Source organism: Engraulis encrasicolus, chromosome 23 (assembly GCF_034702125.1).
Source record: "Engraulis encrasicolus isolate BLACKSEA-1 chromosome 23, IST_EnEncr_1.0, whole genome shotgun sequence".
Taxonomy (NCBI): Eukaryota; Metazoa; Chordata; class Actinopteri; order Clupeiformes; family Engraulidae; genus Engraulis; species Engraulis encrasicolus.
In genome coordinates, this window is record NC_085879.1 from 35,570,457 (window position 1) to 35,640,262 (window position 69,806).

The 69,806-nt window shown below is 44.0% G+C and overlaps 7 protein-coding genes across 8 annotated transcripts in view; 4 read left to right on the plus strand and 3 right to left on the minus strand.

Annotated features, from left to right (window-relative positions):
- Nucleotides 1–2,413: 2,413 nt before the first annotated feature.
- si:dkey-27i16.2 (regulator of cell cycle RGCC-like) lies at nucleotides 2,414–7,326 on the minus strand. The gene is made up of 5 exons (XM_063190336.1): nucleotides 7,202–7,326; nucleotides 6,889–7,062; nucleotides 6,059–6,157; nucleotides 4,371–4,433; nucleotides 2,414–3,464 (listed from the first exon to the last, which is right to left on the minus strand). Exons 1-5 carry the CDS (start codon nucleotides 7,221–7,223, stop codon nucleotides 3,457–3,459), a joined length of 366 nt encoding a protein of 121 aa, XP_063046406.1. The 5' UTR covers nucleotides 7,224–7,326; the 3' UTR covers nucleotides 2,414–3,456.
- An 842-nt stretch (nucleotides 7,327–8,168) lies between these two features.
- Nucleotides 8,169–12,638, plus strand: pcdh20 (protocadherin 20). Its single transcript, XM_063189531.1, has 4 exons — nucleotides 8,169–8,298; nucleotides 8,884–9,603; nucleotides 10,072–11,364; nucleotides 11,914–12,638. Exons 1-4 carry the CDS (start codon nucleotides 8,251–8,253, stop codon nucleotides 12,565–12,567), a joined length of 2,715 nt encoding a protein of 904 aa, XP_063045601.1. The 5' UTR covers nucleotides 8,169–8,250; the 3' UTR covers nucleotides 12,568–12,638.
- A 5,189-nt stretch (nucleotides 12,639–17,827) lies between these two features.
- Nucleotides 17,828–33,912, plus strand: plp1a (proteolipid protein 1a). Of its 2 annotated transcripts, none has more exons than XM_063190280.1 (7): nucleotides 17,828–18,215; nucleotides 21,602–21,788; nucleotides 23,747–23,903; nucleotides 26,189–26,357; nucleotides 27,868–27,941; nucleotides 28,358–28,423; nucleotides 31,926–33,912. In XM_063190280.1, the coding sequence occupies exons 1-7, from the start codon at nucleotides 18,212–18,214 to the stop codon at nucleotides 32,100–32,102; spliced, it is 834 nt and encodes a 277-aa protein (XP_063046350.1). In that variant the 5' UTR covers nucleotides 17,828–18,211; the 3' UTR covers nucleotides 32,103–33,912. The 2 variants fall into 2 exon arrangements, with proteins under 2 accessions (XP_063046350.1, XP_063046351.1); XM_063190281.1 differs by lacking the exon at nucleotides 31,926–33,912 and adding an exon at nucleotides 28,993–30,156.
- On the minus strand, nucleotides 32,691–36,503 carry rab9b (RAB9B, member RAS oncogene family). The gene has a single exon (XM_063190282.1). It carries the CDS (start codon nucleotides 36,416–36,418, stop codon nucleotides 35,804–35,806), a length of 615 nt encoding a protein of 204 aa, XP_063046352.1. The 5' UTR covers nucleotides 36,419–36,503; the 3' UTR covers nucleotides 32,691–35,803.
- Nucleotides 36,504–40,873: 4,370 nt separating this feature from the next.
- fut11 (fucosyltransferase 11 (alpha (1,3) fucosyltransferase)) lies at nucleotides 40,874–47,066 on the plus strand. The gene is made up of 5 exons (XM_063190392.1): nucleotides 40,874–41,040; nucleotides 41,397–42,083; nucleotides 44,551–44,825; nucleotides 45,242–45,589; nucleotides 46,230–47,066. Exons 2-5 carry the CDS (start codon nucleotides 41,397–41,399, stop codon nucleotides 46,375–46,377), a joined length of 1,458 nt encoding a protein of 485 aa, XP_063046462.1. The 5' UTR covers nucleotides 40,874–41,040; the 3' UTR covers nucleotides 46,378–47,066.
- Nucleotides 47,067–47,450: 384 nt separating this feature from the next.
- On the minus strand, nucleotides 47,451–50,838 carry LOC134439999 (zinc finger protein 185-like). The gene is made up of 5 exons (XM_063189926.1): nucleotides 50,816–50,838; nucleotides 49,445–49,540; nucleotides 48,642–48,719; nucleotides 47,868–47,961; nucleotides 47,451–47,549 (listed from the first exon to the last, which is right to left on the minus strand). The coding sequence occupies exons 1-5, from the start codon at nucleotides 50,836–50,838 to the stop codon at nucleotides 47,451–47,453; spliced, it is 390 nt and encodes a 129-aa protein (XP_063045996.1).
- Nucleotides 50,839–58,986: 8,148 nt separating this feature from the next.
- The window catches only part of scyl1 (SCY1-like, kinase-like 1), a 19,331-nt gene continuing 8,511 nt past the window's right edge, over nucleotides 58,987–69,806 (plus strand). The window contains exons 1-10 of the mRNA XM_063190068.1: nucleotides 58,987–59,132; nucleotides 59,745–59,885; nucleotides 61,157–61,279; nucleotides 62,038–62,258; nucleotides 62,926–63,016; nucleotides 63,789–63,944; nucleotides 64,938–65,096; nucleotides 67,682–67,789; nucleotides 68,078–68,191; nucleotides 69,107–69,262. Of these exons, the coding sequence (XP_063046138.1) occupies nucleotides 59,025–59,132; nucleotides 59,745–59,885; nucleotides 61,157–61,279; nucleotides 62,038–62,258; nucleotides 62,926–63,016; nucleotides 63,789–63,944; nucleotides 64,938–65,096; nucleotides 67,682–67,789; nucleotides 68,078–68,191; nucleotides 69,107–69,262 (1,377 nt within the window). The 5' untranslated portion in view covers nucleotides 58,987–59,024. The remainder of the gene's footprint in view (nucleotides 59,133–59,744; nucleotides 59,886–61,156; nucleotides 61,280–62,037; nucleotides 62,259–62,925; nucleotides 63,017–63,788; nucleotides 63,945–64,937; nucleotides 65,097–67,681; nucleotides 67,790–68,077; nucleotides 68,192–69,106; nucleotides 69,263–69,806) is intronic.

Consider the following 69,806-nt stretch of genomic DNA (forward strand, 5'->3'; position numbering starts at 1 on the left):
CCCCACCCCTGGATTACAGGAGGTAACACTTCTTCCATGTTAATTCAGCATTGCCACTGCCACAACTTTGTTGTCTATCCTGCCCATATGATTCAGCTCCCCATGTGATTCAGCTATTCCAGATTGTCTTTGACAACAGAAGTTAAATCCAAAGTCATGGTAGTAGGCTAGTCAACAGTAAGATGTAAGTAACCAATTTTTTTTTTTGAGGCTTGAGGGGATTTCACCTTTCATCCAACGGGCCTTAGATTATAAGTTGCAACATCTCTTCCACGTTAAAGCAGCCAATGACACTTCCTTGTCTATTCTCACCAGCTGAATGAGCTAAGGGGTGAATCATTCCAGACAGTTGCTGTGTGTCTCAGATGGTGCACTTGTGCACTTCGGGCTCTGTGTTTTAGTTCGTAATTAATAAACCATACCAGGGCTTGACATTTCCTTTTTCGCTTGCTGGCCATTGGGGCCAGTGGTTTTCCCAAGTCACTGGCCATTCAGCTATTCTACTGGCCAAAAATTGATATTGTTTCTTTTTCTCTTCAGCATGACACTGTATATCTAACCCCAGGTACTAAAGCAAGAAGATGAGTGCACAACTTTCTACATGGAAATAAATCATGCAAATAGAAACAGAGTAACTGACCTTCTTCTTGAACTTCTACAAACAATTGCTACACAGGGGGCAAAGTGCTGAATATAGGCTATTCTGTGTCATACCATAGAATAAACTACCTGCCAAATTGGCGAGTGGCCCTGAAGTTATTACCAGCCACAGCCAAGTTTTACCAGCATTTGACTGGTTTGCAGGTGCCAGTGTCAAGCCCTGCACCATTCACACTAAAACATGAACATTGAAGTGCACAAGTGCACCATTTGAAATCCAGAAAATGTGTCTGATAATGCCTGATAATGTGTCTGATGCCTCTGACGACTTGGAAGTTAAAACCGGGGTCATGGTAGTCAACAGAGCTATACCGTACGTAAGTTGTGAGTAACTAAACTTTTTTGGAGGCTTGAAGGCATTTCACCTTTCATCCAGCAAGCTTCGGATTGCAAGACGAAGCCTAAACGCCTTCAAGTTCCAAGAAGAAGAAGAAACCCAGCAGTTGCTCACCGCTTACAGTAGCCCACTGTCAAGTCTTTTGACAAGGGAGATTCCAGAGAGCGTTTCATCCCACACTAAAAATACAGCCGCGCGAGGGAGGGAGAGGAGAGGAGGGGAGGAGGACCAGGGAAGTGGACGGGGGGGGGAGCACAAATGTGGTCAGTTGTTCTGGGCTCATGGAGGGGGGTGAGATGCAGAATATGGCCCCCATTACGTTGTAAGTATTAAAGGAGGGGGGGCCTTTCAGATGACTTTGTTTCAGGCCCAGCCGAAGCTGTCAGCGACCTCGCAGAGGACAGTAAGTGCCCAATACTGTCTCCTCACGAAGCCTTTGACACGGGGAGAAAAAAAAGAGACAGACCTAAAAGCTCTCCATTGTTCTCAAATACTCTAGCACACTGCACATCTGACGCACATCCTGTCTCGCTGCAGAGACGCAATCTAGCGGGGCTGGCGTCTCTGTCTGCAGAGAAGACGATGTGGGAGGATTGGGGGATAAGGTGGTCTGTTGTCCCGGGCCCAGGGAGAGAGGGGGTGGCCCCAGAATTGGGTCCCCATTGCATTGTATGTATTGAGAGGGGGGTCCTTTTTGGAAGATTTTATCCCGGGCCCAGGCAAAGCTGGCAACGGCCCTGGTAGATGGCATCTGTTGGGGCTGGGGTCGGTGTCACTGTGCTGTGCTGTTCTGTTTGTTTCCTCTGCATGCTCTCAGGAACGCTTGCTGACACAAAATCAAAGCACAGATGATGGAGGAAACGGAGACAAAGCAAAGCACACACACACACCCAAACAATGCCCTACAGGCATGGCGGTGACGACTGTACTCGGTGGAGTACCTTTCTGGATCTGGATCTCTTTGTTTACTGTACATGCTATAAATATACAGCAGACAACACAAAGTACAGCATTTTGAAGTGTTAATTCAATACGTAGAGAGTCAATTTTATTTAACACTTTTCTAAGTTGTTCTACTAATTGTTGAACTAACACTGCACAATTTACTGTGCACAGTTTCTATATTTACAGAATGTGGACGAGAGACTTTGGCATTGGAGAATTCATGACGTTACACCTGACGAAGACCGCCTGAGGTCGAAACGTTGTGTTGAATAAATCGGTGAGCAGCAACAGTGTGCGGATTTTTCCTTCTTCTTTTACGCGTCTTTGTTTGATCCAGCACCTGTTTTACTGGATGTACATGCATCCCTCACACTAATTTTAGACTTCATGACTCCAGCAGATTCTACTAAGGGATTATACTATATATGTATGTGACAGTAGAATGGCAGAATGAAGACAGGAATGAAGATATAATAATAATAAAAACGTTTAATTATTCTGTACATTCATCAGCTTAACACAATCCAGTTAAGTATTGTCCTCAACATATTGCATAATGTCACATAGACTCCTATTAACATAGGAACCTGTTAAAAAAATAGTCACAAAATTGACATGTCTGTACAAACGCCTTCCAATTCCATGCTTCATCATATTTAACAAAGCATAAAATGATACATCAAATTAATACAAATACAATATTAGCTCTTAATGTCAGCAAGGTGTATAAATAGGGGGAAAGGGGAAATGGGTTTAGTGAAAAGTAAATGTTTTGAATAGGCCCCTCTTAATGTCGTTGGATCCGCTAATATAAAAGCCATTATTATTCCCGGGGACACTACGGGCTTAGTCTGATTCCAATTGCCCTTACTAATCACTCAACAGCATGGGGTCCCTTTCACGACCCGCCATTAAAGCCACGGTCTTAATTAAAAGACATTTAAAAGAATGTCACACTTCCTTCTCGGAGGAGGAAAGATGATGGGGGTAGGGGGTGCTAGCCTGGGCAATGCTGCAGCAAGCAAGAACCTTCTCACCAGTACGACATTCTTAATGGCCTGTAGAGTTGACCCCTTGCGGAGAGTGGTAGTTGGGGAGAAAAACAGGTCTCTCTGCTTCCCAGCACACGCACATGCATACACATGCACACACACGCACACACACACACACACACACACACACACACACACACACACACACACACACACACACACACACACACACACGCACACACACACACACACACACACACACATTCCTTTGCTTCCTGGCAGTGGTAGCTGGCACACAAACACGTACATACGCACGCACACACACACACACACACACACACACACACACACACACACACACACACACACACACACACACATAAAGGCTTCTCCTTCTCCTTCTTCGTCTTCATCTTGTCACACTACTCCCCGGTTCATCCGCTTTGTCTCCGTTGAACTTTTGGCACTTGTTACGCGCTGCCGTGTTGTCACGTGGCCTTGTCACTCGCTCGTCGCCCGCTTTTACATCTCTGTCAAGGAGATAAAAGTTGCAATCGCTTCAGCTTAGTGGAGGAGGAGGAGAGGGAGGAGAGCTGTGATGAGGAGGAGAGGGAGAGGGAGGAGAGCTGTGCTGTGCTGTGTGCTCTTAGAGATTTGCATGTGTGCACAGCAGCAGGAGAGCACAGATGTTGGTGCGGAGCAGCAGCCGGGTGTCATTGGCTGTGTTAATTCAACACTTAAAGAACAAAGACCTTTCAGTAAAGGGTGTTGAATTCAACTCTTTACGTGCTGAATTAAACACCCGCAAATCTGCTGTGTGGTGTTATGATTCATGAGGCGTGCTTATCTGTTTCGGGTGTTAATTGAACACTGAGTTAACGACAAGGATGTTAAGTTCAGCTCGTTAAGTGTTGTATGGACACTGCCAATCTGCTGCGTGGTGTTATGATTCATGAGGCATACTTATCGCTACACCCCACAGATAGTAGTACTACAAAGACTGCTCAATGGCAGGGCCCATGTTATACCAGATATACTGGTGCTGCCTTGATTGGTATGCGAGATGCACCACTACTACGAGAGATGTGCCTTTGAGATCTTTTGGTGAGAGGCCCACCAGTGGTGTGTGTAACCTTGTGTCTCTACTCTGATGGTTTTTTTTTTTTGGTTCTTTGTTCTTTTTTTTTCTCTTTTTTCACTCATTGGTAACTGGAGGGTGGTCTAGTGGGTGGAACACTACAGAGATCATGACCTTACCACTACATGCAGGCTACCCCAAAAGAAAGAAAGAAAGAAAGAAAGAAAGAAAGAAAGAAAGAAAGAAAGAAAGAAAGAAAGAAAGAAAGAAAGAAAGAACGAAAGAAAGAACGAAAGAAAGAAAGAACGAAAGAAATAAAGAAAGAAAGAGACTGACACAAGGCGTTTTTCATACATACCAGCAAGTTCACGGTCCAAGTTGTCGATGAAGCTCTGAAGGTCACTCGTGTCACCGAGTTTAGCTGAGAGAGAGAGAGTGTGAGAGAGAGAGAGAGAGAGAGAGAGAGAGAGATGGAAAGAGAGAGAGAGAGAGAACAGAATGTGAATATATGCGCCACAGCGCAGCACAGCAGCACTACTTTCACAGCTGCGTACAGTAAAGAGACGGCGCTCAGTGCAGTGGCATTTCCTCTGAAACGGAGCGAGGCGCCCATAAGAAACGCGATCTTCCACTTCACAATTACATAAGGGGATTGAGGGAAGGAAGGGAGGTGTGTGTGTCTGTGTATGTGCGTGTGTGCAAAGCAAGAAAGTGTGTGTGGGAGTGTGTGTATGTGTGAGCGGCGCGCATATCTATCGACGTGTGTGCATGTTACAGTGGAGGAAGAAAGAGGAGGGGGAGGAAGAGAAAAGTGAGGGAGGGAGCGACACCATCAACACCCCCCCCTCCCAACCCACCCACCCACACACCCACCCACATACACATTCCTTTCTTGTAAGCGATAAAAAAGGATGAGAGATACATTGGCGCGGTCACACGCATACAACTCAGCTTTTGTCACCAAGTATCAAACGCTCATGCATATACGTATCCCATAATCCCTTGTGATGATGGGGGCCACCGCGCCTGTGGCCCACCTAGCAGCCAGGCAACATGCATCGCATCATATCCCCCATTGAAGGGCCCCGGCTCTCATATGCAGGTCCACTGACAGCTTTGACTGGGCCCAGGACAAAATCACGTCAAAGGGCCCCGAACGCAATACATTAACTGTAATGAGGACCCGATTATGGGCCCCCTATCTGCTTGGGCCCGGGATAACTTACCCTCCCTTGTCAGTTTCCCTGCTCATATGGCTGCCTGCCCGACAGATGGGAGAGCTATAATGTAGACGACAGGGGGAGGCTTGCTGGCTTTGTGAGTGTTTTCCATTCTCTCTAGTGCCTTGTTGTCTACTGTGGCCTGTATTATTGATAAGATTCATGCATTTAAATGAGATGATGCTGGTGCTACTGTTCGCTCGCTCGCTCGCTCTCTCTCTCTCTCTCTCTCTCTCTCTCTCTCTCTCTCTCTCTCTCTCTCTCAATCTAACTATCTCTCTCCCTCTCCTCAAATTTTCACACCTTATTCCATTCTAAAGCTGCAGATACACGCACACACACAAGCACAAGCACACACACACACACACACACACACACACACACAAATAATGATCACATATTACACACACGCTCACTCACTCACAGTCTCTCACAGTCTCTCACACACACACACACACACACACACACACACACACACACACACACACACACACACACACACACACACACACACACACACACACAGCACTGCCATCAACCCATCTTGTACAAGCATAATAAATAAATAAATAGATAAACTAACTGTCTGCCACCGTGCCTGCCAATTATCCCGGCTCCAAAACGGAGAGAGAGAGATAAGGAGGCAAAATGACGGAGGAGAGGAGAGGAGTGGAGGAGTGCAGTAGCCGCAGCAACCCCGCGGGTCACAAACAGCTGGAATTGGGGGCAAAGCCCACCCGGCCCTCTGGCATTGTTGTGTAAATGAGATGCCTATCTTGCGGACGGAGTGGAGTGGAGACGTTATGGTAATAATATAGGCCTATACCTTTAGGTGCCGTGGCTGCTGCTGAGGCCGTCGTCATGCCTGCAGTGTTGAGCTCCTCTTCGCTGGTGTTCAAGCTGTTCCCCAGAGAAGGTTCGCTGCCTGGGGAGGGAGAGAGAGAGAGATACAGAGAGAGAGAGAGAGAGAGAGAGAGAGAGAGAGAGAGAGAGAGAGAGAGAGAGAGAGAGAGAGATAGAGAGAGAAGGGACACAGTTATACAACTCGTCTGTGAAGTCTTTCATATTTTGGTCTGCTGGACTCTATGAAAAGAGTCTTTTTTCCCTCCCTCTCTCTCTCCCTCTCTCCCTTGCTCTCTCTCTCTCACACACACACATACCCCCTCTCTTCACACTTCACACTCTCACTTATTCAAGCTATGTCCCAGTTAATAATTCCTGCCTTCCTAAGCAAGTAATGTTGCAGTGTTTATTCAACACTTCAAGAGTGTTAAATACGACTCTGAAAGTGTTGAATTGACACAGCAAAAATGACTGCGGCAGGGAAGAATTTGTTTGGAATGATGGTAATGAGATAAGCATCGCACAACGTACCTTACTTTAGCCCTCCCTGCCTTCTTAGGGAAGTGTTATACAAATAGTGATAGAGGCAGCTCAACGGATTGAATTTCACACACGTGTGGGGGACCACAGCAGTAAACTCCACGGTCGCCGATGATGCGTAAAACCAAAACACGCTGCGGGAGGCGACGCTTGTTTGTTATTGTTTTACAGAGTTCAGGAATTATTTATGAAGTCTGGGAGCGACGACGACGTGTGTGGTTGTTTGGGGCTTCTCAGCTATCAAGACAGCAGCTCATGAAAATGGAAACTCACCACAGTCTGAGTCCTCGATGCCGCTGTCGCTCACGCCGTCGTTCAGTCCCGTGCGTCGCTTCGCCTCGTTTAAAAGGTGACCATAAACATATGGGGTGCTCTGTGACGGGACCCTCAGTTCCTCAACAACGTCGTTGAATTCTTGAAGCAAGTCCCCCAACTCCATCTCCAAGTCTTTAAAAAAAAAAAACATCAGTAAGCATCATCATAAGACTTGTCAGATCTTTGACAAGAAAATGTTTGCCTTTTCCCCCTCCAAAGCACCTACTTTACATCACATACGCCAATGAAAAAAAGTTGATAAATTCCTCACCTGTGAAAGTTTGACCAGACATCCTGTTACGTGCGGGTAGTTTAGGCAGAGGTCAAAAGTAAAGTGGTCTGAATACTCTTTACTTGGAGGTGCAACTCTCTCATTTATTTGAGCGCTCCGCCTGCGAAAGAACGCGCCTCTGAACCGTCCAATGAACTCTCAATACGGCCTTTGTGGTTTCCTTTCCGTCTGGGGGGGAGGGCTACCAAACTTTCCCCCTCACAACAAAATCGGAACATTCCACTAATATAGAAAGTGACGCAACTTTAGGGGGCTTCGACTGTGTGACAAGAGTTATAGTTCAACTTAAATTTGGGTCCCATCTGCACTGAACAATTCATCTTTTGTGAACTGTGACATTTTTACGCACTATTCACAGCCAAGAAAGAAAAGCTCCCCTTGTTTTAAGTGTCAAGCTTAGGCTACCATATTTTGTACGCCATCGGGTTCTTTTTTTTCGTCCCAACTGAGAACTGCTGTGGAATGGGACACATTAATTCCAAAACATTCATTTATAATCTACTCGGCAAAATGACAGAGGCCGTGTGTTTCCTCGCCCCATAAAATACATGGGGTGGCCACATGATGGCGGCACTTCTTCATTACAAGACAGGGGTCGCAAGACACCCAATATCATTACCCTACATTAATATGCATACATGACATAGTAATAGCCTATTCTTTAAATTTGTAGGCTATTGGACAAACCTAGAATTTGGCTGTTAACATGTTTAAACCTTTTATTGGTGGTGCTATTGGGGTAGCCTAACTGCAAGTTGACAGGTCTCCACGTGAACTCTTGCAGCTCAACCTGATGTCTCCCAGGGTTGCATAAAAGAGTTAACGAGATGGATTAGGAATGTGAAACCTCCGTTTTGATTGGTCGGTGTAGACGGTAGCCTTGCACGCCGGTTTGTACAGTGCTACACCTGTGCTGGGCGGGGACCGTTCACAGGTAGACCTCTTCGTGTTGGAAAGAGTGCACTCACTGCACATCGTGGGGAGTGGGACACACGGATGCCGTTCTTCTGTTAGCATGTTTATAAAGTATGGGCCATGGGATTTGCGATAACATGAATGCCGCTGCCCTTCTGCAGGTAAGACACTCGATACTCACACACCTGTGCTGTTGAACGGATCAGTTACCGGAATGTCTGTCTTTAATTTACGCATGTGCATTCACGTGGTCATAACGCAGTACTAACATGTTAACAGAGACAGCATGTCAAACAATAGTCTTTTAATCATCAAAGCCCTTTCTGATATACTTCATGATTTATTTACAAGGATTTTATATTCACTGTTAAACATTGAACTTGAAGTTGACTATGAACTTGTGATCACTGCTGTGGGGTATTCCCTTTGGTGTAGAGACACAGAAGAAGAGGTGAACTTGATTAAATAATGCAGTCTTTTACTTTTATTCTCAATGTAAAGCAAGACCATATTGCATTGCCTTTGAAGCTGTTTTCCCTTTTGTTCCACCAGTTAACCCAGACAGGTAAAAGGTTGAGCTCGCCTGTCTGAATCCCTAACCACCCAGCCAGGTGTACTCACCTGTGTAAAAACTCATGTGTCTCTCTTCACTAATCAGGTGTGCCAATAGGTTGAATGGAGCCGACGTCACGCAAAGCAAACTACCCATTTTTCCTCACTGTTTGCTTTTCTCCTTGCCTTTTCAGAAAGTGCTTTTTGTGATCATTTTAAAGCAGACGATGTGCAAAACACTCACTCTCCGCCTACCAGAGGAGCAGCCGGAAGGCGTCTATGTCGGCACCCTGGGCAGGGATTACCTACCCCCATACTCCCTTCTCGATACGGGCTATCTCAGCCTACATGAAAGCACCGGTGACCTGTACACCACACAGCAGATCATAGATAGAGAGGACGCGTGCCCCCATCCACAAGACAGTGACTGCACTATCACTGTGTATGCGGTTGTTGGCCCTCAACACGCCACAGAAGTGGTGGAGATCGTGCTGATTGTGGAGGACGTGAACGATAAAGCACCCACCTTTCATGAGGGTGTCATAGACCTGAGTGTGGCGGAGGACGTACAAGTAGGAACACGCTTTGTCTTGGACGGTGAGGCTCACGATGCGGACTCTGGCGTCAACGGGGAGATCAGCTACTATTTACAGGGCGATGGTGAGTTTTTTAGTTTAACACAGGACGGGCCCTCTATTGTGCTGGTTCTGGCAAAGCAACTGGACCGTGAAACCCAGGCCCGCCACCAGATGACCCTCATCGCTGAGGACCACGGCTCAAAACCCCTCTCAGGTACCGCCACTCTCGTGGTCACCGTGACCGACGTCAATGACAACTGCCCGGTGTTCGATCTGGACAGCCCCCGCTCGGCCACCATTCATGGAAACGCATCCAAGGGCACCTGGGTGACTCAGGTAAGAGGAGGGGTGGGATACGCCGCACGATACACATGGCACGATATAATACTATTGCGATGTATTATATAATTGTGATACGCATCACGATACACATACCACGATACAATACTATCACGATGTATTGCGATACATGTGTCATTGCGATGTGTGGCAAAATTCAACATACTTCAGTTGGCAAAATGTCAGTGGTGCCAGTGGTGGAACATTTGCACACAGGGCCCCAGCGCTAAACACTGAAAGGGCCTCCCATAGGTTACTATAGGGCGCCCACTATCAATACTAGAGGGCCCTGCTCGCCCCCTGTATTGCTCTGCGGATGCTTGTGAACCATTCAATGTTTTGACTTAACTTTATCTTCTTTAAAATCATTTGGTGTCACAAATCTACATACAGTAGTATATTGTGAAAAGTGGCATCGCTATATAATTGTCATGACATTGTTTTTTTGTGTGCACATCCCTCTAGGTGAGAGCCACTGACAGGGACGAGGCCCACAACGGGGCTGTGGCCTACACGTTCAGCAGGAAGAACTCCGATAAGGCGCTGGCCCTCTTCCACCTGGACCGCCACAGCGGACTGGTCACCTTAGCTGCCGATGTGGCGGCAGCCACCGGCACCAGCGACGGTGACAGCGGCTACGCCGCCGCGGAGGACTTTGTGCTCAAAGTGCTGGCCAGCAGCCCCCTCTGCTCCCCCGCCGTCTCTGAGGTAACCGTATCCGTGCGGCCGGTGACAAGGCCCGAGCCGGCCATCAAGATCAGGTTCATAGCCGAGCATGAAAACCAAACCATACTGTTACAGGAGAACGCGCAGCCCGCGGCTCTGGCCCTTGTCGAGCTGCTGCTGCACGACGATGCCCTCGGTGACAGCCCGAACAGTGACAGCAGCAGTAGCAGCAGCAGCAGCAACAGGAGCAGTACACTCACCCTTTCCATAGAAGGGGATGACGTGCCATTCACCCTGAAAGCGCAGACCAAAAACGGCAACTATCTCCTTTCATCATCAAAGCCGCTGGATTTTGAGACATGCTCCGAATACCACATTGCTATTGTGGTGATAAACGCCCGGGGCGAGCGGCTGCAAAACAGGAAAGTGATCAAAGTGCTGCTGCTGGACGTGAATGATAACGCCCCCCAGTTCGAGCAGACTCACTATCAGGTGGACGTGATGGAGAACAACGACCCAGGTGCGAACATCATCCGTGTCAAGGCCACCGACCCAGACAGCCGGCGCAACGGTAAGGTGTCTTATAGGCTGGGCAAGAACACCTACCCGATGTTCCGCGTCGACCCGGCGACCGGTTGGCTGTCCGTGACGGTCTCCCTGGACCGGGAGCGTCAGGAGTTCTACACCGTCAGGGTGCTGGCCCGAGATGGCGCCGACCCGCCCCTGGAGAGCTCGGTGGCCGTCTCCATCCACGTGCTGGACGAGAACGACAACGTGCCGGCCTTCCTCACGCCACACTTCATCTTCTTCGTGTCGGAGAGCACCCCGCGCCTGGCCGCCGTGGGCAAGATCGGGGTGACCGACACGGACCGGGGCGACAACGGGCACGTAGAGGTGCGCGTGGTCAACGGCACAGGGCCGTTCGTCATGGACAGCGCCAAGGGCACGCTGCGCTGCACAGAGGAGCTGGACCGCGAGCAGCGGGACCGCTACGACCTCCTACTGTTGGCGCTGGACGCGGGACGGCCGCCGCTGTCGTCCACCGCCAGGGTGACCATCTACGTGGAGGACGTGAACGACAACCAGCCCCAGGTGATCCTAGGGGTGGGCGATATGACGATATAAATCGCGAATCGTGCTATGAAGTACAAGATCGTCTCGAATCTGCATAAGTGAAGAAATCGTATAGATCGTCTTGCAGTGAGGATGTTAACAATCAGTATCAAAGTGATGTTTACTTACTTGTGTTGTTGTTTTCACTTTTATTCTTTACATTATTGTATTCTGAGAGTGTCATCAGTGTGTTAACATTTTATTAACTGCGCAAATTACAAATTGCAAGCATATCAAAATTGATTTTTATTATTTTTACTTTTTGGATGGAAGATTGTGATAAAAAAAATCATGTTAAAAAATCGTGATATTGATGAGTGGAGGTGCAAAACGCACACCAGAAACAGAGGTGCTGGCAACCAGAAAATACAATTGCAGGAGGAGAGAAGTGCCGCACACTCTCAAGTTAAATGAACAGTTTTTAATGCGACAACGTTTCGACCTGTCGGCCCTCCTCAGGTCACGTGGCACTTCTCACCTCCTGCAAAAAATCGTGATATCACATGTTTGCCATATTGCCCACCCCAGGTGATCCTGCCCAGCAGCAACCTCACCTGCCTGACGGTGCCACCCTCCACGCCGGCCGGCGCCATGGTGACGCGCATCTTCGCCGTGGACCTGGACTCGGGCAGCAACTCCGACATCACCTACCACCTTGTGGGCAGCGAGCCCGCGTACGCTAACGCTGACGGCGTCCACGGGTGCCCGTTCCGCATCGACACGCGCTCGGGCAACGTCTCGCTAGCTCAGCGGCTGGCGGGCCAGGACCACGGCATGCACCACCTGTTCATCGTGGTGAGCGACGGGGGCAAGCCGGCGCCCCTGCAGACCACCGTGTGGGTCAACCTGCTGGTCAACGAGACGTCTGCGCAGTGCCACCTCAGCAGTGTGCCCAAGAGCCTGCCCAGCAGGCTACCCAGGCCCACGGTGCCAAATCAGTGCCAGGGGGGCAGTGCCAGCGAGCAGCTCGGGGGGCAGAACCCCCACGTCATACTACTCATCGGCCTAGGCATGGTGGCCGTGTCACTGTGTCTGCTGTCCATCGCTGTGGGGCTTTTTGTGAAGCAGAGAAACATGAGGCATCATCATCATCACTCACTCTCACACTCACAGGCCCGGGAAATAATTCCTCTGGGGGACAGCAGGGACTGCTCTGAACAGTGGGAGAAGGAGTCGGCCTGAGTCATGTGGGTGTACATTACCCTTGTGTGAAGGCACCGCCTGACAGAGAACTCTTTTTTTATTATTCTTTGCAGTCCGTGTTAAAAGTATTACTATTTTTTATATTTTTACTGTATACTGAAATATGTACATAGAAGAACAGGAAAGGGCAAACAAACAAAAGGAAAGATAAGTTAGTCTTTTATCACCCATTTCATCATCTTCTTAGGAACCGATAATTCCTCAACACTAAAATTACTCATACTTACAGAAGAAACACGCTGCTGTAAATCTCAACATTCCATCTCTTTTTGGATTCCTATCAGCAGGGTACAAACTCTCCACCACTTTGAAGTTTAAGGTGACAGAAGCAGCAGCCAGTTAAGATGCTTACAGCAAACAAGTTCTTCCACATTTTACAGAATCCTGATTACTAAGGTGGTACTGCTTATCGTGAGAAGTACAAAGGGAAGTCCAAAGGCGTACAGCACTTGCCAATGCGAACAATTCACTCTTGATTATATGTGTGTAAATAACTGGTTTATATTCATCATGTTTAAATCACTTTCTTCAGAGTTTCAATCAATTAAAGGACATGGATCCACATGCAATTGTAATACAGTGTATTGTGCAAGCCTGAAATCACATGCTGCTTTTGTAGCCTAAAGACTCCCTAAGGCTTGTTTACCTTTTGCGTATGCAAAATTGATTTTCTATCTTTTATGTTGTCACTTTTAAATTGCTGATGCATCTAATTGCTATTTTTTTCAAAAACAGCATTGGAACATTTTCATTAATCTTTATTAGTTACATTTGGTTGGCGGATCTGATTTGTTTCGCTGAAACCATGCTCCATGGAAAGGTAACGACTGCATGCCAGAGCATACTGATTGGACAAGGGTCTTTTTTTCAACAGTGGTTCTCAACCTTTTTTTGAACAAATACCCTCTCGACCTCATCATAAGCCTGCCAACGTCCCCTTGACCTCCTCATAAGCCTGCCAACGCCCCCTTGACCTCATCATAGACCTGCCAGCACCCCTTTCTCCCTTAGTGTTAAAAAATAAAATAGACTAACACTCTCCATTTACCACTGAGCACCCGCCTCTCAGCTGTCTCCATCTCAATGCCCCCCAAGGGCTCTCTAATGCTTTAGAGCCCTCGTTGAGAAACACTATTTTAAAAGGAATGAGGAATTGCAATTTTTCCTGCTACATATGCGTGAGTACCCTGGCAAAAAAGGTGGAGAGTTTCGACGGATAATGGTCAAGTGTAATTCCCTCTATTAGGCAAGTGGAGCTGCTGAATAAGGTAATCCGCTTGCTTAGGGGTCTCTCGTATTTCTCCGCCATAATTGATGGGGAGTCTCAGGCAGAGAAGCCAACAGGTTGACCAACAGGTCCGTTGTCCCAGGCCCAGGGAGAGAGGGGGGCCCAGAATTGGATCCTCATGATGTATTAATATAGGGTTGGGTTGGGGTGCTTTCAGAGGACTTTTGTCGTGGGTCCGGTCAAACCCGTCAGCGGCCATGGTCTCAGGTATTAGTGAACACAAAGCGGTTTAACGTTTCCCTTCAGGGGAGGCGATGAAAGTCTCCCAGGGCCCTGCGTTTTGGAGACGGGCCAGAGGAGAGGTGGGGGTTTATACACTATGCATTGCAGACGGCCGCCCTGTCTGGATGAGTCAGACTGCGTGCAGACTGTCACACACAGGGCCGCTGACAGTTTTGATACGGGCCCGGGACAAAATCATCTGATGCTGATCACTCAATGCATGGGGCAGCCGTGGCATAGTGGTTAGAGAGATGGTCTTTCAATCTCTGGGTTGCCGGTTCAAAACCCCCTGACCTCTCCCTACATATCCATCCATGGCTGAAGTGCCCTTGAGCAAGGCACCTAACCCCACATTGCTCCAGGGACTGTAACCAATACCCTGAATAAAATGAAAGTGTCAGCTAAGTGCAATGTAATGCATACAATGTAATGGGGACCCAATTCTCCTGTCCTGACCCCCCCTGGGCCCAGGACAAAAGACCCGTTTGTCCCCCCCCCCCAGTCAGATTCCCTGGGGGTTTATACACTATGCGTTGCAGACAGCCTGGCCCAGGCGAGTCAAACAGACTGGAGGAGAGACACTCACACTCCATCTCACTCCGAGTCAACAAGGTGACATGGTGTTATGTGATAGTAGCACCGTCTGTCGCCCCACCACCACTGCCAACACAGATCACTCACACTGCCGTCGTGTTGTGTGGTAAATATTTTGTCTGGCGGTGTGTTTCAAGTTAGCGATATGGAGGAGGTTATATAGAATATAACATGTTTCATCTGATGTGACATCATCCAGGTGTCTGACCTATTTTCATATGGCCTCTGCAATACAGATTAAGTTGTGAATTTCGGAGACAATCTTTTTATGATAATTAACTTGTGCCCTGTATAATCCTCGCACTAATGAAACGCCCTTTCACACAAGCATCAAAGCATTGCACTACTTAATAGTTTGATAGGGATTTTATTACTGTTGTAAAAGTTAAAACAGTTATTCTAAAACCACTTTTATATGTGTTTTTATTAATATAGGTTTAGTGAACCATCTTCATGTAGCCTAATTAATGTAAATGCATACTGTAGCTTACACAAAATGTCAGTGGGTGAAACCTCAATGTGATGAAAAACACATGTGAAAAAAATTCACTTTAAACATTTAGTATCAGTAAAATATGATTAACCTTGGAGATCTTCTCAGACCAACAAACATTCACTACCACAAACATTGTGTGTAGTATTAATTATTAATCATAAATACCAGGCTACTGCACATTGGACTTACTGCATCAACAGATAAGTGGTGACTACAACAAAGCGTTTTTAAAAGGAAACATTAGGGTTGTTTTATGGCATGTTGTGATTGCTAACCACAAGATTAGCGTGTGTAAAACTGACATAGCGTGATAAGAATGATTGATGAAATGAAGTTGTAATCTCACAGCAGTCACATCCGAAGTGATAGGCCCATTCTACGCTTTGTGGCAATGTGAGTGCGTGAGCAGAGAAGGTCTCAACAGGTAGGAACCTGCCGCAAATTAGTTCTACCTGCTGCCCTGAAGGAAGTTCTGGGGTTCACTGATGTGAACATGTTTGCTAAGCAATCATCAGTAGGCCTACAGAAACTTCCAAGAGGGGTCACGGTAGAAGAAAAAAGGAAAAGAAAAAATGTTGATTAAAGCATTTCTTTGGCTTAATATTAGACATTTGATCTAAAATATGAACAATTTTGGTGCCCTCTGTTTTTCAGATCAAGTCAGTAAATATGATCATAGACAGTTACTGCAGAACCATATGAGTGAACACATCACTTTGCATCCACAATTTTCAGCGTGAAGAACACTGCCATCTGGTGTGCCTTTTTGTAAGTGCACAGTGGCTGCACTGGTGCTGTGTTCAGGTGACACAGGGGCCTTCAGAAAAAAAAATGTTGGCTTATCTAGGTGTCATCTACAGATGGATATGGTCAACCAGCTGGAGTTACAACCATATATGCATAGCTGCAATTGAATGTTTCTCAGTGTGTCTCATGGTGCCTTCACGATCTCGGGACCTCTCGAGACAGCTGACAACACTGCTCATGTGACAACCAAGTTCTGTACTTTTGCGCATGAACGCCACTGATCCCGGAACAATCGGAATGCATGTTTTGTTTTGGTTCTCTTTTCTTTTTTTTCACCTCCACTTGAGCCTCCACACCCACGACATATCATTTTAGCTGAAGTAAGCTAAATTAAACAGTCAGAGACCAGCATTGCTGTCATATGTGCATCTGCAATTGAATGACATCAACTGGTGTTGTTGATAGTGATTACAAGACGATAATTTAGCATTTATGATACTGTTTACATGTCAGTTGCATGCATGGGTGCCATGTTGATGATGCATGTGTCGTCACACAAAACATAAGCTCAGGAACTCGTTGTTCTATACTTCCGCCTGAGATCAACCTCGATAATTATCGATCTGACATTGCGTCACCAAATGTTCACTCCCACTTTCCCGAGGTTTTAGGTCGGCTTTCTTGGGATTCTCGACTTTTTGAACGAGCTACTAGTCTTCATATGAGCTCCAGAGAAGGTCATTACTGTACATTGTGACCCGTGAAAAGAGGGTGAAAGTAATTTCTCCAAACTCCTTTCCTCTGTCCTCATTCATTGTCGACTTGAGAAAAGTTTTACATTGGAATTCCTTTACATTCAAACTACAAACATGATATATCTGGGAAAGAAGTTTTGTGGCACACAAGGACAATTGACTGGTTTGACAATAAGTGTTATCTTTTTTTAAAATACATCACAGTTGTAGTTTACATGTTAAATGACTGTTCGATAATAAAATGATGAGGTGATTCGGACAGAGGAAAGGACATGCGTTTGAAGACATGGCGTGTGTTATTTTTCACATTACATTACAGCCGTGGCCTGTGAGGCAGCCGTGGATTATAGGGCTGTAGAATGAAATTCCACCCTTATCATCAATACTTTCCTCCCTCCATGCCTGAAGTGGCCTTGAGCAAGGCACCTAACTATCCCCACACTGCTCCAAGGTCTAATAGGGGCCTACCCTGTAATATCTGTAAATGGTCTTGGATTTAAAAAAGAAACAAAAAAACAGTTAAGTGTAATGTAATGAACAGGACTTACACCTGTAGGCCTAATTCACCTGACTTCACAGCAGTAAACCATAGCCATCTGATCTCCTGCTAAATGGCATACAGTGCCGTTGCCTGCCATAACAGAAAGGACCAACCATTCTATTGCTGTTCACCAGTGAATCTGTAAACAGCAAGACAACAACAACAACAACAACAAAAACATTTTTTTGTAATATGGGAATTTCAGAATGCAATTTATATTCCAATTTACTAAGTCCAAATAAAATGAGGTTACTACACTAGAGTAATAAAATAATTTGTTTAAAAAAACATATAATGCCTTGTTAAGTCACAGAAGCTTGAAGACACCAGCCACCTGACCATAACAGCAAATACTGATGAAACACCTGCAGATTATTTAGGCCTGTCAGATGAACTGATAATAAAATAGGTCTAGCCTGGTGATGTGGTGTAGCCTGTTTGGAATATTGATTCTTATCACTTGGGCCAGGTCAGTAGCATATTGTTAACGTTTTGTGACCTTTTAATGTGACTACAGCCAACTCAACTGAGAGTTGTCAACTAAATCTTAAAGCGTAGCCTAGCTATAAGTAGGTCCTATTTAAAATGTTATAGCAGCACCAAAATCTCTGCACTGGGTCGGTCCCTTCCCTTTTCACATCGTTTCACAGAGAATGCAAATGAAAGCGAAGACGCTAACAATGAGGTGAGCCAAGTTAATTTCTTGAGGCGTGAGGAACCTTGACCTCTTCTTTATTCACTGACTTGAACTCAGGGCGCTTTGGTGTTGGCCCACAACGCTATCAAAAGCCACATTGTTGCTTCAAGCGTCGTCTTTGAGGCAACAGCGAATCTGTTCATTGTTGAAGGAGCAGAGCAAGGAGTCAGATTGACAAACGGGGGGCAACAACGGGAGCAGCAGCAGCGGACAGATCGCACATAATATCGAAGGACCAGACGCTGTGTTGGTGGTGAGAGCCAAACTTCTTTGCGTCCTTGCGATGGGTAAGTAGGATATTTTGGTTCCTTTCCATCTGTTGTAATGGATGAAATGGATGCGATTTATGAGAGATATGCAAAGATGGGTGTGATTGAAATGAAAAATGTGCTTTGGGTACCAGAGCAGAAACCTAAGAAAAGAGAGCATGTTGATTGTTTGTGTTTGTTTTATTTCAGGCTTTTAAGTGTTCCCCACTTGTTTAAACCTTTTTTTCTTTTTTTACAATACTTTAATCAAATGTTTATTCTTTCTTTATTTTTATTTTTAAACCGATTCCAATTGTGGCTCAGTGATGGCAGTCACTGAGTTGTTTTATTGTGTGAAAGGCAATTATGCCCAAGGCTATATAACTTTTTGTTCAGTGAACATGACTTTTTTATTATTATTATTATTACTTTTTTATTATTTATTTTATTTCATATTAAAATGGAAGTTTTGCATCTGGCAGCCCATTTCTTCGTGCATTGTGCTAGGCTGTATAATATAGGCTGATATGTTCCTTCAATGGACCCTCACACGGTGTCCCTGTGTATTTGATTTATGGGCATGGCGTGTCAGCTGAGCTGGCATCATCCCCTCAGCGTGTGTGGCTGGCGCAGAGGCTCCGGGAAGGCAGAGGCAGAGTTGCCATGTGACGGCGCGATGGTTTCACCACTCGGCCATTTCCCGGCACCTGGCTCTGCCTGCTGTGCTGTCTCCTTCCTTGGCTGACAATTTCCCATGATCTTTCTCTACCACCCCCACCACCCATCATCTCATCCCCGCTCCCCATCATCCCACTCCCAGCCTCCCCAGGCATGGATGTGCTGGCCTGGCCCCGGCCCTTGCCCCGCGTGAGATATTGAGGTGGCTCTTGCCTTTTGTTTGCTTGACACTGCTGGCCCTTGTGCCTCTCTGTCCGTCACCTCCTCCTCCCCCCACCCCCCATCTCTCTGCCTGAGTTGGGGACAAAGACTATTGTGCGTAAAGTCACAAAAGGAATCTCTCTCTCTCTCTCTCTCTCTCTCTCTCTCTCTCTCTCTCTCTCTCTCTCTCTATGGCTCAGAGTCTGCCAGACCTCTCTTTTTCTCATACTCTTTCCCCCAGGGCACCATGGGCCTTGAATAGACAGAGGAGCTGGGCAGGAGTTGGTACTGCTCGTCTCAACTCATCTATACCCCCCCCCCACACACACACACACACACACACACACACCATCCCCCAGTGATCAGATTCAATCAGCACATGATTGCCTTCAGACAGAGTGCCTGCTGAGAAAATGCAGACATGCACTCAGACCAGACAAGGAGAGAAAAAAAGACTTGGTTATTTATTGGGTTTTTTTGTTTGTGAGGTTTGATTTCTCTTTTTTTTCATTTATAGCTGAGCCACCCTCCAGTAAAGTGGTCTGATGATGATGGCTGCAGTGTCCCTGTTTTTTATGGGACACCTGCTCCCTCGGTTAAAAGGTCTATAATAGCGCCGTGAATTAGGGTTGGGCTATATGACGATACTAAATCGTGAATTGTGAAATCGAGCACAACATTGTCTCGAATCTGCCAAAGTCGACAAATCGTGTAGATCTCTTGCAGTGATGATGTTTACTATCAGTATCAGAGTGATCTACTGACTTAGTGTTGTTGTCTTCACTTTTATTCTTACATTATTGTATTCCAAATGTGCACTTAATGAGAGTGTCAGTGTGTTTACATGGAATTAATTGCTAATTACAAATCGCAGGTACCTGTATATAAAATGCCTGCTTTTGTTGTTTTTATTTTTTTGATGGAAGATCATGATAAAAAATCGAAATCGAGATTTTATATTAAAAAGTCGTGATATGATTTTTTTCCCATATCGCCCACCCCTAGCGTGAATGCTCTGTAATCAGGTTTCAGCGGGCACAAATAGTAACGTTTTCTGCAGCAACACCGCGCCACCAGGCCACTCGGAAATCACCCTAAAGACCCCTGGCTATTATAGTTAGCTAGGAGGCAGAATGTCTCTCTCCCCGTAGCAACTGTAATGCAACCTCTTCCTCTGAAGCATGCCATGTCTCAAGCATGTCTCAAGCATGTCGCCAGCTGTTTACGTGGAAGCAGGGCTGGGGCGATATGGGGGAAACATATGATTGATTCACAATACATTGTTTTTTTTCATGTTGACTGATATGGATTTTTGCCCTGATTAGGGCTGAAAGAAAGAACTTTGTGCATGCACACACACACACACACACACACACACACACACACACACACACACACACACACAAACACACACGCACACACACACATACACAGTGGTCAAATCAGATAGGAATTATGATACATCATGAAAGAACAAAATGGACTAGAAATGCACTCAGAGAGTGCAGACCTCTGCCAAGCAAGCTGTTTGATAGAACGTTTGACTAACGGTATATTGCACCCTAATTTTTTTCAAGTGTTGCTGCCTTTGTTTTGTGGAGTTATCCAGATTGTGATCCGGATTGCCACCAAAATTGAATCACTTGTTCCTTTTGTTTCATCAAGTTTCATCAAAATCAGTTCATAACTTTTTGAGTTATGCTGCTGACAGACAGACAGACAGACAGACAGACAGACAGACAGACAGACAGACGCGGCCGAAAACATGAGCAATTATCGGTTACATTTTTTTCAGATTTTTCATTCATTGTTTTTTTAGCAGTTGGTAAGCTCTACCGTATGTTGAACTTACAAGGACTTTTTCGGCACCTATGCAGATGTGTCTAAATGATATGTTTGATTGTGCGACGTGTATTGTGTGCTGCTGTACAACTTAATTTCCAATCAATAAAGCATCACTACTCTACTCTTACACGAGTGCTGCTGAACCCCTCAATTTCCGATGAAGGCTTCTCTCTTCTCTCCTCTACAGTACCCTTAAACATGAGCACTGCTGCACACCTTAATTTCCGATCAATAAATCATCACTCCTCTCTTCTCTTCTCTTCTCCTCTTCTCTTCTCTCCCTCTATTTTCCTCTCCTCTTCTCTGTTCTTTCCCTCTCCTCTCCTCTGTTCTTTCCCCCTCCCCTCCTCTCCTCTCCTCTCCTCTGTTCTTTCCCCTTCCTCTCCTCTCCTCTCCTCTGTTCTTTCCCCCTCGTCTCCTTTCCTCTCCTGTCTTCTTTCACTCTCCTCTCCTCTCCTCTCCTCTCCTCTGTTCTTCCCCTCTCCTCTGTTCTTTCCCCCTCCTCTCCTGTCCTCTCCTCTGTTCTTTCCCCCTCCTCTCCTCTCCTCTCCTCTCCTCTCCTCTCCTGTCTCCTCTCCTCTCCTCTCCTCTCCTCTCCTCTCCTCTCCTCTCCTCTCCTCTCCTCTCCTGTCTTCTTTCGCCTCTCCTCTCCTGTCTCCTCTCCTCTCCTCTCCTCTCCTCTCCTCTCCTCTCCTCCGCAGGTGCCTACGAGTGCTGCATGCGCTGCCTGGGTGGCATCCCCTACGCGTCCCTGGTGGCCACGCTGCTGTGCTTCTCTGGCATCGCCCTCTTCTGCGGCTGCGGCCACCAGGCCCTAACCGAGACCGAGCGGCTGATCGAGAACTACTTCGCCCGCAACCTGCAGGATTACATCACCCTGGCGTACCTGTGAGTCTGCCGTCATGCCACTTGCATCCGAATTTGGAGTCTAGGGACATAGACTCAGGCCTTATATACTAGTCTCTAGAGTCTTGGGACATAAACATAGGACTTACATATGTTACGGGACCGACATAGACATACGGCTTATACGCTATAGTAGGGCTGCACAATTAATCGAGAATAATCGAAAATCGTGATTTAATCATGGCAATAGTGACCTACCTTCGAGAGCGTCCTTGAAGCCAGAGCATACTGACAGGCTGTTTTTTCTGGCCAGAAATCTGTCCACCCAAGTTTCATGCCATTGCCTTTACAAAATTATTACAGTTACAATTATTCATTTTATTTTGCTCATCCCGTAGATAATTCATTCTTGGTTATATTTCATTTTGTCATAATTCTTTAAAAATTCAGCAAAAAAATCGATAATCTGGATTAATAATCGTGATTACAATTTTGATCAAATAATCGACCAAATAATCGTGATTATTTATATGATCGTGCAGCCCTACGCTACAGTATATCACCCTAGGCCACCTGTGGGTCTATTTTCTCTACATTCTAACTTGCATCAGAAAATGGAGTCCTGAGACATAAACATAGCCCTTACATGTGTAGCGGGACATAGACAAAGACATACCTCTTACATACATGTATCACCTTAGGCTATATTAAATCTGTCGGTACATTACTTGCATCAGAAAATGGAGGGGGCATACACATAGCCATAGACATACCTCTATATATCACCCTAGCTTACCTGTGAGTCTCCTTTCTCTACAAACTCACTTGGATCAGAATTTGGAGTCTTGGGACATAGACATAGACATAGACATGAACATAGACGCATACCTCTTCCATACATCACCTTTGCGTACCTGTGAGTCTGTTGTCTCCACATGCATCAGAAATTAGTGTCTTGGGACGTAAACATGGCCCTTGCATAGATCTATCTAACAGGACATAGACAAAGACATACCTCTTACATAGGGTTCATCACCTTAGCCTTAACATGTGAGTCTGATGAGACATCATGCTTGCTTGCATCAGAAAATGGAGTCAGTGGCACATAGACTTGCCTCTGTGCATCGTGTTCGTCTGCCTGAGAGTCTGTTGGGTCCATGTGCCGCCTCTTCTCCACATGCTTGCATCAGGAAGTGGGGTTTTGGGTCATAGACATACACATAACCCCTGACCGTTTAAATTCCATGTAACATTCTTGTTCAGTTGTTATGTGCATTGCACTACCCAACGGGGATCACTTCTGTCTTTTTATCTTGTATCTTACACTCAGAATCAGAATTTTCTAGGAGAGTTTAGAGTTTCTGTTCTTCATTCCTTACAAAATCACAAATCACATGATATTTCCAGTACATCATGTATTGCCTGGCATCATGACTCTGCGACCATTTAAATTCTGTGAAAATGCAGCCTAAATATTTGGGTCCATTGTTCCGAATGTACTATTCTAACCAGTAGCATTTCTATCAATCTCTTACCTCACTGTCAGGATCACTTGCTGTATTTCCATTACATCCTCTTTGGTTTGGTTGCTGTATACGCAGTCCTAACTGTGTGTTCTCTCTTACCTCACTGTCAGGATCACACAGTTCCAGTACATGAAGGGTTTATTTGCAAAACGGTGCATCTCCATTTTGTAGAATGTTGTGAAATTGACATTTTTGTATTGGGCATTCCATTGAATTGCATTGCAAATGCATTTCATATAGGTTAAAAAAAAGTATGTTCTCAAAATATTTGAATGGTAAGAATTCACACATAGGTGATAGGCCCTCTGAACAGTCATTTTCAATAATAAAATGCAAAAGTCAAAAAATGGAGATAAACAATTTTGCAAATAAAACCTTCACATCATCTATGGCTATCTATGGTTTGGTTGTTCTGTTCGACGTCCTAACCAGCAGGTATCATTCCTCTCTGTGTGTCTATCTCTTCCCTGTCAGGATCACGTATTTCCAGTACGTCATCTATGGCCTGGCGTCCTTCTTCTTCCTATATTGCATCATGCTGTTGGCCGAGGGCTTCTACACCACCAGTGCCATGAAGCAGACCTTCGGAGAGTTCCGGAGCACAGAGTGCGGACGCTGCCTCAGCTCCACGGTAAAACAACATGGCCGACTATGAAATGAGATTAAATGAAATGAAATGAAATGAAATGGGGGCAGCTGTGGCCTAGTGGTAAGGGAGTTCGGTCTTTCAGTCTCGAGGGGTTGTAGGTTTGAATCCCACCTGATCTCTGCCTACACCTCCATCCATTGCTGAAGTGTCCTTGAACAAGGCACCTAACCCCACACTCCTCCAGGGACCGTGACCAATACCCTGAAAATAATACGGTACGTCAGTTATGATGAAACCGTCCCCTAAGTGTAATGTGATGTAATGAAATGAAATGACCACCGGTGTCCAACCTATGTGTCCTGATGAAATGGACCACCTGGTCGAAATGAGCCACCAGTAGCCTGTAAACATAGTCCTAACCTTATCCTATTAGTTATAACCTTTTGGCCCATGCCATCTAAAGCCTTTACAACAATTAAAGCAACTTCCTTCCCCAAACCTAACGCTGACCCAGGAGTGGTTTGTAACTCCGCTCAACCATTTTATATTGTCAGGACACCAGGAACCCATTTCTCGACACTGTTGTTGCTAACCAATTAGCAACTTAGTGAGTTGCCAATGGGAAATTGCATTACAACAAAGTAAATTATCAATGTGTTGAGAAACGCACCCCAGGATAGTAATTTTTAAAAGTCATGTTTTGACACTAATACTGTTGACTTCACTGTGTGTACAGCAGTTCATCTACCTGTCTACAGCTCAGAGTGGTCTAACAGGGGTGGAAAAGCTGTCAGGTTTTAATTCACAGTTGAATCACGGAACGTTCTTCTTGACTTTAGTGAGCAGGTGGTCTACCGGCTGTCTGCACTGCTCATCACATTAAGATAACTCAAACCTATACTCTGTCTGGGATTGACAGCTCTGAAAATTACATCACTGCCGAGTGGCATAAAAGTCTTTCTGGCGAATGTTAACATTCAGCACCGAGAATGTCCACTGAAAAAAAAGTGTCTACCTTGAATGAACCTTATCAGAAAGTCATTTTCCTGTGATTGACAAGTGTGGATGTGTAATCAAGCTACTTTTTGAACAAATTGCTGTTTCAATACTTTTGAGTTCCGAAATGGTTCTGCCTGGACATTTTCATTTTATTTGTCATGCATTTCTTTTCATTCTTTACTAGTCCATTGCAATCACATACCTCTAATCGTGGTGTTTTTTGAATGAGATAATGTTTTGATATTTTTGAGTTCTTAAATGATGCTGCCTGGACATTTTCATTTTATGTTTCATTCATTTCTCTTTTCTTTGTCATCCTTTCATAGTTCATTGCATTGCAGTGCATTGGACAAATAATGGAAACACCTGTCATTTTAGTGTGGGAAGTTTCATGGCTCAAGTGGACCAGCCTGTTGGCCAATCTTCATTCATTGCATATTGCACCAGTAAGGTGAAGTGTGAAGGTTCAATTAGTAGGGCAAGTAAATTTTGCAATGCACACAACATTATCGGTGACATGTTCAAATTCTTGGTGCGCGTGTAACTGTTGCATCTCTGACTGGGACAGCCAGTCTTTGTGATGTATTAAGAGCCACGGTATCTGAGGTAATGTCTGGATACCACCAAGAAGGATGAATCACATCCAACAGGATTATCTGTGGACGCAAGAGGAAGCTGTCTGAAAGAGATGTTTGGGTGACCGGCCGTGTATATTGACCCTGTGGAGCTCTCGATGGACCGTTCTGGTGGAAACAGGAGAGTTGAGGTGCACATTTAATTCTACTGTGATTTGGACAGCTGTGGTTTTATGTTTTTTGGATACAGTCTGGGTTAGCACCCAAACATCCCTTTCAGAGGATTCAGACAGCTTCCTCTTGCATCCACAGTTAATCCTGTTGGATGTGGTTCATCCTTCTTGGTGGTATGCAGACATTACCTTGGATGCCGTGGCTCTTAATCAATCACAAAGACTTCCTATCTAGGTCAAAGATGCAACAGTTACATGCGCACCAAGAATTTCTCCTTTTTGAACTCTGATATGTCACCCATAATGTTGTGTGCATTGCAAAATTTTGAGCAAAACTGTGCTCTTACCCTGCTAATTGAACCTTCACACTTCACCTTACTGGTGCGATGTGCAATTAATGAAGATTGGCCGACAGGCTGGTCCACTTGAGCCATGAAAATTCCCACACTAAAATGACAGGTGTTTCCATTATTTTGTCCAACCCCTGTACATACCTACGTATAATTGTGGTGCCTGAACATTTTAATTTTTATGTTTTGATTCATTTATTTCTTTTGTCTTTGCCATCCTTTCCTCATAGTTCATTGCGATCACGTATATCCTGGCTGTCATATGGCTCCTGGTGTTTGCCTTGTCAGCCCTGCCGGTCTACTTCTTCTACAACATGCACTCCACCTGCCACACCATCGACGTCCTAACCGAGACCCCCACCAGCATCAACCAGCTGTGTATCGATGCCAGACAATATGGTAAATGTCCATTCATACATTACATCACATCATCACATTACATTGCAGTTAGCTGACACTTTCATTTTATACAAAGCGACTTATAGTTATTATTTTTCAGGGTATTGGTTACAGTCCCTGGAGCAATGTGGGGTTAGCTGCCTTGCTCAAGGGCACTTCAGCCATGGATGGTGATGTAGGGAGAGGTCAGGGGGGATTACGAACTTGCAACCCCTAGATTGAAAGACCAACTCTCTAACCACTAGGCCACGGCTGCCCCACATAAAATTATATCATTACATTACATTACATTTATATTTAGCAGACGTTTTTAACCAAAGCGACTTACAAAAAGGACATACATGCAAGTACAGAATGGGGGAGTCAATACAGAGTACAGTGGTATGCAAGTAATGAACTAGAACAGAAAGACAGCAGTAACATGAATAGTGGAGGACTTACTGAGTGTAGTGTAAGTAAGGGCCCAGGATTAGAGAGGAGTTCAATTCAATTATTTATTTACATCAGACAAAAGTGCAAGGCCCATATCAACAAGGTATACAAAAAGATAGTGAGATGAAATAGCTTAGACAGAATAAGTAGTGAAAATAAAGACGCTGTTAATTATAAATAAATAGTGTTTTATACATTTGATCTCAAGTTCTGATGCCTCAAGTGTTTTTATTGGGCTTTGCCTTTATTCAGATAGGATCATAGAGAGCGTGAGGAAAGTAGTTGGAGAGAGAGAGCTGAGGAAGGTTTGGGAAATGACCCAGACCAAATTCGAACCCGTGTCCCCACAGGTAGACTTGCCCGAAGATGGTACGTACGTATAAGCACGCTACGCTATGCCATGCCAAAGCACCCCCCCCGGCTCAAGTGTTTTAAAAAAGATATCCCCCTTAGATTTGCAGTCAAAGGATAATACTTGAAATTGAACCGCAAGGGTTTGGTTGGGTTGGACAGCACAGTTGGTTGTATTATATTTAAAAAGACAACGCTTCTGCATACCTCAGTAGTTGGACTCATGCATTTGAAATCACTAAAGCAAGGTCATCATTCAAATGCAAGAACAATTCTTCTGCCTACCTACACTGTATTTCACAAGGAAAGTGTTTAAGTCATTGAAGTATCTCAAGAAAGCCGGATGACTGAAAAACATCATTTTAAAGGGTGTTTTTGCTCGTGGAATGGAGTGCAGGATTTTTCTTACATCAATAGTGTTCTATGAATTTAAGATCAAGTTCTGATGGATCAACTGTTTGGAGTAGAAAAAGAAAAGAAAAAGATATTCCCCATTGATTTCCAGTCATGGTTCATGCTTCAAATCGAACATTGGAGGGAAGTGTGGTTCCAGGACCCTGTGTCAGTTAAACCCCAGTGAGAATACGATTTCGACTTGTTTCATCACTTTGGTTACAGATATCAGGCACCAACCATATCTGCTTGTCTGCTAACACTTTCTCTCAGACGAGCCGAGCTCGAGCCGAAAAAGAAAAATCAAACAACTCTTGTTTCTTGTCTCCCTAAGGGTTGCTCCCCTGGAATGCCATTCCGGGGAAAGCCTGCGGAATGGTCCTGTCAAACGTGTGCAAAACAAGAGAGGTAAGTCGAGCCCCAGGCCATGTGTGATTCCACCACCTCCCAAGTGAGTCAGTGGGGACCCCCATCAAAAAGCCTACAGCACATGAAAGTGACACCCACTAGACGCCACTCTTCTCCCCCTGGCACTCTACTGTATCTCCTTGCTCAGGCACACAATCTTATGTTATCTCTCCTTCTCTCTCTCGCTCTCGCTCTTTCTCTCTCTCTCTCTCTCTCTCTCTCTCTCTCTCTCTCTCTCTCTCTCTCTCTCTCTCCCTCTCGCTCTCGCTCTCTCTCTCTGTCTCTACCCCCATCTCACATTCACTCTCCATCTCTCTCTCGCTCTCTCTCGCTCTCTCTCTCTCTGTCTCTACCCCCATCTCACATTCCCTCTCCCTCTCTCTCTCCCTCGTCTCTCTCTCTCTCTCGTCTCTCAGTTCTTCCTGACCTATGACCTCTACATAGCTGCATTCGCTGGTGCTGGGATCACGCTGCTGGCTCTGGTGAGTACACAGCTTGGGGCGTGACGCCCCCCATCCCAAACACACACACACACATACTGCACACACACACACACACACACACACACACACACATACTGCACACACCCCCTACCCCTGATCGCACACACACACACACACACACAAATCCCCACACACACACACCGTCACACTCCACCCTTGCACAAAGAGGCTACAGCCCTGTGAGCATGAGCACTAGTAGTAGGTGTTCAGGAATCCAGCTGGGCATTAGTTATGCACTATTCAGACTGAAGTCCATCTGTTCACCACCGCGTCACTCTGTTGCGCTCACACAGCAGAAGCGCCAAAAAATACAGGGGGGGTCATTCTCAGGCTAGCGTTCGGGAAGAAATGTTTTCTTCAGTGCAGTAATGTCATGACGTGCGTGACGTTTGAATCATCTGACATACTGTTTGGATGAATGTGGTATAAATGTCATCATCTTTTGCTTGCTTGTTTTCCCTTTTCCCACAAACACTCTGGTGTCCTTCTCTCTGACTTTTCCTTCTGCCTATTCGTCCCTTTCCTTTCTTTCTATTCTTTTTCTCTAGTTGACCTATGTGGCCTCCACCACCTACAACTTTGCAGTGCTGAGGTACTTGGGAAGAAAAGGGATAAGTCCACGGTGTTAGTCCTCCTTATTTGTCCTTTTCACGGCTAAAGAACAATGGGACGTGGAGGCGCACAGCACACACATGCTTCCAGCGTGACACAAAGGACACTTGGGAACTTCTTCTCTGTCTTTCACACACTGGGCTTGTTGCTATACACCAGCGACCTCACAGCTGCAGGATCCTTTTTTTCCATCAGCTGTGATGTCCCGCTACTCACTCTATCACCGTCATGGCAGTTGAAGAAAATCTTGAGAGGATTTTGGAACTTGTGTGTTTTAAAATTAGATGGAAACCAGTGTTGCTTCACGATTTACATGGTTGTGTGTGTGTGTTTTATTTTGTGAAGAGGACCTAAACCTCTGTTTTTGTGATCTATTATCGTTTGCACTGATTTATTTCTCTTTTGAGGGTGTGGTTTTGCTTAGATTTGTTTGTCTTTCACAACACATTTATTTTGTATCAAGAAGCTGTGAAATTAATTCCAAAGGAGATGTTTTTTTCTCCCAAAATGTTTATAAGGAACATTGACAATTTGCTACCGAAGCTTTTAAGGAAAAAAAAGGCTCTAAAATTGATGTTTTGTTAAACATGGATGCCATCGCTTACATCTGGTTGCCATGGTGCCAGACAAAACCAGTGCTAGTGGTTTCCGCAGTGACCCCTGTGCTTCTTTCTCACAACCCTTTTCGTGTGCAGGCAGAAGGCGTGATGTCTCACAATAGACCACAACACCCTCTTTCTCTCTGACAGGGCACCGATCAGACGGGCGTCTACAGGGCAGCTGGCAGCTTTGGCCGGGCCCAGGACAAAGTCATCTGAAAGGGCCCCTCCCCCACCCGCAATACATACAATGTAATGAGATTGCCATTCCGGGCCTCTCTCTCCGGGCCTGGGGCAACTGTCCCATTTATCCCTCTCCTGTCAGCTTCCCTGGGTGTCTTAACCTAACCGCAAAACCCCATCTCCATTGCCCCACACACAAACGGGGTCATCTTACCATGTCACAGGGAGCGCCTTACCATTGCACACAAAGACGGGGTCTGAGCTGGGGTGCGTTTCTCGAAAGCATAGTTGTTAGTAGTTAGCAACTTGGGTAGTTGTCAAAGTTTGCAAACAACAAAGTAGCTAACGTAGGTAGCATTTCTGGCTTCGAGAAACGCACCCCTGGACTGCTTGAACAGAGCCCTCACGGTGACTGGTGCACCAAGGTTCCAAGTCAAACTCGTGCCTCCCATCCTTCCCTGTTGCTCCTTGCCTCATGATGCGAGGCAAGAGGTCATTGATGATCAAAGCTTTATTTAATATCTCGCAAAAGCACAACGACATTTTTTGTCACCCGCAATGGGGATGTGAAATTTGGGAAAGCCCTCAAAAAGTTGCTCTGCCTAGGCTGACGACAAGGGAAAGTTTATTGTTTTCTCCACGGAGGAGAAGAGGCCACAGGCAAAAGAAAAGGACGCGAGGTACTAGTTTGAGTTGGACCCCACGGCTCAGGGAATTCCCCTCACTCCTACCCACAGTGCTAGTCGGCACGGCAACCATGGTAGTCGGGTCAAGCAGTCTTTGTGGCCATGGTGACCAGATGTCCGGGCAAAGGCAGATGTTTGGGATGGACGGATGGCTCCCAACAATGTCCCTAGTACTAGGCTAGAATTTAAGACCTGGAGTAGGCTAAACGTGTTTTTTGGAGTAGAACTTTCTTTCTTTTTTGATTCTGTAAATTGTTTTCTGAACATGAAGAGGTTAGTTTTTTTATTTCTGAAAATGTGTGTAAATGTGTCAGGGAATGCTATAGATGTGTGTGTGTGTGTGTGTGTGTGTGTGCGCGTGTGTGTGTGTGTGTGTGTGTGTGTGTGTGTGTGTGTGTGTGTGTGTGTGTGTGTGTGTGTGTGTGTGTGTGTGTGTGTGTGTGTGTGTGTGTGTGTGTGTGTGTGTGTGTGTGTGTGTGTGTGTCTACTCCCCCAAGTGTTTGCCAAATGTCACCTCTTTATGCAAGTTTAATATGTTATCTGAGTTAAGCTGATTGTCTTGTATCAGTAACGGTCAAGTGAAAATGAGTAGTTATTGTATAACACCCCTTGTCTCACCTTAGACCTGTCTCTAATTAATCCTTACGGGAAAAGAAACTTGTGTTCCTGTGAGTATTTCCTCGTTTATTACTAACAATATTTGTTGGAATTATTATTTAGGAACATAGGGCCATGTTGTTTGTACACATAGTTTATTACACAGCACAGGTTACATTTTCTAATCTGGTGACTGCAAGTGTGCAAGCTTTTTTTAAAAAAGGGAAACATGGGTAGTAGGCCTTCATGTTCCCATGTGAAACTACAGTGAGCATAACCGCTCCACAGATGAAATGAAATGAATCGAGAGGCAGCCTCTGTGACTGCAGGTGTGCAGGGCCGCTGACAAGCTTTGGCCAGGGCCCAGGGCTAGGACAAAGTCATCTGAAAGTCCCCATCCCCCCATCCAATACATAATGGCTACATTTACATGACATTTTTAATTCCAAATTAATAATTCTGCCGTGTTTACATTGATCTTTCATTTAATTCCAAATTGTGAAGTATTTACGTGACGTTTTCAGAGCGGAATTAAGCTTTATTCAGAATTAAAGTGAGTTAATTCTGAAGTAAATGTCTCATGTATACGAGGCCAATGTAATGAATGAGAACTTGATTCGGGATGCCTTCCTCTCCCCATGGACCTGCCTGGGACAACTGACCCCTTTGGCCCCCCCGTCAGTGTGTGTTGTATTGTATTGTGTTAGTAGATGCCTGCATGTCATTGCCATGGCACAGGTGTGCAGGTGTGCCCTCTCTCCCTCTCTCGCAACTCTGCCATCCTCCCTCCCTCCCTCCCTGCAGGTCCATTACTCCACACACCTGGCAGTGAGTCAGGTGGTGCTCCGGCGGCAGCAGCATCGCGAGCGGCTGAAGCGAGCCAAGCAGCTCGCCCTGTTCGGAGCGTTGCTCAAGGACCACAACAGCAACCTCCGCTCGGCCTCCTCCTCGGTTACTGTGTCCACACTGGACGTCACGTGACCGAGGGAACAGCTGCTTGGCTCCACTATCATCACCACCCCCCATACTGTGACCAAGTGAGAGAAGCAGGCTGGCAGGCCCTCAGAAATTAAGTTGTGTTAGATGGGTGTTTATTTCCTAAGAGGTAGCATACTGCCGTTGCCCAGGGGAGTTATTTAGTTCCACATTTTTGAGAGAAATTGTTAATTGTTTTTGTACATTGCTTAGGGCCTTCTTCTGAAAGGGCCACAGTTTATTTTTGCTATGGATTAAAAAAAAAGTTGAACTATGACATGAGACCAAATTGTAGACCATTAGATAGAGTGCAAATTAGACATTTTTGTTCTTTAAAAAAATCATTTGGAAATGTGTACAGTATTTTGTGCATTTTGTTTAAGTGTACATATTTCATTTAGTCATTGTAACAAAGTGTGAGCTATAAAATAACTAGCGATATCACATAGCCACAGTAAGCACTATATATTTTTGGAATGTACTGTAATCTTTGTTAAGAAATAAAGTCACAACAACAAAGTGGTCAGAGTATCCTTCAATTTAACCCCTCCCGCCTCCTTTTGTTCACCTTAAACAGATCACTCAGAATGCAGCTTTCATTTGGTATTCCGCATGATTTATTCATAGCATTGCCACTGGATATTCGCCACTAAATTAGTAAGGTTTGTAAACAAAGCCAGTCCTGACCTCTTTAGTGCAACTCAGGAGATGATCGGAGATGGCTAGAGGAGGGTTTGGAAAGGTTTGATACATGAGGAGTTTGTCCAACAATTTTTTTTTTCCAGGACCAATTACGCGATCTGTCCAAAAGCACTCGCTCGCTGCTGGGGGTTCAAAGCGTACACTGACACGAGTGCAACACTGTGTGGCAAGAGGATACTGCAGTGTTTATTTTCCCTCCATCTCGCTTTCCAGTGTGCCAGGGCAGTACTTTATAAGTGGGTATATCCACACTGCTCTAGCCTACATCAGCCATCTGTGTGTGTGTGTGTGTGTGTGTGTGTGTGTGTGTCCCCTCCAGGTTTGCACACACTGCCACTACTGCTGCTTACATTCTACACAGTCAAGCCCTCAGACAAAAATTAGATTTCAGCCTCATTTAAAAAAAAAAATGAATGGTGCCATGATGGGGAGGGGTTTGGGCAGCAATATAATACAAAAGCCACAGGATTCACATACAGTATGATCCAACTCAGACTGGAAAAATACATTTCGATTTCCAGACTCAGTGTAATAATAATAATAAAAAAGATCCCAACATCTCAAACCCTTAAGGATCAAAAGTAGGCCTACACTGGTTAAGACAGGCAACAGAATTCAGAATCCTCTGCAGTGTGTGTGTGTGTGTGTGTGTGTGTGTGTGTGTGTGTGTGTGTGTGTGTGTGTATTTATACCAGCCGGGTTGCAGGCAGCATGCTATGACTCGTATATCCGAGCAGCGAGGGAGTGAGTGTGCGCACTTGTAAGGAAGGCTTCAGCTGTGTTTATTAATTGATGCCCAATGAGTGTAAATATTTGAACAATAAGTTTGATACACAGCAGCAAGAGATTCCCTGTGAGGCTAACAAGCCCCAAGGAATGTAAGTAACACAAAAATAACGGCCAGTAACATGAAAGCAGATTATCCAATTAGTTTTGTATCCATAATGAAGACTGCTCGTTTCCTGTTAACGGCCAATTTTCGAACCGAAGCCGGAGCAGAACAGAAGGAATCTGTAAATACTGTCACATGGTTTTCCAAACTCTGCTGACAAGAAACCGTTTTGAATGACCTTAATGGAGTACCGTACTACTACAACAGGTATATCTCAGTGGGGGGGAAAAAAAAAAACATCACAGCGTTTTTCTAACTGTTTCCTCCTCACTGCGTACCATTCACATGAAACACTGATGAGAGATTAACAGGAAGGTAACAGCATTTCAACCAAACCTGCATGAAAACACAGTCACATCAAAGCACTCTGGGTTTGTTATGCTCACATGAGCGAGTACAACAGTAGCCCAGGGGGCATAGGCATCATGGCACAGCACAGCCCGCCCGCACAACCATTCAGAAATCCAACATTTTACGTAGAGCTTCCGGATTATCAAAATAATATTTTTGTTGTCATTTTCTATTGTGGAAATGCATCAAACGGTGCTGTTCTGAAAACAAAGTGGACGGATGTTGAAAGGAGTTGAAATGAAAACATATACAAAGAATTTAGGAATCAACTTATAAAAAAAGACATGTAAATAAATAAAAATAACAGATATGTGTTATGTTTTCAGAGACTGGAATGTTCTTTAAAAACTGTGGCAACACAAGGCAGCCAAAGACAAGGTCATGACCTCTGGGGTAACTGACTACAGATTTAAGTGTAACTAGGACCATAAAGTCAGTCATTAATACTCTGTACGTTGTGAAACTCGGCTGAGGGGATGGGGGTCGCTAGTTATTCCCTTCGCTGCTCATGTGCTTTTCAAAACGCTCAACACAGTGTTTTCATCCATTTCTGAAGCCCTGCCAGAAGACACAGAAGTGAATTCATGCTAAAAACTGGTCAGCTATGTCATAGCACATCTGCTTTTGAGTCACTTCTAATGTAAAATAAAAAAGTGCACAGCACCGCAAGTTTTATGAATCAGTAGACACACTACAGAAAAAAACAACAAACAAACAAAGGAACAAATAATTGATGAGAATAACCCATTTAAAAAAGACCAAACAAAACTTGAAAAAGGTTTTTCAGATTATTGTAACACGATAAATGAATCAATGACCAGTGTTTCAAAGACCTATAAAATAGCCATGTGTTGGAGATACCGTCATCTGTCCCTTTCCAAAACAAAAATATACAAATTCCCTTTGTACCTGCTCACTTTACAATAGCACAATAAGTTAGTATATGTTCATTACCTTACTTGACATAGTATATTCTGCTGAACTGAACCATAAGTAATTGTGTATATAGCCAGTGTGTTTTGTTTAATATACAGTCATGTTCAGTACCATAATATGAAATGTACCATATGCTTTGAGATTATACATACTATACTGTGTTGTCAAGTCACCTGACAACCCATGACGACCTTGAAATGTCATAAAGGCAAAACATCTGACGCCGTAGTGCAGTAGACTGTGCTCTTGTGAATACTTAAGGGTGTAGTGAGTGATAGAAGTCAGTCATAATATTGTGGTTACGACACCTATGAAATGTTCATCCGTACGGGGCCCCAAAGTACTCGGACCTTGCAACAACCTCCACACATAAAAGTGAATGAGAACACTTTGTACTAGAATGAAAAAACAGTTGCTGTGTAAACCAAAACTGCACCGCAGTGCCACAAATGGTACCATATCTGAGTTCCACAATGGATATAATCAGTAAAACCTCCAATTGGACCACTGAGACCTGTGCCTGTTAAAGTTTTACAGAAAACTGAACGGGAACGCTTTGTACCATAATGAAAAAAAAACGTTTGCTGTAACAACCAAAACTGCATCGAAGACCGTAGTGCCACAAATAGTACCATATCTGAGTTACACTGTGGATATAATCTGTAAAACCTTAAACTGAACCTTGGAAGTCTGTACTTGCAAAAACAATACTATTTGTTGTGGGGAGTTGGGATGGGTGTCGGATCAAGATCAGGTAAAGAGGTTCACATAAGTTCAAGAGAGGCAGCCGCAGCAGTACCATGGGGAGCGAGTAAACCGGTCGAAATCAGCAGCACCCAGAGCGCGGGGCTTTGCGGTTCCCGTGCAGGTCGATGGTGTTGCTAAGCAACGTGTGGTCCATCTGATCCTCCCCTTTGATCACCTCCCGCACGGCCGCCTCGAAGGCCGAGCTGACGTTGGTGTCGTCCTTGGCACTGGTCTCGAAGTACGGGTAACACCCGTTCTCCTCGCACCAGGCCCGGGCCTCGTCGGCCCCCACCTCCCTGTCCTCCTCCTTGTTGTCCACCTTGTTCCCCAGCACCACGAAGGGGAAGCGCTCCGGGTCGCGCACGTCCGAGTAGTACATGAACTCCTTCTTCCAGCAGCCCAGGTTCTGGAAGCTCTGCAGGTCGTCCACGGCGAAGGTGAGCAGGCAGCAGTCGGCGCCGCGGTAGAAGGGCGTGCGCAGGCTCTTGAAGCGCTCCTGGCCCGCCGTGTCCCAGATCTGCAGCGTCACCAGCCGCCCATCCACCTCCAGGTCGCGGTTCAGGAACTCCACACCGATGGTGTGGAAGGACTGCGAGTCGAAGCGGTCCGTGACGTAGCGGTTCATCAGCGAGGACTTGCCCACGCCGCCATCCCCCAGCAGGATCACCTTCAGCAGGAGGCTCTTGCCGCTCATGGCTGCCCGGCTGGCTGGTTGGCTGGCTGGCTGTTCTCACCAGTCCCACTCCGCTTCACTCGCTGCCCTGGATGACTAGGCTACTGACCCCCTTAGTGTAACCTAGAATAGAATAGAAAAGAGAAGAGCAGAATAGAATAGAGTGGAATAGAATAGAATAGAGTGGAATACAATAGATGAGAATAGAACAGAATAGAATAGAATAGAATAGAATAGATGAGAACAGAATATAACAGTATGGAATAGAATGGAATACAATTGGTAAGAACAGAATAGAATAGATGTGAACAGAATAGACCAGAATGGAATAGAATAGAATAAAATTGGTAAGAATAGAATAGAAAGCTGTTATGATATTGTCGCTTGCCATTATGACTAGGTTACTGACCACTTAATGTAAACTAGAAGAGAAGAGAAAGCTGTTATTGCTACAGACCACTTCAGCTTACTGTAACTTAGAATAGAATAGAAAGCCGGCATTGTCATTAATCACAGTACAAAGAGATTTAAAGCACTGTGCAAGGTTTAAAAAAGTGTTAATTAACTAATAAGAACAAAATAATGCACACTCTTACCTAACAGAAAAGGAAAAAAGCATGATCAACATGGCTTGGTTTCCATTCAATTGTACCCCTTTACTCCCTTAAGATATCAAATACATTTGACAAGAAGGTCTGAAGGAATGGTGAAGCAATGCCACTTTAAATGGAAACCAAGGCATGATGTGTTTTTTTGGTCCTGCTTGTTCTGGTCAGTAGGCCTACTCAGTAGTCATCTGACTTAAATGTGCTCCCTTACGACCCTTAAAATGACCAACACACATTTTATTGGCAGCTGCAGGAGTGGTGAAGCAATGCCAGACTGAATGAGGTCTACTACAAGTCATGTTTACTTCAAAGGTCAGTGACCCTGTCCTGTCACAATGAGGGATCTCTGACCACCACCCTTCACACACAGCAAGGGATTGGACGGTTTGGACCAATAACAGTCAGCAGCCTGAAACCAATAGCTTTCTTTGCTTATCTTCCAAACATAGCCCATTTATCAACAAGTTTCAAAATGTCATTGCATGGTAGGCTTCTATCAAACTTCTTAATGTAACAGCAATCAGGTGGGTTTTTTTAACTAACAGGGCAATCATCACTTTTGCATTTATTTTCACTGAAATCATCACATTTATTCAAGCACATCGTCCTTCAGAAGCTTTTCCATAGAACTACTCACAATAAAACAACAACAAATATAGCTGCAAGCAGCAATGCGGGGCCAAGCAGTAAACTTGCCAAAGTCGCCACGGCAACAGAAGGAACTGCAGCGCCCCCCTTGGCCCAAATCTCGCCAATGTTGGTGTGCATTCCTTGGAGGGGAGTGTGCTCACATGAACCAAGTTTATTTTGAATCCCTTAAAGGGCTGACAAATATAAGCTCACTTCCTGTTACCTGTTGGTGGCGCTAGAGAGTTTGAGCTGGGAATCTGGATTTTTTTTGGGGGGAGATCATGGGATTGAGTAGTATGTGTGCAAAAAATAGCTAAAAGAATCTGACAAACGGTTGCTGAGATATGACCTCACTTCCTGTTTTGCCACTTTTAATACAATTTTGATTGGCTGTCACCTCCAAACGATAAGAGGTATTGAAAATTCTTTGACTACCCTAATGCCTATCAGTCTGAAGATGATGTGTACCTTTTTGCTGGTCATTCTGACAAAAATTGTGTGACAAGTAGCATTTTATTTAATTGTACAAAATTCAAAATGGCGGAATTTCCCTTTTGCGTTTACATAACGTTACATAGTGTGCTGGATTCGGCTTGGCCCAAGGATTCTAGTGATAATAATATATTTTACATTGTGCACATGGTTTAAAAGCTACAGGCAAAAATGTAGCTAAAATCTTGACCTGTTGGTGGCGCTACAGAGTTTGAGCTGGGGGTCTGAATTTTTTTTCAGTAGGTCATAGGATGGACATTGATATGTGTAAAAAATCCTAGCCGAAACCGACAAAGGGTTACTGAGATATGACCTCACTTCCTGTTTTGCCACTTTTACAACAATTTTGATTGGCTGTCACGGCTAAACGATAAAAGATATCTAATATTTCTTGAGACCCCATACAAACCTCAGTACAGAGATACAATATACCGAATTTCGGGCGAAATGATCAAAAATTGCGGGGAAAATAGCATTTTTATTGAATTTTAAAAAATTCAAAATGGCGGGAAAACTATCCAGGCAGAAAATGACGTCATATGGTGCGTTGGATTCGTCTTGGCCCAAGGATTCCAGGGATACCAGGTTTATGAAAATTGGCCCAGCGGTTCAAAAGTTACAAGCAGAAATGTAACTGCAACTTTCACCTGCTGGTGGCGCTAGACTATTGGGGCTGGGGACCTATAACTCGCTGTGGGTAATGTTGATGCTGCCTCAAATATGTGTGCCAATTTACAGCATTTTCCTATGTATGGTTCTATGGGCTACCATAGACTTACAGTGAATTTTACAAAATTCAAAATGGCGGAATTTCCCTTCTGCGTTGACATAACTTCATATAGTGCGTTGAATTCGGCTTGGCCCAAGGATTCTAGTGATAATAATATATTTTACATCGTGCATATGGTTTAAAAGCTACACGCAAAAATGTAGCTAAAATTTTGACCTGCTGGTGGCGCTACAGAGTTTGAGCTGGGGTTCTGATTTTTTTTGTGGTAGGTCATGGGATGGCCTACTATGTGTATACAAAATCCCAACCTAATTCAACAAACGGTTGCTGAGATATGACTTCACTTCCTGTTTCACCACTTTCACGACAATTTTGATTGGCTGTCACGGCAAAACGATAAAAGATATCTAATATTCCTTGAGACCCCATGCGTAGCTCTGTCCAGAGATACTATATACCAAGTTTCGGGCGAATTGGCCAAAAATTGCGGGAAAAATAACATTTTTATTGAATTTTAAAAAATTCAAAATGGCGGGAAAACTATCCTGGCGGAAAATGACGTCATAGGGTGCGTTGGATTCGTCTTGGCCCAAGGATTCCAGGGATACCAAGTTTATGAAAATTGGCCCAGCGGTTCAAAAGTTACAAGCAGAAATGTACCTGCAACTTTGACCTGTTGGTGGCGCTAGAGCGTTGGGGCTGGGGACCTATAAATTGCTGTGGGTAATGCTGAGCCGGGCCCGAATGTGTGTGCCGATTTACAGCATTTTCCTACGTACGGTTCTATGGGCTGCCATAGACTTGCTAAGGAGAGGAAAGAGGTGACATAATAATAATAAGAATACCAGCTAAAACAGTAGGGGCCTTCGCCAGCTTCGCTGCTTGGCCCCTAATGAGTCAGGCAGATGACACCGAAACAGGAAGTGTCAAAGCTGCGCATGACAGGCTAACATACTTCAGCATATTTCTAGCTAAAGTCATACGTCTGCTTTCATTACAAATCTTAGACAGATGCCTGTTCAATATTTGATCATATACAAAAGATGCATGCAAGCCCCGATGAATACGAAACAGGATATTGTAGTTTGGCAAAGACACATTACTTCGTGGCTTGGCTACCATGCTAGCACTGAAGCGGTTGCTGCCGCTGGTCGTGGCTTGCCTGCTAGCTTGTTATTACCAGCTGTCTTGGTTGTTTGATGGTAAAATCGGCGAGTGAAAATCAAACTGAACTTCACCATCTCAAATTAATTTGCGCGCACGGGAGCTAAGACCAAAACCAAAAGTAAATTGTGAACCGCGTCGGTTATTTACCTCATTCTGTACCATGATGTGGAGATTCCTTGCGCGCCCAGCTGCCGCTGCGCTGATTTTCCATGCTATGAACTTGCTGTAGATGCGCCCTCCTGCTGCATCCCAATATCCATGGTCCTAACGCCCATCCCATAAGATGGTAAAGTTACTTGAACAGTCGGCCTTACTGTTGATTTTAACCGACATCCTCTTGACTTCAAAGTTTGTTTTGCTCTAATTTTATTATGCAGCTGACCTCCCCCACGTCTCATAATTGGATAATGACCCGTCAAATGACAGACATCAAGTTGAGAGAGAGAGAGAGAGAGAGAGAGAGAGAGAGAGAGAGAGAGAGAGAGAGAGAGAGAGAGAGAGAGAGAGAGAGAGAGAGAGAGATGGTTAGTTGTGTGCATCATGTGAAAAGGATAATGCTCAATTTATGTCACGCAAGACTAATAATGGGATATGTCAGTTATGCCTTGGTTGACTTCACTGTCATATTTTTTGTGCATTTTCAACAAAATTAATTTTGCACCTTCTTCCTTACAGCACATACAGTGTATGCATTTATAATGATTGTTTCTTGTATAGCCAATGATGGGTTTTTGATGTATTATTCTGTAGTTGAAGGGGCGGGGTGTGTTGTCACAGGGGGAAAAAACACAATACACTTTTATTTTGACATTGTGTCCTTTCTGTACGGGAACCGGAAACACATTTCGCTTTATACACATCACTTTATTTTCCAGAAGAGTGGACCCAAAACAAGGGACAAATGTAATGTATTTCGCAGTTGTAAATCAAACAAATGAGGGAAGTCGATGAATGATGCGTAACGTTACACAAATGTGAGCACGGTTTGGAGGAGCTGCCCTGGTTCTGTTGTAAAGGTAACGCTAATTAAATTGCTTTCCATTTCATCTGGAATGCAGACCCTAGTGGGCTAAACAAGGCTGGCATTAAGCAAACTGCCTTTGCTTGTTAAGCTAACAGGCCTGCATCGTTCTTGTTTATAGACTCTGAGTAAGCGTTGCAATTGGATCAGGCACTCATTTTCTCTTTTTCCTGTATCCTCTGTTTACTATGGGTCATAAAGCCACAGCCTATGCAGTATAGCCAAAGGCAATACAAATCCAATGTTGTGAAAACACAATAAATGTGTCTGTTTAGTGTTGGTCATAACAATAAAGTCACACACAGAGTCATGTCAATGAAAGCTGAGTGAATGCCATGTTTGTTGTTACAGATGGATGTTGTGTGCTGGCTGTTGGGTCTACTGCTGTATTCTCTTCCACGCTGCTGGGGTCAGGAGGATCAGGAAGTGTTCTACACAGGAGACCACGGGGCCTTCCAGCCCCAGAGCGCTCTGACCGACATGGAGTTCGCCGCCGCCGTCGCCTCCTACAGAGGCCCCGGCAACAACGACTCCCGTGGCAACAAGGAGCTGCCCATCATCCTGTGGTGGAGCGCGGGCCTCTTCCCCCACTTCCCCGGCGACACGGAGCGCATCGACTGCCACCACTCCTCCTGCCTGGTCACGCGTAACCGTAAAGTGCAGCTCTACAAGCGCACGTCGGCCATCATCTTCTACGGCACGGACTTCCGGGCCTACGAGGCGCCCCTGCCCCGCTTACCCCACCAGACGTGGGCCCTGTTTCACGAGGAATCGCCCATGAACAACTACGTGCTCTCCCATGGCCCTGGCATACGTCTCTTCAACTACACGGCCACGTTCAGGCGCGAGTCGGACTACCCGCTCACCCTGCAGTGGCTGCCCTCGCTGGAGTACCTGCTGCGGCCCACGGCCGTGTCCCTGCAGGAGAAGAACCGCTGGAGGAGGGAGGGCCTGGCGCCCGTGCTCTACATGCAGTCCCACTGCGACGTGCCCTCCGACCGGGACCGCTACGTCCAGGAGCTGATGAAGTACATTGAGGTGATGAAGAATTATGAACAGCCACACATGACATGGCGCATAGAGGGAGTGGTTGTGGCTTGCCTGTCCTAGCATTGAATCCACTCCTCTAGATTACCAATCTTTCAGGAACATTTAAGAATTAGTGCTATACCAAAATGCAACTGGTCAAGTATTAGCTCAAAAGAACACTTCATAAGGTGCAGACAGTCTTAGTGTTTGGACCACTCACTCAAGAGTCGAATTATTACAGCATAAAACAAATACACTTTCCATTTTACAAGTTGGATATCAAGTAGGGTATATGAGATATGGGTCATTCCATGTCAATTCACACGCCTTCCCCACATGACCCTCTCCGATTTAGCCGATATCTCACATACAGGTGCCTTTTGATGTCAATTGAAAGAATACCAAGTATTAGCACCCTACGGTTGCGGAGATGAAGCCCTCCAAAGTTGGGGTGCCATGCCCACTTTTCAAGCCTGTGAATTGCATACAAAATTTACAAGCAGATTTTGACACCTCTGCTTTTAGTTTGAAGGAAGATACAGGCCTAAAAATCACCATGGCCCCTCAATATGACCCTGTCTACCAGATGATGTACTTAAAAATGGCATGCCTTGATTATTTTTGGCTATATTAAGCCTGAAAAACTGAATTAGTGAAACGTGTGTTGAAGAGTCTTGCCACTTTGGGGTTCCAGATCTTGGAAACTATGTATGCTTTGGGAGTTATAATTGATTTTCCATCATATTTGGGAACTGTACAGTGTATTCCAAAAAAAGTAGGGCACTCAGCCTTTTAATGATGGAATAGGAGGGAATCAAAAACAGCTTTTGGACAAAATGACCTTACGGTACCCTCTACTTCAGGCCTCAAATTAACCATGTGGGCACTTGATGACTGGAACGCCCTTTTAACCCCATGTACAGTAGCACTGTATCAAACATTCAAGCTTGGAAAAAAAAATGTTTTTCAAAGGTATTCATATTAATCTTGGCCTTCAAAGTATTGTTTTTGTCTATGTTCTTATCACAGTGTCTGGTTTGTCTGCTGCCATCTGCTGGTCAAAAAACGCAACAACAGTGTAATTTAAGAAAACAAAAGGGGTTGGAAAGTCTTGCCCATAATTTACCAATAAAGTATCTTAGAAATCTAGACGCCCCTAGGGTTAAGCTAGCTAGGCTACCAATGAAGCACTTTAATTCTACAGTATATTGCTATATATTAATTATGATTTTAACAAGCATCATGCAGAATGCTCAATCATGATTACATTTCTACCAGGACACCCCCACCCCCATGTCTGGTAGAAATGTAGTGCAGGGTGAGGCCATCTTGGGACTGGCATCATGATTGAGCATTAATCAGTCACACTTAGAAAATTATTTAAACTAGAAATATTCATCATGCTTGTTAAAATCATAAATATATAAGACTTAGCAATATACTGTATAATAATTACAGTGCTTTATTGGTTAATTATGGGCAAGATTTTCCAGCCCCTTTTGTTTTCTGACATTACGCTGTTGTTACTTTTTTAGACCAGCAGATGGCAGCAGACAAAACAGACACTGTGATACGATATAGAGAAAAACACATGTACTTTGAAGGCCAAGATTAATATGAAGAACTTTGAAAAACAAAGTTTTTCCAAGCTTGAATGTTTGATACAGTGCTACTGTACATGGGGTTAAAAGGGCGTTCCAGTCATCAAGTGCCCACATGGTTAATTTGAGGCCTGAAGTAGAGGGTACCATAAGGTCATTTTGTACCAAAGCTGTTTTTGAGTCCCTCCTATTTTATCTTTTAAAGTCTGAGCACCCTACTTTTTCTTGAATACACTGTACAGTTCCCATATATGATGGAAAATCAATTATAACTCCCAAAGCATCCATAGTTTCCGAGATCTGGAACCCCAAAGTGGCAAGACTCTTCAACATGCGTTTCACTAATTCAGTTTTTAAGGCTTAATATAGCCTAAAATAATCAAGGCATGCCATTTATAAGTACATCATCTGGTAGACAGGGTGATAAAGAGGGGGCATGGTGATTTTTGGGCCTGTATCTGCCTTTAAACAAAAATGAAAAGATGTCAAAATCTGCTCGTAAATTGTGTTCGCATTTCACAGGCTTGAAAAGTGGGCATGGCACCCCAACTTTGGAGGGCTTCATCTCCGCAACCGTTGGACGTAGGGCGCTAATACTTGGTATTCTTTCAATTGACATCAAAAGGTACCTGTATGTGAAATATTGGGTTAATCGGAGAGGGTCACCTGGGGAGATTCTAGGGAATCATGTGAATTGACATGGAATGACCCATATGTCAGTACAGTTGAGTTTGTAGGGGTACCATGTGGTGGTAGTCTATGAATGAGAGTAATCATTGTCTTTTTCCCATAACCTGGCAGACCTAGTCCTCCAGTGTTTTCAGTCAGTCTTTGAGCCCTCTCCTCACCAGTCTCCTTCTCTCGGTCTCCTCCAGATCGACTCGTATGGCAAGTGCCTGACCAACAAGCCCCTGCTTGAGCGGCTGGAGGACACCAGCACGGCCACGGGCGAGGACGGCGAGTTCATGAGCTTCGTGGCGCGCTACAAGTTCCACCTGGCCCTGGAGAACGGCCGGTGCTCCGACTACATGACGGAGAAGCTGTGGCGGCCCATGCAGCAGGGCTGCGTGCCCATCTACCGCGGCTCACCCTCCGTGGCCGACTGGCTGCCCAACGACCACTCGGCCATCGTCATCGACGACTTCCCCAGGTTTATTTTTATTATTATTTATTATTATTATTATTATTATTTTGTTCACGTTTGTTTGGGTGGTAGAGTGCAGAGTGGGGCAGGTGCAACAGTTTGGTGCTTTATTGTTTGACTGGCTTTCCAACGACCACTCGGCCATTGTCATCAATGGCTTCCCCAGTTTTCTTAATAAAGGAGTTTTTTGCCTTTATTATGATAATACAGTGAAGACATGCGTAACAGTACAGTGGCGTACCGTTTGAGCCTAGCCTGAGGCCAGGTTCAGGTTTCTTTATCAGTGTCCACCAGGGAGAATTTTGTCTCAGATGCAGGGAGGTTGCTGTGCCATATTAAAACAACTCCAACCGACAATACATTCATGCATACCCCCCTCATAGATAATACACTCATACCCATGTTGTTCGTTACTTCCCCAGCCCCAGGAAGCTGGCCGAGTTCATCCTGGCCCTGGACGGCGACGACGCGGCGTACTCCCGCTACTTGGAGTACAAGACGCCCAGCAAGATCACCAACTTGCGACTGTTGGAAGGGCTGGAGAGCAGGGAGTGGGGCGTCAACGACATGAGCAAGCCCAACTACCTCAACGGCTTCGAGTGCTACGTCTGCGACCAGGAGAACAAGAGGTTGGCGGAGGAGAGGAGGCATCGGCAGAACCCGCAGCTTCACCCGGCGCCCTCGCCGAAGATGGCCAACAACTCCCACATGGGCTGCCCCCTGCCCAGCCCCGGGTATGGGGAAGTGCAGGACGTTCACCCCGATGATAGGTAAGGCTGTTTGACCCTCTCGCCATCATTTCACCAAATAGAGTTTTTATCCGTGTCATTCCACACAGTTTCCGAGAATCTCCCTCGGTGACCCTCTTGAATTTGCCTGATTTTTCACATACACTACAAGTACCTTTCGATGCCTGAAAGAATCCCAAGTTTTAACATCCTACATACAACAGTTTTGGAGATTACGACATTAAAAAATTGCCTGCCATGCCAACTTATAGAGCATGGGAATGATATTCAAATTTGCAAGGTGGTGGGAGTTTGCCAGTATCAAAGACGTGATGAGAATGAGTGCCTTTTCTGATGAAATAAGCTATAAGTTGTTTTTTGTAAAGCAGCTCTTTTCCGGAGACCTAGTCAAGGTGCTAGGTGTTCGTTGTCAAGGTGATCGCCTTCACACTAAAGTTCTGGGGGAAACCCTATTGGAATGCATCCTCTAATATAGATGCTTAATCTACATGCCGCTGTGCATACTTAACTTTGTCTTTCTCTTTGTGTGTGTGTGTGTGTGTGTGTGTGTGTGTGTGTGTGTGTGTGTGTGTGTGTGTGTGTGTGTGTGTGTGTGTGTGTGTGTGTGTGTGTGTGTGTGTGTGTGTGTGGTGGTGATGATGGTGTTTTTTTGTGGTGTCAGCTGGCTGCAGATGTGGCCCCAAGATTACTGGCAGAGTTTGGACCAGGCCGAGGGCTTGGAGTCCCTTATCAGACAGAACGAATCCGACCCCGCACTTTTGTGGCAACACATCCAGAGGATCGCCACAAGGAGAGCCAAAGGTCACTGACGCGCTCGTCTGAACCATGGCACTCGTCTAAACTCTGTTGTCTGAACTGTGGCGCTCGGCTAAACTCTGTTGTCTGAACTGTGGCTGAAACACTCGCTATCAAAGTTTGACCTCAGTGTTTGTCACCCCAGAGAAACTGCAAAGACTCACAGTCACTTTACTATCTTTTATACCAATCATGAAAAGGTCGATGTTAATTTTAGATGCATGAAAGCATCCTTTGTTGTTTTCTGTTTTTTAAATGGTGCACCATTTCAACACTAGATAAGCAACTGTCTTGGATACAAATGGTGAAAAGGTCAAAAGGTGTTCAAAACTAGAGAAGCAAATGGCAATCATGTGTACAGGACATGTGAATGTTTTTAGTTTTTAAAAAATGGAAAAAGTAGTACTGGTAATACAGAGTCGGCAAAGCACAACCACCAAAACTATTGGCTCTCAGGAAGTAGACTTTTGTTTATGGAAAAGATACAAAAGACATTTTAACGTTTCAAATCTTCTTGAGTGCGGTGAAGCCAAATTCATGCTTAACTACTTGCATAATGAACATGCTTTGTTGTTGTCAGTTATCTTGTGCAGACAGTGTTAAACGGAAGCTGTAATGTTTACATTTTTTATACTCTTTTATTGACTTTTGATAAAGTAAACAGTGTTATAAATATGATGCAAATACACTTCTTTTCAACTAACATGTATTTTACTGTTCTTCCAGTAGCACTAATAATTCCCTTGCACATATTCCGATAATGTCTTCAAAGTATATCTCCAACAAATAATTCTGTTGTAACATAAGTTTCACATTTTCTTACCAAGTTTCTAAATCCTATGCCTTCACCAGTAACAGTGGCTATCGACTTAAAACAGCTTTTGTGGCCAGTGCCACAATCAAAATTCATATTCAATTCATATTCAAATTGAGTCATTTTCACTGAGATGTAGGGTAATTCAAAGTCTGCTAAGATGTCCCTCACCTCATTAAATGTCAATTGTTTTTTAGAGCAGGTTAGAGTGATGGGGTAAGCATTTCAAAACCTATAGCATATCTCAAATGTAGGACCATTCAGGAGGTTCTGTTAAATTGCTTTTATGTAGCAGCTCTCACAGTGAACTTTCCCTCGACGAAGGAACATGTTATTCTTCAGATCCCCCATCGGCTTGCTGCATATGTCACACTGCAATGAAACACCATGCAGTGGCAATTACAATTAGCGGTACAGGAGAAGCATTAGTAAATACATCTAATACACATAATGTATACAATTAATGAATCATTCTTAATATTGTTGATATAGTCATGCTGATTAGCATTGAAAATTGAGAGCACCACCAAAAGTGTGTCCCGTGATTATGCCAGACAAATTAAGCTTTACTCTCTGATGTTTTTTTAAATGCGGCTCTCTAGGATGGCTCTATTGCAGATAGTTGTTGGTGGTACTTGTAAATTAATGTAAATTGCTCATCGGGAATTGTGCTGTGTAAAATCAGAATACCTTAAAACATGAGGGATGGCAGTAGATATTGGGTTCCTCCATGATTATTTTGATCCTGGTTTGCACAGGCTCTCCACAGTATGTGCAATCCCTCCTGTTGCAGAGAAGAATTGCTCAATATACAGTGACACAGTGGTTATCTTGTACATCTCAGTATTGTGAATCAATCACACATGTATGCAGCTTCCTACAACTAGCGTGTCTGGTGAGGTGGAAAACATGGATTACGCTCATAATTGTCTAGGCCTCTCAATGTGCGGGGCATGTGCAGACATTGTTGAAATGTGTTGCCTTTGTAGGCCCCCGGCCTATAGTGTATACACACTTCTTCTAAATTGGAGGTACAAAAGGGTAAAAACACCATAGTCAAATTCACCTATTAATTTCCAAAATTATCAATAACAGTAACCAACCAATGGTATTATCCAGAATACCAGAGATGGTCAAAAATCACAAGTCGGGACTGATGATATCTAGAACATCAGAATCTACTAGCGTGTCTGGTGGGCTGGAAAACATGGATTATGCCCATAATTGTGTAGGCCTCTAAATGCAGGGGGCATGTACAGACATTTAAGTTTGGCATTAGGGATAATGGCAGCAAGAACAGATAAATGTTGCAATTTCATTTAAGTGTTCCTTCCTTTAGGCATTTGCAGACAAGGAGGCCTCCCTCCCCACAAAAAAAACAGAACACACCTGACTACAGAATTAACCTGAGCAGACCTGCAGTGTTAATGATTTGCTGAATTGTTTGACCTTTGTCGTTTTTACCTGCTCACGGTGCTGTGATTCACGTCCTGTTTAGACCGCTCAGTTGTGTCCACATACTCCTTCAAGAACACAAAGCTCCTGCGTAGGAAAATTAGGGTTAGGGACTCTTTATTTGTAATATTATGTTAATCAGCTGACCTGATGACCAAAGGCGCCAACTTCAACTCAACTTTGGGGGTCAAAATTGTAACATGTTGTAATGACTGTTAATGTAGAGACAGATAGAAAAGAATCAACCTTTTGATATGCAATATATTGAATTCAATGTGCAATATATTGAATTTATATCGTGATATCAATATTGCCATCAAACAATATCAAATGTCATAATATCGAGTTGAAACAATATTTTTGGCTTTTGTCTATACTGCCAACAAAAGGTGGGTTACACTAGGCGCAATACATTCCCCTCCACTTGAGCCATTGTGAACACAGAGCAGACTTGCTATACAACACTCATGCATTGCAGAACACCACTGTGTGTCTCTCTCTGGCACTCCACTTACACGGCGGAGTGGAGAGAAGATTGTGAATTGCTTAGCACAATTATTTGTCTTTAAAAGAAATATTGACCAAAAAAAATCCTGATATCAATATAAACTGAAATAATCATGATATTGATTTTTCTCATAATCGAGCAGAACCTACTTTTCAATATTATCGGACTATTTATGCCCCGCCAACTTAATGTTTGGGGGGTCAAAAAGGTCTGTGCCCCCCCCCAACCCACAATTTGGCGCCTATGCTTATGACTGAGTGACTCTTAGCACTGCTTGCAGTCCACCTTATATCTACTTCCACACCTTCTGGAGTCTTTGTTGCTGGGTGACGTGACTGTCTCCTCATAGTCTTCGTACGACCTGTGGGAGGGAGAGGGGGAGTTGGAGGAGATAAGATAGCTGTGAAGTGTTGCAATGGTTTGATCTTTTACAAGGAGCAGCACACATGTCTTCTCGGTGCCAGCTTGGCTGTCATGTCAGTGCAGAATACTTTGTGAAAAAATGTACCTCAGGGGCCATCATATGGGGCCTTCATTTGTAGACAAAATTACATATAAGCTGCACTTACAAATCGTCGCTGTCCAGCGAAAACCACTTATCTCCACTTCTCATTGTTTTTTATGTATTGTTTTATAAAACCACATTTTCAAAAAAAAATAATCATTGCAACATTAAAGTTGGCTACTAAATTATTTATCATACACATATACCCATGGAGACTGACCAGTAGTACTGTCTTATATTTTATAATAAATAAAGAACAAACATAAAAAACTAAAAATAATAGTGGAGATAAGTGGTTTTCACTGGACAGCGACGAAATGTTCTTCGTATGTGTTTTTTTTTCGTGAGAGGATGGAGGATAACTGATCAAACAATTCTCTGAGCAACACCCTACCAATGGGGAGAAAAGAGGTTGTGTGTCTGAGATACAAGACACTCTTTGTATCCCATATTATGTTTTCCACAGAATTAGAAATGCGCTATGGGGAGGCACTGCAGCCTATAATTCCAAACCGCCCACAGAGAACTTGAGGTAATCCTAGAACTTTGTCCTGTAAGGCGGCGATGATCAGTTTTCAAGACTGTTGATTTCAGAAAAGAACAAGAAAGACAAGCTTAGCTGACCCACATTAGGCTAGTTTGTAAGTACTTTTGTGATGTGAGAAAAGTTTGGTAACACTTTCTATGAAGCCCATATCTATAGTGCATTATGAGCCCATTTATAACAACTTGTAATGCGCATCATAATTAATCATAGTGCATCATGATAGTTATAATGTATTACAAGCCCCTTTACTGCCTGTAGTTCATAACCATTCACGATTGCTCAAAACACAATCAGATTTATAATGCATTATAAACTAGGTTTATAGTTATTCATAACTGTTGATATAATCCATCATGAAGCGTCATGAGTGTAGTCATAATGCACTATGATTATGATGCGCATTATAAGTTGTTATACATGTGCTCATAATGCGCTATAGATATGGGCTTCATAGAAAGTGTTACCAAAAGTTTTTTTTTTACCATTCGCTTGAAGACAAATCAATTTTACTGACCATATGTTTATATGGGAACAAAAGCACTGAGACCATTAAATGAACTAAAACTTTGATTTTAGACAAAGAGCAAACTACAAAGGCTTTTTCATCCTCTGTTTCAACTTACCTGTCCTTGGCGAACTCTTTCATCATGAGTAGTCCAAATTGTGAGTGTAATTGCTTGTCGGATTTCTTTTAAGCAGGTGATGTGAAGGGGGTTGAGGTGAGGTAAAGCAAAGGAAAGCAAAGTAGGCCTATGGTTTTCTTTTAAACAAGTAACATTTTATAAATATGCTGCTTGAGCACCCTTTCGATTACCGTGGCTACTAATTCCACAACTGTCACTCCAGTGTCCACACCCCCCTGTCAGGTGTGTCCAAGGGAGGGGTATATTCCCCCCACCTCCCTCCCTCTCTTTCTTTCAGTGACCAAGGGGGAGGGTCTACATTTGACGTCTCTCTCTCTCTCTCTCTCTCTCTCTCTCTCTCTCTCTCTCTCTCTCTCTCTCTCTCTCTCTCTCTCTCTCTCTCTCTCTCTCTCTCTCTCTCTCTCTCTCTCTCTCTCTCTCTCCACCTGTCTCTCCCTGTCACTTTATCTCCCATTCAAGACAAGAAAGAACTGTCTCTGTTTACAACCACTTTGCCTCATGCTCGCTCTGTGTCTTGGACAGGGTTTTTTTATGCTTCCTTGGTTTTATTGCCATTCCGTTTCATTTGTAGCAGAAGGTGAGCCAGGTGAAACAGCACCATAAATGCACATATTTTCCTCTGAACACCAATAGCACATTACTCCAGCTTCATAGTTCTTGTAGTGCGTGCTTCAATTCTAAGAAAAACACAGATTTTACATTCAGCACCATTAGAATGACTGGCATCATCCTTGGTCAGTGCACAAGACAAGTTCTAGAATGCCACAGTAATGTGCATTATTATACCCCTCGAGATAGAGAGCATGTAGATGGTTCTTTCTGATCAATTGCACTCTGTCCGTGACCCAGATGTAGTAATGCACCACAATAGTGGGTCACTAAAGCACTGTGTGGGTGCAATGCATCAATAATACAGGCATGCGGTGATGCAGAAAGAAATGAGGTGTGCTTAGAGAGAAAGCGGCCATTGCAGATTTGAGGTTTAATGAAAAGTCCTTGTTTTTCACTGGCATAGACAGGCACACGCACGCAGTCACATACACACGCACACACGCACACACACATGGCTACTTCTGTCTGCCTGTCTGTCTCTCTGTCTGGCTGGCACACACGCACACATGCACAGAAACACACACACGCTATAGTTGACTTCAGAGTATGTCAGTCCAAGCGTCTTTGATCTTCTCCTTCTTGTCTGAGTGGTCTGGTCTGGGTTTGGGGTTTTGGGTGTTAGAGAGTTTTCAACATCTGACAGGACAGGGTTGATAAGAATATTCACAGGAGTGAGGGAAGAAAAGACGTGGTCGGGATAATGCGGTTAAAGTCACAGAAGTTACATACCTGTCTTAGAGGAGTGTGTGTGTGTGTGTGTGTGTGTGTGTGTGTGTGTGTGTGTGTGTGTGTCTGTCTGTCTGTCTGTCTGTCTGTCTGTCTGTCTGTCTGTCTGTCTGTCTGTCTGTCTGTCTGTCTGTCTGTCTGTCTGTCTGTCTGTGTCTGTCTGACAATTTGTTTATCTTTGTCCATTAAAGCTGAGGACTGTGCGACAGATCAAAGTGTTGTTTGTTGGTTGTTAAGTTGGCCTTGTGTCAGGGACTTCAAAATGAATCACTGATCTTGTAAGAGGAGGCCAACATACAGTAAATGCTTGTTTTGGCAGATGGGCGGTTAGCAAGGTCCTCTATGCAATGCTAAGAAAAAGTACAGAATAAATTAAGAAGTTCATTACTTTTGCATTTTACGGTTGGAAATGACTGTTCAGATGTCTTTTCATCTCTTTGTGAATTCTTGCCATTCAGATATTTTGAGCGAATTCCTTTTAAACCTACCAGTGTATAGAAAACATTTTGCAATGCAATGTCCAATACCAAGATGTCAATTTCCCAAAAATGTTCCAAAATGGATATGTCATTTTACAACGAAGCACTTAAATATCAATTAAAGCCAAGTTCTAACCTCTAGTTCTGACCTTGGCCACCAACCATTGTGATTTTACATGACTGATTTGGATTGAAAATGCTGCCTTAAAGGGACACTGTGTGATATTTTTTTGTTGTTTATTTCCAGAATTCATGCTGCCCATTCACTAATGTTACCTTTTTCATGAATACTTACCACCACCATCAAATTCTAAGTATTCATTATGACTGGGAAAATTGCACTTTTCATACATGAAAAGGGGGATCTTCTCCATGGTCCGCCATTTTGAATGTCCAAAAATAGCCATTTGTAGCTGCAAAAATGACTCTACTTGGACCATACTAGAAAATATGTGTTTATTACTTAGAAAACTTTCATGTAAAGATCAAATTTGGCAATTGGCAGCCCAGTTTCAATGAGCAGCATAGTTGCAGTACCCTTTTTGACCATTTCCTGCACAGTGCCCCTTTAATGTGTAAGCTGTTCTTGGGAAAACAACTTGAGATGGTCGAGTTGCCTGATTGCCACTGACATCCAATGCTTTGCAAGCTAGTTTACTAGACACACCAAGCGTTGCATCACTAGGATGGGTGGGACCAGGCAAGAGATTGTTTTTGTTCCTTGTGTCAGGAATATAGTGGCTTAATTCAAAATGATTCACAGGTCTTGTGAGAGGAAGCCACCATGAAAGCGTTACTGGGCAGATGGATAAGGGCTTCCATGCAAGTCAGATCAAATAAATAAAGAGCAATTAAAGCTAAGGTCTTAACTCTGACTCAGTGGCCCATAGCTCTAACCCTGGCATTGTGACTGACTTTGCATGATTGATTTGTATTGATGTCCAAGGCTCTAAATTAACACCTGTCAACCGGCCAAATGCTGGTGAAATTTCAGTTTGTCTGGTAGAAAAGACCAACTTATAACCACTATAATTCAGTAGTGAGTGTATTTGACTAGTACGTTTAAATCTACTAGCCATTTTGGTTGGTGATGAAAAAAGTTGAGTCCTGATGATGTCACCTAGGTGTAGCAATGCTGTTCCTGGGAAATCAAGTAAAGATGTTGGTTGAGGGTTTTTTTGTTTTTGTTACCTCTGTTTGTCGTCAAAACCCTCTGGCGTACAAACAGTCTCGCACCACCTCAAGTCAGAACATGACTTGTTTTTTTTTTTTTTAAGCTTGCCAAATTTTTGCACCATGATTAGAATCTCTGTTAGTCCTGGGAGTTCCTTGTTTGATGGTTTTCCCATGGTGGCGCGACCAAGCATATCAAGACGCCTATCTATACTCCACACCTTGACAGAAAATGTATCCGGTTCTTGGGAAACAACAAGAAATATTGAAACAGGTGGTGTGGCACGCATCCATAAATGGGCTTGCATCATGTCCATTTTCATTTCATGTCCATATCAAGTCTGAGTCATTTTCTGGCCTAACCCCATCTCTCTCTTCCTATCATTTCCTTTCCATGTCTGTCCTGTCACAATGAAGGAGAAAAACACCATACTAGAGCACAATCATTTCTTTGCACAGTGAAAAGGATTCTTGAAGAGACCTAAAGGTTAAAAGGTCACACCATGACTGTACACTACAGTTTTGGTGGTTCGGCAACAGTGACTCAGGAGTGGCCAAGCAACTGAAGGGTTGCAGGTTGGACTTCACCTTTTCCTGGTAACATCAAGGGCCCTTGAGGAAGACTGGGGGGTAGTACAGTCAGAGAGAGTAGAGAGAGAGAGGTTCCATTGGCCCATTGTTTCCGGGTTCTATTATTGCAAGGGGGAGGGGGGAAATCCCCCTTTAGGCAGACCTAGGCAGACCTAAGGACTGTTCTATTCAATGCTAGGAGTATTATGACACGCCCCTTTAGGCAGACCGGAACCTGGTCATGTTAGGTGCCCATAGCAACCTATTACATTGGCATATCTCTATATACTTAAAGAATCTCTGGTACAGTTGCCCCACGAGGACTCAAATAAGGACTCAAACCAGTACCAAACTGGGGCTCAGTCCGATACACCGAAGAGCCTGACTGGTAGCGTTAGCATGATAGTCAGAACACACCCACAACCCCAGTGATGGTGGTCACTGTGATTAATTTTAGTACTCTACCATAGCCTGGCGACGCCATCCTATGTACTCCACAGTCGTCTTTTGCCCTGGCTAACTGTACCTATGGCTGCTTTCCTCTTCCTCCCTGTGAAAACTCAACTCCAAATCAAGGGCAGCTTTCACCTTTTTCCCAACTGGCTACATATCTGGTCTGCTCACCAGAGAGTCGCAGGAACATTTTATTTAAATTAATTTATTGCTGCTCGCTATTTGCGTAACTCTAAATGAATGAATGACTCGGGTTGTGGGTGGTTGTGACCTTCATCAAAACATCACAGGAACTGAGGAGGGCACACAAATACATGTCACTCTCCCTTCACACTGTGGTGGGGTGATGAATACATTTTCATGAATTGGTGATGAGAGCTAACAGGTGTACAGTATTTCACATAATAGGAGGATCACTGGTAGCGTAGCGTCCAGTGTGATCAGCTGCTGGGTTGCAGTGTTGCCATGGAGTCATGATGTAGGCCTATGCCATTTTGGATCACATTTGTGCAGCCGTACAATGATAGGCCAACAATAATATTTCCTCTGTCTGCTTTGGCAATTTTATTGAATTATTATTAGGCTGTTGTTGTTGTTGTTGTTGTTGTTGTTGTTGTTGTTGTTGTTGTTGTTGTTGTTGTTGTTCGTCATCATCATCATCATCATCATCATCATCATCATCATCATCATCATCATCGTCATCGTCGTCATCATCATCATCATCATCATCATCATCATCATCATCATCATCGATTGTATGGCCCTGAGCATATAGGCATATGTTTTTAATGGGAATATCAGTCACTATGACTAGGGCTAGTGATGTTACCTGGTCATGAATCATGCCGTCCATAATCAATGAAAAAGAGAACAAGATGATGTAGATACACTACGTGTGTGTATGTGGGGGGGGGGGGTTGTGTACCGTAGCTAGCCTATGTTGCAATCTTGTTGCATTGTGCATCAATGTCGTGCCGAAAAGCGAGTCCCTGCCAGAACACGAGTGCCCTCAATGAAACCAATGGAAACCAATGACCAATTTTTCAGATATTTTTTACCCTTTTTTGCAGACAAAGCCGACACAATTTAAGACGGAAAGCCTATCAATAAAGCATCTACATTCCTTCTGGAAGTATTACAAAGAGCTGGTTACAATTTCAGTATTATTTCCATAAAAGAATCGAAAAATTGTCATAACAAATGTTACGGTTTCATTCAAATAGCTCATATTAAGTGGAGGACGAGTAATGTTTCATAAGCATATTTTTAGTTCATAAATTATGTAATTCATTCGGCAAAAAATAGTATAATTTTCTCTCAAAAAAAATGTCATTGGTTTCAATGAGGGCATTCATGTTCTGGCAGGGACTCGCTTTTCGGCACGACAGACCTATTCTGCCCTCTAGTGGAATAGGCTACTCATACAGTCTCATAAAGTTAATGCTTGGTAGAGTAGAGTAACTTTATTGATCCCAGGGGGGAAATTAAGTTGTCAAGTAGCTTACATAAATACACATAATGCCCACATGGACATTTCAAGACACAGATAACACAGGTAAAAACTTATATCGATGCCTATAGATCCATCTGATTTTTCTGTGCATAAATATCCATGCCACTGTATTGAAAAAAAAATGCACGTAGCTTTCATTTCACTCTTACAAAGATAAGGTAGATGATGATTGGAGGGCAGATTTATTTTATTTTATTTTTTGGTCTTTTTGACTTTATTTATGATAGGTCAGTGAAGGTGGTGACAGGAAACGAGTGGGGAGAGAGAGACGGGGACGGGCGGCAAAGGACCCGGGCCGAAAATCAAACCCGGGTCAGCCGCATGGTAGTCGAGTGCCCTACCGTTTGGCCACGGTAGGTCCCTGAGGGCAGATTTACCCAAACTACTCATCAATAAACTAAATTAACTAAATCCCATGTGAGACACTATATGAAAAGGTGTCTCTTCCTCATTAGACACATTTTTTATTGGTTCACTGCAGGCCAATCTGCTGACATTAGAGCCTTATGTGTTAGTCAGTGCCACTTTGATGTACAACCGTAAAATAGTGCAGCATTTGTATTTTCTTTTTAAGATTTTTTTTTTTGGGGGGGGGGGGTCTTTTACGACTTTGAGTACAGTTTGAGAGGTCAACAGGAAGCGAATGGGGAGAGAGATGGGGAGGGGTCGGCAAAGGACCCGGGCCGGGAATCAAGGTCGGCTGCATGGCAGACGAGTACCCCACCGGTTGGCCACGGCAGGGCCCATTAGACACATTTTTATTATCGTACTTGCAGGCCAGTCTGCTGACATTAGAGCCTTATGTGTTAGTCAATGACACGTCAATGTGCAACAATAAAATGATTCAGTATTTGTATTTTCATCAGCCTTTTTCCTTGTCCTCAACCTCCACAGTATCTGAGCAGCATGCAAATCTGTGAAAGAGAGAATACAGGGTAATTCATCTCAGTCTCACATATCACGGGTTACATCAGCGGGCCATGAGGATAATACTGGCCCCTTGGGCTGACTGCCGCGACTTCCATCCATGAGGCTGATGACGTTATTATAAGGTCAGAGAAATAAATCCATATGTACTCTGTGGAGACTGTGACTTTTGGCTGAGAAACATCAACAACACCCCTTCCCCCTTCACCGTTGCAGGAAGACAATTGCATTTCCTCATGACAAGTCTTGAAAACTCCTTCAAGGGACATATAGGGAGAGAGCATGTGGTTATTACAGGCTGGGAAGTTGGCAGGGCGGGACAAACAGGACACTTGTCCTGGGCCCAGGGAGAGAGAGGGCCCATAATTGAATCCTCAGCATGTGCTGGTTCAGAGGCCCTTATAGATAGAAAGATAGATAGTGTTGGAATTTTCACCATTCTACCTTTGCTTTAAAACCATGTGTGTTGGCTGAAAATCCTGCATGTTCTTTGTGAAGAAACGTCGGAGAGCGTGGTGGCCATTTCTAATATCGAATGCATTTATTTTAAATACAAAAGTGCCATAAAGTCGATAAAGCATTCTACCGAGCTCTGAGTTTGATAATCTTGCCGTAACCACCAAGCATCATGTCCATTTTCATGACCAGAGCTGAAGCATCTCTCCAGGCAACATGTTTTAAAAAAAAAATAGTAACCCAGTTATACAAACAATAGATTTATCTAATCAATTGTGTCTGTGTGTGCAATCAGCCAGTTCTTCCATCTTGTCCCAATGAATGCCTTCTTGCCTCTGTGTCCTGCATCTGTTATCTGTTAGATATTTGTTAAACATACATAGGCCTACATGACACACAACATAGAACATCTTGCAATCCCGTTTCCATATCATTTTGTCCAGTACAGCAAGTGTCATGTTAAATAGGCTTTGATTATTTAGTGACGCAAACAAGTAATCTCAGATACTGTACACAAAAGATCTGACTCCATACTCCAGAACTTAGATGATAGAAGAAAATGCAATGCACAGTTATTTGTCCCTCATGAAACTTGGTTAGATAGTATTATTGATATTGATGTTGTTGTTGTTGTTTTAATAATAATAATAATTATTATTTAGAAATCCATCATCAGCATCCTGTGGTGGCCTGTGGGAAAGTATAGCCTTAATATGTGAGTGATGGAGAGCTAAGAAACCTAAAGTCACCCCAAATGTTCATGCATAGGCTATGGATAATGTATCCAAAGATTTTTGGAACCGTCTTTTCACCATCTCTGATGTGTCAGTGTCAGAGTATTTGAATCAGGACCTTATGCACCATTATGTCCCAAAGCTCAACACACAAATGTATAAAGATAGGGAGAAAAATGCATTGAAATATATAAGAAAAATGTATGAGGGGGATGTTGCATTTTGGGAGCCTGACACAGCCTATGATAATTAGGCCTATGTCAAATGTGCAATTTTTAATGACACATAACCAACTCGGCGAGGCAGAGCCTGGAAAACTGCCTCAGAGTACATAAAATCCAAAGGCACTTCAAGGAGCCATACTCAACTTCCAGTGTGGGCGTGTTGGTGGCAGTTTGATGGTTGGGTGTTGGAGGGCACAAAACAGGCACACTCACAAAGAAAAAAACATTTTAGACTCTACTCACGCACGCCCCCCAGAGGCTGACAACAGAATAGTCTCTTCTTCATCGCCAGTGTTTGATGTAGGCTTTACACCTACAAGGATGTGGTCGTTTTTTGCACGGGATCCCGTGAAGGATTTTAATTATGAAATCATACCGGAGACGCAAGAGACCTCGGGAATATGGACTATACACCGAGGCAAACGAAAGGTAAGGACAATCTCGCTGTAGTAGCTGAACTACGCGACAAGACCTCAAAGCTATCAAGGCCATGTTAGCTGGCTAGCGAGTCCTCGGGCTGTATTTCGCTTGACAAGCTAGGTGCTAACTTGTCCAACATCATCTATCTGAATAAACGCCCTGGCGGTTTTGTACACTTCTAGCTGTGAGTGTTAACAATGTAAAAGTGAAGCCATTCAAGCTGTTGTCACAAGATGTAGACCATAAACCGAACTGGTCGTGTTGGAAATTCATTAGCAATCCATCAGGCAAACAAGACACTGCTAGAGAAGCCACGTACTGTACCGCCACGTCAAATCCTCTGACCAAAACACAGCTAGCTAACGTGCTAGCATGCTCCGAGTTTTGTCTTGTCATGTCATGTCATATCAACCCAACAACACTGACGTTTATCTTTTTCTGCACATTGGGTTGGAACATGGAACTGGCATTCAGCGCTGTTGTCCATAATGCTACTTTTGACCGCAAACTAGCCATGATAACAAGGTGGCTCTTAGGAGTGGGTCATCTGTCGTATCATAATCACACAGTATGTCCCATGCAATACATCATTGCTAACATCTGTCATGCAATGTCGTGCAGACTACTGGGGAGCCAGTGTCGGTGTTTGTGTACGAGGTGTCTCAAGGAACAGACGCACAGACCCAGCTGGCCAAGGCAGCGATAAAGCGCATGAAGACCCTGAGACATCCCAACATCCTCGCCTATGTGGACGGACTGGAGGTGAGTTGAACTTTTCGCCCGGTTTAGATTATAGATGGACCATGGACGCTATGGAGCATGTTCACCAGTCATACAGATGTGGTGGTCTGTTTATATTGACAGCACTAGCAGTGCTGCTGTGCACTTGCACAGGTTTTGTGTTCTTGATCAGGGCTTGACATTGGCACCTGCCAACTGGCCAAACGCTGGTAAAACTTGGCAGTGGCTGGTAATATTTTCAGTGTCCCTTTGCCGATTTGGCAGGTATCTTATTTCTCGGTATGACATATCAGAGTAGTCTACCGGTATTCTATTATTTGACCCTTGTGTATCAGTTGTTTATAAGCTCAGTTACTCCATTTCTAATTGTTAAATTTATTTACATGTAGGAAGGTAGGCCAATGCACTCATCTGGCTTGTAGAAAAGCTCAATGGCTAGTGACTCGGAGAAAACCACAAGCTACAGTGGCCTGCAAGTGGAAAAAGTGAATGTCAAGCCCTGTTCTTGATTCTTGTCAGTTGAAAGAACATAGTGAGTAATGAGGGGTGTTGTTTTCTCATTGACATTATTGTTTCAATAACCCACCATATTTTCTTGTTTTTTACCATCCATGTTTGACGTTGTGATTTTTGTTGCTGCAACATATCAATTTGTTGTATTTTCATCCTCAATGCAATATCTTGTGCAATGCAGTCGGAGGTGAGTCTCACAGACATCTGCCCAATAGGTTCACATTTCCTTTCCTGCTCACCCAATAGCTTTCTCCCTATTTCACCTTCCCTTGACACACATTGTAGAGAGAACCGGAGAACAATCCTCAAATAGCAGCCTCTGGGTGCTTTCCATTATCCTACTCCCGTCCTCCCTTGAGCTTGTGGCCTTGTGATGACGTCGCAAGACGTCATTGACGACTGAAGTTTAATTCAGTGTCTCACAAAAGTGCAATTCAAAGGTAATTTTCTCATTTGCAGTCGCTATCTTGAATGGGTAAAAGTCCCGCAAAAGTTGTTGTGGCTAAGCTGACAGCGGACAAACTTTGTTTCGTCCACGGAGGCAGGGCACCAGCTAAGCACAAGGCCACAAGCACAGCTCGAAAGCGGGGGTTAGGATAATGGAGAAAGAACCCTATGACTGTGTTTGCTTTTTTGAGCAAATATGCAATTCTAACCATTTTGGCCATGAAATAGCCATAGTTGCTACATTGACATTAAAACTCAACGAACAGTTTTTTTTCATGCAAGCAGTGTAAGAAGGATTGTTAAATTGACTGTGTGTTTTCTCTGTGCTCCAGACAGAGAAAAGCTTGTACCTGGTGACTGAGCCGGTGACTCTTCTGTCGGAGCATGTCAAGGCCCAGCCTGAGAGAGGAGGCTCAGGAGAGCTGGAGATCTCTTGGGGTCTTCACCAGATTGTGGTGAGTGGTTTATTTTATGCATGTTTGTTTTTTTGTCCTTTTTAGTTATTTCTTTCTGTTCAGCCATGGCTCAATGGTAAGAGCGCTGGTCGTTAGATCAGAGGGTAGCAGGTTCAAAGACACTGCAGCTACTATGCAAAACTAAACTACTGTCAGTGCTGATAGATTCAGACAATGGCTGGGTCACTTGGAAAACGCTTCCACCCACTTATTCAAGTCTTGGTGCTGCAGGGAGGCATTCATTTGGACCTTGGGGTGGCATATCCCTTTTAAGTTGGTTCTGCTGTATATGCAAGAAATCTAAAGGAAATAGTTGTAAAATGGTTATATCATCAGGCATTAGCTAGATATACGTAGATTTGCAACATAGAAACAGTGTCAATCCCAACAGCACTGCAACAAGAATGTTTGACATTTGCCTGCAGTATTGCCTGCCTGCTTGTCATGCCATAGTGTTTCTCTTTAACTTGGAGGTAGAATGATTTTATACAGGAATTACCAGTTTTACCACAGCCCTAAATCTAGCACCTCAGACCACAATCGCTTAACAAGCCCTGCTACAATCGATTATTGATGTCTTAAGTGCTTGTCTCATCTTTCTGAAGAATGCCAACTCATCCCACGTCAATCAAGATGGAATAGCATGCCTTTTTTATTTTCAATATGCACTTCTAGGATGATAACTACACCTAAGTACAAGAAGATTGAAGCATCTCGCTCATCACCAGTGGTATATGTTTGCGCTGTTCCTATTACAGAAAGCCTTGAGTTTTGTTGTGAACGACTGCCACCTGCTTCACAACAACGTGGGCATATGGACCGTGTTTGTGGACCGAGCCGGCGAGTGGAAACTGGGAGGCCTGGATTACATGACGTCTCAGCAGGGGGACACCTCCGGCCTGCTGCCCCCCAGGACCGTGCACCCCGACCTGGAGAAGTACGACCCACCGGAGAACCCCAACAGCGGGGGCGAGACATGGTGAGTACCCCCAGCAGGCCATCGTGGCTCGAAACGGGGACGTTTATGTTACATTACACTTTGACTTACATGACAGCTTAGCTGACGCTGATGAGAGTTGATGCGGAGGGTTGATGGTAGCAGGATTGGTGAGATGGGTACTAATGCTCTAGGTAGAGAATCTGATGAAGACAATGGTGGTCAAAATGTAATCTTGCCTTGGGAAAAAAACATATATAAGTGACTTGCAAACTCACTCTTGGGTCAGCCTTTGTCCGGCACCTTTTGTTGGGATGTTCATAATCTCCCCCCTTCAACCTTGAGTACCGTAGTAGGCCATCATGGCTTGAAACAGGAAGTTAGTGGTAGACAGGAAGTAGTTGTTGGGCAGGAGGGGGTTGAGGGTAGGATCGCCTCCGTGGAGAAAACAATAAAGTTTCCCAGCTGTCAGCCTAACCACAACAACTTTTGGTAGACCGTTTTTCATTCACCATCCCAATTGCAAATGGGAATATGATATTAGAATTGAGCTTTTGCGAGATATTGAAATATAATGCTGTTGTCAGTGATGTCATCATGACCTATTACTTCCTGGTATGAGGCCACAAGACGCAAGGTTGCATATTGGAACGCACACAATGTTCTTTTGCCTGTCTGACATCATCCCCTCCCTTCATATCTTCCTCAGGGCGGGAGATGTGTGGCGACTGGGTTGCCTCATCTGGGAGGTATTCAACGGCCCGCTGGCCCGGGCATCATCCCTACGATCCCTCGGAAAGGTGCGTAAACAGGCATCAGAATAAGTAGAGGTTTAACTGTCTCTGTTTTTTTCATGACGCTGTTACCAGTTTAATGCATTTAATTGGTTTCTTATTGACTCATGAGGATGCATCCAGTATACTGTATAAATGAACAATGTTTGCAAGAAAGCAAATACAAATTTGATTGTGTAAACACAGGCCTCTGCAGCATGATGTTAACATCACATGCTTTGCATGGGCTTAGTTAGCTCCTCTGTCCTCTATGACATTGCATCATACCCACATGCATTTGCCCACAAGAACGTATCCATAGTTCACCCAATTTTAAGAGAAGGTGTAAAATAAATAATCAGTTAAATGTGTGCTGCGTATACACAATATTGGACTTGTTCCTGTGAGGAAGCGATAAACACTAGGAGTGCTTGTGTTTGCCTACATGTTATTTTTCCAGATTAGTCAGGAATTCCTGTTTTTTTCTACCCTTAAAATGCATGAGTAAAGCCACTGTTCCCATAAACAACTCTGTAACACACGCTGCAGTTTATTTCCACCACCTTTTTGGCCTTAACCAACCACAGCTCTTTATTGAGAGGCTAAGACCAATTCACTATGAGTAGAGTAGAGTATAATTTATTGATCCTGAGGGAAATTAAGGCGTCAAGTAGCATACATACATAAATGCAGAAGAAGTCACACCCCCAGTTAGTTCCATCAAGGAATCAAGAAAGACTTGGTAAGTTTACTAACACCCAAAAAGCTCACCAGAGATGTCTGTTGTCAATCTCCGTAGATTCCAAAGGCGCTGGTCCCCCACTACTGCGAGCTGGTCGGAGCGAACCCCAAGTCGCGGCCCAACCCGGCCAGCTTCCTCCAGAAATGCAAAGGCCCCGGCGGGTTCCTGAGCAACAGCTTTGTGGAGAGCAACCTCTTCTTGGAGGAAATCCAGGTGACTATGCAACAAATATTTTCAATATGGTAACCAAGATAAATCACATCGCCAATGCTACAAAGTGGGATCAAGTCTGGTCTCCTAAATGGGTGTGATTTTTCCATTGAACTCCATTCATTCTCCTAGTGTCCAAAAAGGGCATGGCTGTCTTAGGATTGCAGCTTAGATCCTTGCGTCTCATGGATTCCGGAAGAAACTCCTTATAAACTGTGTCTACCTCATCAATCGTCTGTGACTACACCCCCATCTGCTCCTCCCCCTCCCCCTGCATTGAGGACCATTTCCCCCATCGTGTCTGGCACCTATCTCCCTTTTGCATATAGCAAAGCTAATAACCTGGCCTTTAGGAAGGTGTTGGGTCAGATATTGCAATTACTCTGTCTGTCTGTCTGTCTGTCTGTCTGTCTGTCTGTCTGTCTGTCTGTCTGTCTGTCTGTCTGTCTGTCTGTCTGTCTGGTTGTTTATTTGCCTGTTTTCCCCCATATGTCTTAGCACCACCTGAAGAGGGTGCAAAGTACATCACACGCAAGTAGCGTTAAGCAGTGGGCCAGGTTACCACCTCCTCTTCCTCCCCGTTGCTCTGAGGACCATAACCTCATCATGTCTGGCGCCTATCTCCATTTTGCATATAGCTCAGCTAATTGTCTCCTGTGATATGCAGATGAGCACGCTCACTAGAAGAAATCATAACAACAACAACAGCAACAACAACAAAGTTTTATTTGTACAGGGTTTATAGCTTTTAACTTCAGCTCAAGCGAGGGTATGGGAGTCTATCTGCGGAGGCCAGACAGGCCAGCCGTGCTACTTCTTTTGAAATGGATCGTATTAGCTCCAGGTTACAGATTAGTTTGGCAGTGACTGGTTATAGGGGCCGCTTTCTCTTGTAGTTTTTATCTTTGGTTGGAGAGACAGATGTGTAATGACTTTGTGTGTGTGTGTGTGTGTGTGTGTGTGTGTGTGTGTGTGTGTGACCGTGTGTGTGCACAGATTAAAGAACCAGCGGAGAAGCAGCAGTTCTTCCAGGACCTGAGTGAGAATCTGGACTCGTTCCCAGAGGACTTCTGCAAACACAAAGTGCTCCCCCAGCTCCTCACCGCCTTCGAGTTCGGCAACGCTGGCGCCGTGGTCCTCACGCCACTCTTCAAGGTACTGTCTCATCAGCTCATTAGCTTCTCATGTAGTTTTTTACATTGCGTTACATTTGGCAGACACTTTTATCCAAAGCGACTTACTGTCAAGGACATAATCACAGCATACAACACTTGCAGATACAAAGTGCACAGGAAATATACAGAACAATAGGTGGAATAGTTTTTAACTAATAATGTAAACTGATTATGATCGGAAGAAGTTTCGGTAACACTTTATTTTAGGGACACATCTATTAGCACTAATACATAAAATATTAATGCATGTGTAAGTAACTTGTAAGGCATGTATTAAGCAAAATAAGACAGTTGTTAAGCATGTATTCACAAATGTCTTGTTCATGCACAATAAGGGATTTATTACCAATATAACCTTAGTAAGGACCTAGTAGACCTAGATTTCTATTTATGTGTAAGCAGTTAGGGCCAGAATACAATGTGTATAAGCTCCTGGTACACTGTGTGAACAAACCCTGAACAGTGTGAAAACAGATGTGGAATAAGGGTCCCTATTCTAAAGTGATGCATTGCTCAGCCCAGATGGCTTAGGGCCCCCGCACTACCTAGGGCTCTCTCTCTACGTCCCCCCCTCCTCCCGGGAAGCAAAGTGTAAGAATATTTCAGAGTCTACATTAGTCTCAGTAGGTATGAAGATCTCACTTATGTCAATGAGTTATTGGAAGCATTATATAGCAAGGATTGGACGTAAAGTTATCAATGACGGTGGGTGGTGAGATGTCATTTTTTTCATACACCAATTAGTTTTAATTGTAAAAACCCTACAATAAATGCAGAATATAACGATGAGTAATAGTTTGGAAGCGAAACTAAGCTATTCCTTTCTGATAAATAAGTTAATGTTTGAGAAAACTTAGCTACAAGAAGTGCAGTGCATGATGGGTAGGCTACGCCCTTAGTCAGAAATGCAATGCATGGCCAATGCAGCAATGATAATATTTCTGTTGTTACGTACATGGCAAATTGTTTGGATAGCAACTAAATTTCACAAGTGAGGGGAGGAGCTAAGGACGTAGGCTCAGAGCTGGGTAGGTTGTCTGTTGGCCTAGATTGCGTACCCATCATGCACTGCACTTCTTGAAGCTAATGTTCTCAAACATTCACTTAATTATCACAAAAGAGTAGTTTAGTTTTGCTTCAAAACTATTATTCTAATGTTCTGCATTTATTTTGGGGTTTTTTTTTACAATTAAAACTCAGTGGTACATGAAAAAAAATTACATCTCACCAACCCACCGCCATTGACAAGTGTACGTTCAATCCTTGCTATATATAGGCTCTTGTTACCTTCCTCTCATTGATATGAACAAGAGAAAACTAGATGACTCAGCTGGGTAAATATTAATTATTTGATATACCCTTACACTTTGTAGATCGGGGGGCTAGGTAGTGCAGGCCTGGGTGGTGTGGGGGCCCTAGGACTTTGGTAGTGCAGAGGCCCTGAGCCATCTGGGCTGACCAATGCATCACTTTAGAATAGGGACCCTTATTCTGCATCTGTTCTGTCTGTTCAGGGTTTGTTCACACAGTGTGTCGGGAGCTTATACACATTGTATTCTGCCACTTACTACTTACTAATAAATAGAAATATAGGCTTACTGGTCCTTACTAAGGTTATATTAGTAATAAATCCCTAATTGGGCATGAACAAGACATTTGTGAATACATGCTTAACAACTGTCTAATTTTGCTTAGTACATGCCTTACAAGTTACTTACACAGGCATTAATATTGTATGTATTAGTGCTAATAGATGTGTCCCTAAAATAAAGTGTTACCGAAGTGTCTTAAAGGGACAGTTTGGTCAATTTCAACATGCAGTTGTAATGCTCACACTACCCTGGACTTGTCAGTGCCTGAGATTTTTTTTTCTTCTTCTTCAGCCGTTTCCGAGATCCTGGTCATTGTAATGGGGGCAGCTCTTTGTTTACATTTCAAAAAAACATTTTTATTTATTCCCAAAAACATCCAAAAGGTTATAAAACATCAGCAGACAACTAGCAAACAGCAGTACCTTTTGGGAAAATATTTAGAGTTGGCCTATGTTTCATTTTTTAAAAATGTAAACAAACGCTGCCCCCATTAGAATTGCTCATATCTCGGAAAGGGCTGAGCCGAAAAATGTGGCATCACCAGGTACTGACAAGTCAAGGGTAGCGTGAGCAATACAACTGCATGTTGAAATTGACCAAACTGTCCCTTTAATGTAAGAGACGAAATGGCTTCCCGTGAAATTGCCCACGGCTTAACTGTTTTACTAAGGTGACCTGGAGCAATAAGGATCTTCATAGACACAACTGCCGGTAACAATGTAAACATTAGCGTTCAGTATTGATGTAAATAGTATATTAGCAGTCTATTTTGTGTAATGTTCTTTAATAAGACTACAATTAGTTGTCATATTAATTACAATTGGTAGGATTATTTAATGTTTTAAATTATATTTTGTAATTTGTATTACATTTTTACTAAAGATGAAAAGCTTTTTTTTTAGTAGCAGCTTTTCATTTCTGCTGAGAGCCAGTCATTTACAGTTGAGATGTTTGTGTGTGTTTGCTACTGTAGGTGGGGAAGTACCTGTCAGCGGAAGAGTACCAACAGAAGATTATTCCAGTCATAGTAAAAATGTTCTCCTCTACAGACCGGGCCATGAGAATACGGTTACTTCAGCAGGTGAGCTGTTTTGTCACTGAAGTACTTTCCCCCATTACATTCCCTAAGTCAAAACACGCGGTAACCTTCTTGGTGGAGGTAATTATTTACACAGCAGACTCCACTAATAGGTTTCTGATGGAAGACACCACCATCAAAAATGCTCAAAATCCCCCATTTCCTTCGGCGTTAATATCAACAGGTCTACCAACAGAAACAGATTTTAGATTCTATCCATATTATGTATGAAAACTCTCTCCATACAAGCAAAACGTGTGAACATTTCTCCTTCCCTTGCTATTTTCCCAGATGGAGCAGTTTATTCAGTATCTGAATGAGCCAGCAGTCAACTCCCAGATTTTCCCTCACGTCGTGCACGGTTTTACAGACACCAACCCAGCCATCAGAGAACAGACGGTTAAGGTAACGGCACTTCACAAGACAAAGAGGCATCATGAACGTGTCTCGATCGGGTCCCAAAAATCAGGTGTGGGACAGGAGCAGCCTGACATTTAACATTTACAGGTTGATGGCAACATCTGGTTATTTCCTGCATAGAGTTCATTCTTGCTTTCTGATTATATTATATGAATACTTTTAGTCGTGTCTTGAGGTAATAGTCATTTGGGATGAATTGTGGCTCAGTACTTACTGACAGGCAACATGGCAGGATCAGCAAGTACCTACATGGGTGGAGTGTTCTGACTCCAGTAAGGTTTTAGTGCTATATGATATTTGCACAAGATTATGAAATGGGCATACTATGACGCACTGTGTTTAAGTCTAGAAAATATCGCTCTAAGCCAGCAAGCCTTTTAAGAATGAGCCCAGTCCTTAGCCGTTGCCACTTCACTCTGTCAACCTGTCACAAGAGCACACACTTGCCAGAACTTCTCAACTGCCCTTACATTACCTTACATTCATTTTGGCACGTCAGTGTTATCCAAAGTGACTTACAACTGACAAAGGATGCCAAGCCAACTAAATGCCTGATTTGCAAAGTGCATTTAGAGCAAGTTGCTGGGCAGAGTTGCAGGCTCAGTGCCTGGTTTCAGAGCAGGCTTGACAGAGTTTGTTTGCAAGAGGGTCCATGACATTTTAGTAGTAGCACAAGTCAGGGTGCTGCAACCACAGCTGATGCTTCTATTGTATGGATTAAACTTGTGTATTTTTTGTTTTCAGTGGATTATCTAAGGAGCATATTTATTGCCGTACATTATTTACCAATTACTGATTAAATTATGGTTGTACCACCTGACGTCTGAGCCCAAAAAACTTTGACCCAAGAATAAAATAGAAATTGTCACTGAGCCATTTATTTTCTGTTCTGTCCTGTAGTCCATGCTGCTATTGGCCCCCAAGCTGAACGAGACGAATCTAAACCAAGAGCTGATGCGGCACTTTGCCAGGCTACAGGCGCGAGACGACCAGGGCCCCATCCGCTGCAACACCACCGTCTGCCTTGGCAAGATCGCCCCCTACCTCAACGCAGGAGTAAGACACTCATGCACATCCATGTCCTTACATCTACCTTGTCTACCTCCTTCTCTAAACATGAACATCGCACCGGACTACAAGTCACACATTTTTGAAGTGTTATTATATCCATAGTAGTGTATGTGATTCTATCTGACAAGCGGTGTGTGGTTACTGTTCGTCGACTGGAATATAAATCGCATGGCCAGCCGAAACATGAAAAAAAGAAAAATACGGTACTCATCTATCTTCAATCTGTGAAACCTGTAGCCATTTTGGTAGCAGCCAAACCATGAAAAAAGTGTGACTTATAGCCTGAAAAATACGGTTGTAAAGAACCCAGTAGTCAGTGGTTCTATAATTGTTTTGTTATGAGAATTCTATTGTTATGTTTGTGGCCGCTGTTATGATTTCAAGATTCTGAAGAGCAGTCAGAGCCTAATGAACCCGTAAGTGCAACCAATTCCTTACAGTGGTACCAGATTTATGTATATTGAAGAGAAATAAAATCTTCACTCTGTGAAACCTGTAGCCATTCTGGTGGCAGGGTGGCGGGGATCAT

Excerpts from the sequence above, each read along its gene's own strand:
- fut11 (XM_063190392.1), top strand. The coding sequence starts at position 41,397 with ATGGATGTTGTGTGCTGGCTGTTGGGTCTACTGCTGTATTCTCTTCCA. Across the intron at positions 44,826-45,241 it reads GTCATCGACGACTTCCCCAG|CCCCAGGAAGCTGGCCGAGT; the intron begins GTTTATTTTTAT and ends TTACTTCCCCAG. Across the intron at positions 45,590-46,229 it reads GACGTTCACCCCGATGATAG|CTGGCTGCAGATGTGGCCCC; the intron begins GTAAGGCTGTTT and ends TTGTGGTGTCAG.
- pcdh20 (XM_063189531.1), top strand. The coding sequence starts at position 8,251 with ATGGGCCATGGGATTTGCGATAACATGAATGCCGCTGCCCTTCTGCAG. Across the intron at positions 8,299-8,883 it reads ATGCCGCTGCCCTTCTGCAG|AAAGTGCTTTTTGTGATCAT; the intron begins GTAAGACACTCG and ends TTGCCTTTTCAG. Across the intron at positions 11,365-11,913 it reads TGAACGACAACCAGCCCCAG|GTGATCCTGCCCAGCAGCAA; the intron begins GTGATCCTAGGG and ends TGCCCACCCCAG.
- rab9b (XM_063190282.1), bottom strand. The coding sequence starts at position 36,418 with ATGAGCGGCAAGAGCCTCCTGCTGAAGGTGATCCTGCTGGGGGATGGC.
- plp1a (XM_063190280.1), top strand. Across the intron at positions 26,358-27,867 it reads TATCGATGCCAGACAATATG|GGTTGCTCCCCTGGAATGCC; the intron begins GTAAATGTCCAT and ends TGTCTCCCTAAG. Across the intron at positions 28,424-31,925 it reads GGATCACGCTGCTGGCTCTG|GTCCATTACTCCACACACCT; the intron begins GTGAGTACACAG and ends CCCTCCCTGCAG.
- LOC134439999 (XM_063189926.1), bottom strand. The coding sequence starts at position 50,838 with ATGAAAGAGTTCGCCAAGGACAG. Across the intron at positions 49,541-50,815 it reads AAAGAGTTCGCCAAGGACAG|CTATCTTATCTCCTCCAACT; the intron begins GTAAGTTGAAAC and ends AACACTTCACAG. Across the intron at positions 47,550-47,867 it reads GCCATCCCTCATGTTTTAAG|TGTGACATATGCAGCAAGCC; the intron begins GTATTCTGATTT and ends GTTTCATTGCAG.
- si:dkey-27i16.2 (XM_063190336.1), bottom strand. The coding sequence starts at position 7,223 with ATGTCTGGTCAAACTTTCACAG. Across the intron at positions 6,158-6,888 it reads CATCGAGGACTCAGACTGTG|GCAGCGAACCTTCTCTGGGG; the intron begins GTGAGTTTCCAT and ends CTCCCTCCCCAG. Across the intron at positions 4,434-6,058 it reads AGCAGCCACGGCACCTAAAG|CTAAACTCGGTGACACGAGT; the intron begins GTATAGGCCTAT and ends TCTCTCTCTCAG.